This window comes from Carcharodon carcharias, chromosome 5, assembly GCF_017639515.1.
Source record: "Carcharodon carcharias isolate sCarCar2 chromosome 5, sCarCar2.pri, whole genome shotgun sequence".
In the NCBI taxonomy this organism is placed as follows: Eukaryota; Metazoa; Chordata; class Chondrichthyes; order Lamniformes; family Lamnidae; genus Carcharodon; species Carcharodon carcharias.
This window is the reverse complement of record NC_054471.1, coordinates 69221004-69293092: the sequence shown is the minus strand read 5'-3', so window position 1 is coordinate 69293092 and position 72089 is coordinate 69221004.

Sequence of the window (72089 nt, the reverse complement as noted above, 5' to 3'; positions counted from 1 at the left end):
TTCCTGATTGGCTACAACCCATATCAAAGTCTGATTTTCAAGCCAATTAAGAGGTTGACTGCTTACTCTATTATCTCAGGGGACTCCTAGATCAAAATTTTAGTTCTTTGTTCATGTTTGGTTTGAAATACAAAGTACCCAGTGCAATAACTGGTTGGCAGTCTAGCAGGCTCAATACACCAATATAAATTATCTCATCACTAGCATTCCTAGAGCTAAATCTGTTTTTCTTTAGATTATTCTTGAAGTCAAAATTCACTGAAGTTTGTAACTAACTTTTTGTTCTCATTATATAATGTTTTGGCCAATTTCATTTATGCGTGTAAGAACATAGAAGTGTCTGGAAAACCTTGACCTGTCATATTCCACAGATTTCATTTTCATTGCCCCAACTACATGGAGTTCGATACCCCAGATCATTGACCATTTGTATATGCCTCACAACCTATAAAGGGATGAGCTGCTGTTTGGTGTGGGAGTGTGACTTTCTTTAAAACCAGCAAATAAGCTAATTTTAAATATTTGAGAGTTTGTCCACTGCAACTGTTTTTCTCAGGGACATGTTAATGAAAATGGGATGAGTAAGGGGTATGCATCCATGTCTGTGTAGCTAATTATGCTGTCCTTAATAAGCTATTTATCTTATTCTTTTTAAAGGTGTTCATCAATGTAACATTAACTGTTTTCCTGTGAGCCTGTACATCTACTCCTATTTCAGTGCTCCATTCAAGCTTGTTAATCCTGTGCTCATTCACAGCTTCACAAATCAACTACCCACACCTGCATTATTTGTAGCTTTTAACATATTAACGACCTGTGTCATGTGTCCTCATGATCTTCTTTAGTGCAAAGAAAACAAATGCATTCCTGTAACATAAAGTGACATTATATTGACACTTCTGTATTACTACAAATCACTTTCTACTTTGTAGCGATGCCATGGTGACTGTATGACTCAAAGACTTACAGTGTGAAACCCTTTGTCCTCATACACTTCTTGGGTTCAATGTTAGTGCAGTTTAGTCCAATATGCATTTAAAAGGACTAGGGGATCCATTCAATCTCCTGGGCACTTTGTAAACTTAGGCAGAATCTTTTCTAATAATGATTCATAAAAAAGGCATTCTCACAAATGCTCTCAAAATTTTAAAAACAAATCTAGGTGGCAAGATTCCAAGTGGCAGCCAAGCAACTTGATTAGGCCTTGGTGGTTGCAAATCACACTCTGAACTTACTAATTTCAGATATAGCAGAACGTACTCATCATTTTGTGTTTTAAATGCTGGAATCGTACTTGTCAATTGTAACCATTTCTGTTTGCAAAATGGTTGCTACATTTATTTACAGAGCAACAGTATTTGCACTTCAAAATGATTAATTGAATGTGAAGTGCTTTGAGACATTTCTCAATGGCATAATTAGGTGTTGCATGAATGCAAGTCTTACATTTCTTTATCTGTATAATCTAAGCATCAAATTTTAATCTATCTTAAAGTGAGAATGGACGAAGTAGTTCTGATCAGGGTGCTTTGTATGAAATTTGGATTTCCTCGAATGATATATCTTCCAGTGTAACCAGGAGTAAACATAATTTAATGAGAAATATGTAGCAATGAGATGCATTGTACAATTATCACTTTAATAGAAGGCTTACAAGGTCTTTCCTCCAGACATGTCCCATGCAATAAAACCTAAAACAGTCTTAAAGACTTTAGTGCATGTTTTCTTGGTTAAATATTTATAAAATTAATTACAGAGTGTTTGAAACACATTTTGCATTGGAAAAGTGGGATGTAATAATATTGCAGGCAGTTTTATTTTAACCAGTTTTTGTATTCTATGTTATAACAAAATATTAAGGAATTTATCCCTTGCATTTATTTAAATGTAAAAACTCTAAGGTTAAAACATGGTATGTGTCCCCTTTTTTATGATTATTATTTACTCATTAGAACTTAATAATGGTTTGATCTATGTGAAACAACCACAACATGGATCTGAATCTGAAAGTACAGTTTAGAACTATGGTTTCCTTAAAGTTTACTTTCTAATGGCTGGCTGCCTCAACACTGCTAAAATGGCGGAGATACCTCAGTCAGACGTTCAACCCATCTGATCCTTCAGAAGCATCTGACAGTTTGGGGTTATGGTCTAATCTGTTTTTAACACCTCTTTAACTGTTCAGGCTTCATGCAAGTAATAAAAACAGAAAGTGCTGGAGAAGCTCAGCAGGTCTGGCAGCATCGGTAAAGAGAGAAACATAGTTAACGTTTGAGTCCAATATAACTCGTCTTTGAAACATGTTGGACTAGAAATGTTACCTCTGTTTCTCTTCTCCACAGATCCTGCCAGACCTGCTGGATTTTTCAAACACTTTCAATCTTTGTTTCAGACCCCCAGCATCTGCATTTTGCTTTTATTTATGCAAGTAATGTCCAGTTAATAGAATAACCTTCAATTTTTCTATATTATTTGCATTTTAGTTCTGAGTGAGTTTTTCCACTTTCCCCATTAATTATAAACCTTCTTTGCCTACTTACTTGAGGTCATTTACATCAGCAAGGTAAGTTTATGATCTGTTCCCAGGCTGGTATCATAGGTTCCTATTATCATTTGACAAGATGCAGCAGGAGCTTTCCAGGCTTGTCTCACTCTTCAAACTTCTGTGCCCTGCTCCTTTGCAGCTTCTGTTCAGTGTCTCCTTGCTTGACATGGCTACAATTGGGATCTAAGTACAAAAGGAATTTAAAGCTCAAGTTAATTCAATAATTCTCAGCGCAACAGAGTCCCTTACGACTGTTTATATTTTCAGTGGACATATTACAGGGAAATTACACACCAGCTCAACGTGTTATTCGTGGTCTATTCTTGGTGTGCCAGTCTTGATTGCTATATGGTCTCAAAGAGGAAATTGTGATATTAATTATTTAGCAGCATGAATTTATTAAATTACTTTTTTCAATATTCTGGCTCTAGAATAAAGGTATAAAAATGACTATACCTAAGGTGGACATGATCATGTAAGAATGAATCTGTTTTAGTCTGGGGTTATATTCTGGTGATCAGCATAGGATTATGTCACATTTCACCGCCAATGTGTCAATCCTCATTCTTATTTGTCATTTCTCAGATGAGTGTCTTAGTGGGAGTGCCAAAGCATAGCTTTGTTTTTTAGAGGAGAAAGAGAGGAAAGGACAAATTCCTGTCCACTCTACTACAAGCAGGCCTTTTTTTGACCAGTTATGAATCTGTATTGAAGTTTATGCCATGGATGAGTATATGACCTGCTGTCTTGCTAATGAAAGATATATAGGGATGACATTTTGGCTCATACAAAAGTAACAAAAATGTTTTTATTTAAAAGCCATAAACTTTGTGTATATTTATATAAACACTGTTATAGATTACAAGTCAGGCACAATGATGCCATCCTATCCAAAATAGATAATAGCATAAACAAACTTAGAAGTGTATAACTGCAACAATTTATAACAAGTTTCTTAATACAACAGCACCGAAGTTCAAACTGAGTTTGTAAGTGAACTACTGAAACTTAATCTTTTTGAAATAGGGTAGAGTTTACTGAAAACAAAATATTTAAAAATATAAAAATAACCACAACTATTTCAAAAACAAACTTCTAATCGTTAAATGGCATTTTGTTTCTTTACAATCAGTAGAAGCCATAACAGCAGGAAATCAATTTTCAACTAGCTCCCTTAAGTTTATTCTGTGAAATAAGCCTTTGTGTAAAATAAATCTTCAGGCCTATACCTCTTCTCCTTATAAGTTCTGCACCATTCTGAAGAAATATGCTATTAAAATAATGTTGGTTAGATACATTTTTCAGAACCCTCTCAGAGCATCTTCAGTGTAGTTTTTAAGGAATTAAATTGGAGCCCTACTTCACAAATTACTGTCAAAAGTAATATTTACATATACTAAACATACATGGTAAGAATTCGTACTGTTGGATAACTTCTGTAAATATATTTGCAAATTGCTTTTAAATTTTGAAAGTTATGATTATCTTTGGATGTTGTGTAAAATATCTGCGGAATTGAAATCAGACAATGTGCGATCCGAATATAACGGACCACCAAGTCTTATCATCGCATTCCCAGTTGCATTCTGTATGTGATGAGACTGTTCCAGTAATCATGACGAGAATTATAGTATGAGTGAAATTATTTGATTCCTGATGTACAAATGTAGGGAAAAGGGCAGGAAATAACATATTGCAAAATGGTGTATATGTGTGGGAGAGCAGCCTTTCTCAACAGTTGATATCGGTTTAATTTGCAACCCTAATTTTTGTATTTTCCTTTGATACAATCATACCACACTGATAGATTGCAATGTTTAAATGTTCTTGTCACATGCCAGCAGATAATTGTATGTAATCTTACATACCTAGGTACCTTTTGGCTAACTCTCATGTTTTGGATGCAGAATGGGAGAGGAGGAGATTGGGAAGTTAGCAGTTTGTATCCCTCATTATGACTTTCCTATTAACTTGTTTCTAAGCTCACAATGCATATGTAGGTAAGTAACATTCAATGTCATTTTAAATAGGTACAAAAAAAAACCTTGATAGGGGTAATGTCTTGGCTGATCTGCAGTGTCCTGCTCTTTCATTGGGAAAGCAGGTCATAGATTTCAGTGAGATGACAGTTTATGTACAGTAAAAGTCAAGCTTGCAAGGCATTCTTCAGCTCCACTTACTTCCTTTGTAAGAGCCACACACGATATATCATCCAGAGATGTGGCAAGCATCTATATCATCCTGGCCAGACCACCACTGAGAAAATAAACTTGGAAGCATTCTCCCAGCACAGCTGCATGGCTGCTCCAGATCTGCAGAACGTTGCATTGTAGGAGGATAGTCATTAAAGAGATAGAAAACAAGTTCCCATGGATTTTGGGATCAAGCTAATTCTACAGCTGGAAATGTGCCTGGAATTTCACTGGGTTGTCCGGATACAACATTTATCTTAAATTTTAATTTATGTCATTAAAACTAACTATAATGCCAGGAACATATTGAAATATTTTAACTTTAGTCCAGTGTCATTAAACTCTCATCAAAGGTATAAGGTTCATAGTCAGAAGGGTAAAGCCCATTCTAATCAGAACAGATTGTAATGTTTTCTAACTTGCTCGATAGATAAGGCAAGGGGGAAAGACCATTGTCAGATAAACAGATGGCCCAAAAGCATAGAAATATTGATGTCTGAAAAACTATTAGATTGGTAATACAAATGTTCATTTGGGGAATTTTTATGTAGTGAATTCCTGGTCTTAGCTGACTAACTGGCTGATATTACAATTGGAAGCACTGGCGCACCCCACAGGATGGAGAGAAAAATGCAACATTTTTGCACAGCTCAGAAATGACAGAGGATCTGTTTCCAGATGGAGACCTGATAGTGGGACATCTACCTATCGTCTTAGTTGGGAAAAAATGCCTGGGCAGAGAAGGATGTAAGAGAAATGAAGAAAAAATGTAATTAAAGTTTCCATCTGGATTATATTATTGTTACCTATGCGGTTGAAAGTGTGCCACACTCTCAAAGTTGTTTGGAATAGGAGAGTTCTTTAGAGTATTTTAGTTGTTAGACATATAAATAGGTACTAAAGTGATTTTTAATCATCTAACAGATCATCTTTAGGGATGATCAAAGTGACATAAATAGTGGTCAATTCCAAATTTGCTAGCACCACCAGTTTCAACATAATCAATTGCTTCTCTAATCATGAACAGGTATTGGATGGAGTATACTGCAGATGGAATGTCATCATTCACCCATCAACATTTTATTTGTATTTATATTTTTGATTCTTACATTATTTTCACACCATGACAATATTAGTGTTTGAGACCAGCCATATAGATTGTGGAAATGTTCCGGTCGTGTACAGTCCAATATTCCCATGTCGTTTTAATGCTGCACCAACATCATGAAATAGGAATTTGCTCATTCACTTGTCCAACTTTCTGACTTCAGACAGATGGTTGGATGCTCTAGGATAAAAAAAAAATAGAGGTAACGAGAGCAGGCAATAATTCAACACAGCCTGACAAACAAATCACAAAGCAACTAAATAGTTGGAAATTGTCCTGTGTCAATAGGTTTGATTTTATGAGGCAACTTGAACATCTTGAGTTATGGATGGTACTTTACAGAATCTGTGCATCACTGTACTTGGTGTCATTATGCATCTCTCATTATACCTCTCACCTCATTCTCTTTATATCCTGCAATAGCTAGAGATAGAAAGAGAGAAAAGAACTGTACGTGCTCTAGGTTAATTATATTAATCAACCTTATCATACAGGTTGTAATCTAAAAGAATGGCTAGGATTTCATGGCAGTAATGATGTTGAAACTGCTAGAACTCGCTTTTATTATACCTCTGAAACTGACAGCACCTACTAGAGTCTGCACATGCAAAGTTAAACACGGAAATCCAGAATTGCTGTCAGTGATTCTATACTTCTCCATAGGGTGTGCTGTTGAAGCCCCAACCATAATGCAAACAAGTAGAAGTCATTGAACAGTTGAGAACATCCACTGTTATGTTTTCAGTCTCACTGTTAAAACCTTTGAAAAAGTCAAAATTTTCTAAAATAGGTGCAACTGGGTTTTTAATAGCATAGGTTCATAGATGGAATTTAAAGAAATGCACAAGAGCAAGAATTGTGGTGCATGGGAGGCAGAAGGTTGAAGGCCCAATGTTAGGAGAAATCATACAGGCTGTATAAGAAACCGCTGTATAATGACTTTATAAAATCCCAAGAAATTTACTGAATATTATAGAAACCTTATGAAGAAAGCTTGCTGGCTGAAAAACACAGGGAAGGTCTGGACATGTCTCCAACATGGACATTGCAGATAAGGTTAGATCGCTTGACTCATGCGTAAACCAAGGCCTGAATTTTGTGCTCTGTGAATAGGACCGTTTCCCATTTTGCGGAGCATAATATCGAGCGTGGTGACATCGGGCGGCACTCCTGATGTCATCATGCTTGTTTTAATTAATACCATGCGTGGCATTATCGAGTGAGGAGGACTAGGAGGAATAGGAGGAGGAGAAGGGTGAGAGGAGCTAGGGATCAGAGGAAGGCACTGGAGGCAGTGACCCCTCAGAATGAGGGCAACTACACAAGGTCCTGATGGTCAGAAGGAGCCTGAGAGGCCCCTGGCAGGTGATGAAGCCATTACGTAGCACTGAAGGTGCACAAGCAGTGCTCCAACTACCTTGAGATGACAGAAACCCAGTGCTGAAGGTGGCTGAGGCTCTCTTGGGCAACGGGCACGTCCCTTTGTGAGCTGCCTTCTGGAGAGATTGCATCAAACTGCCTTGGGGCCACCCGATGCCCGTCGCCCTGAAGGTGACAGTGGTGCTCAGCTTTTTTGGCTCCTTTCAAGCAGCATCCAGGGACCTGGCAGGGATAAGCCAGCTGGCAGCACACCGCGGCATCTAGGTGTTCACCAATGCAATGTTCCGGAGGGCCGGGAATTACATAGCTTTCATATTGATGCCCAAAGCCAGTTGGAGAGGGCTGGAGGATTTGCAGCAATTACTGGTTTCCCCAGGGTGCAGGCGGCCATCGATTGCACTCATGTAGCCATCAAGGCTCTTGCACTGCAGCCCTGCGCTTTCATCTTCAATCTTCCACTCAATCAATGATCAGCTTGTGTACAACCACAAACAATGTATCATGCAGGTGTGCGTCAGATTCCCAGGCAGCAGCCATGATGTGCACATCCTTAGAAATTCACAAATACTGGCTCTTTTCACCAGGCCAGATGCATTGGAGGGTTGGTTTCTGGAAGATAAGGCTCATAGTGTCTGTGAGGGTCCCAGGAACTGAGGGAAAGAGACACTTTAATGACATGTTGATTGGCACGATGATATTCACCCGACTGAGAACAGGCTTCAGCTGGCCATGCATTTATCTGTCCATATTTGACCTGAGGCTATAATGAGGTCAGGAGCTGAGTGGTCCTCAACTGAACACAAACTGAGCGTCAGTGAGCTCATTCTGAGGCTGCAGGCAGACATAAGTAATCATTAACATGAACCTCCCTTCATACAGTGCAAAGGAATATAATCCTCTCTGGTCCATACTTCCTTTCCCTTCAGGATTCCTTTAGGGCTCACCTGACAGTGCCTGCTGACCGGGCACCCTTTAAAGGTCTCACCTGACTTGGTCCCGGGTCAAGGCAGAGAGTCTCAGGGCCTAATTCCCACCTTCTGGACCGCATTGGGTCGGATGACTGTTGCTGCTAATTGGCGACAATTAGCGTGTGATAGCACATGCTTGCCTGGCGAGCCCTGAAGTCGGAACACCGCCGACTTCCAGGTGCGAGACCCCCTGTCGGTGCACGACTGTAAAATCCAGCCCCAAATGTCCGATAAAAAGGTTAAAAACCGGCTCATGAGGAGAAAAATCACTTCGGACAGGACAGAGTTTTTCGAAGTGATCCATGCTGGTCAGTCTTCTTCTGAAAGAGGAAGACTGGGAGAGAGTGTCCCATCCACTCGGTTAGCTCGAGGAGAAAAAGAGCAGAAACAGGAACAGACGAGGGGTTGTTGCCCCCAGCTGCAGAAATCAGCTTCATCCATCTGCTCACTCTGAGACCGGTAAACCGTCCGCACCTTTACTGTGCTATTCCTTTCTATTTAGCTTATGCACCGTATTTAAACTGCTGCTTCTTAATAAACTACTTTGTAAACTAGTCTAAAGTCACTTATGAACGTGACTGCCTTTACAGGTAATTTGTTTTTCTCCAGAGCTTAAATTTTACAGCAGTAGGAAAGCAGTAAGTTGGCAAAACTGTATGCAAGCGGCGAGAACTAGTTAAGGTAATTGAAAAGGCACTTATCCTTCATTAACATATCCTGGAATGTGATCTAACAATGCCTTCTGGATTTAGTGTGTGGTGAATGGGGATCACATGCCATCTGTTATCCGGCTAATAAAAGATGGCGGTTTTTCAGGCAAGCTCACAGTCTTTGACTGGAAGGTCAGTCGTTTGACAGCTGGAATCTCTGTAATCTGCTGGCAAGGAAAGAGCAGGTGCAAGAAGCATTGCAGGGGAAGGGGTTCTCCCAGAAGCTGAGGGGCAGGCCTCTCTAGAGGAGGGGCTGAACAGAGAGACAAAGGTTCCAAAGCGGGACACTGTATCCAAGGGAAGCGGCTAGTGAAGTGTTATCTTCAGAGAATGGGAATCATACACCCAGTATTCTTGGGCTTATGAATGGTGGAAAGAAGGCGCAGGAGAAAGGGGATCCAGGCACCAAGGTCGGCATGGCCTGGGCAGCAGGAGCTACATGTAGCTGTCTCGGATCCACCAGCTCACCCCAGGGAGCCAATCCAGGAGAGAGGCAGAAGATGGAATTTCCCTTGTTCCAGAATATTCAGAACTCGAACAGGCTACTTGGAGTTGTCTGTACGACAGTGCCAGAGAAGACTGCCCCTATCCAGGTAGTCAGTCGCTGACCTATGTGCACTGCTGCAGGATGACCTGCATTCAATGGGCTGTGTGGGCACCCGATGCCAGTGGCACTTAAGATAACCACTTAAGATATATTTTTATGCATCCAGATCTTTTCAAGGATCTACTGGAGACATTTGTAGGATGTCACAGGCAGCCACATTTTGTTGCATCAGAGAAGTCACAGACACTCTGTTTAAAAGGGCTGGAGAGTTTGTGCATATTCGTATGGCCCTGGAAAGCCAGGTTGAGAGGCCTGTAGGCTTTGGGGTCATTGCAGGCTTCCCATGTGTACAGGGAGTTATAGACTGCACACATATGGACAAGTCTGCTGCCTTCATCCACAAGAAGGGGTTCTACTTAATTAAAACATTGATGGTATGCAACCATAGAAAGTGTATCCTCCAGGAGTGTGCCCGTTTTCCGAGAAGCATGATTTGTTTATCCTCCGGGACTCACAAGTGCCACACTTGTTTGAGCCTCTCGCATGACTCAAGGGATGGATGTTCGGTGACAGTTGGTACCCTGACTGCTAACACCAGTAACAAACCCTAGTACTGAGGAGGAAACAAATTACAATGCCACTGCAGCTCTCCTCAGGCCACGATAGAGCAAACAGTTGGCCTTCTAAAAATGAGATTCTGGTGACTAAACCATTCCTGGGTGCTCTACAATATGATCCAGTGAGGGTCTCTAGGATCATTGTTGTGCTGCCCCCTTCCTAATTTCACACAACAAAGGTGGGGAGGGAGAGGCCTTGAATCCTAATGAAGTCCAGGAGACTGTGGCCTCCCCTGATGAGGAGGATGTGGAGGAGGAGGCAGAGGAAGGAGGGCATCATCATCAGTGCTTGCGCCTGAAGTCAGAGCACTGATGCAGCAAGCTGGGGAGGTTAGGTAGAATCTCATTCCTAGTCCATTCCTCCATCCATGAGGTTCCTGAAAGTTCACCCACCACTGCAAATGCCTCCCACACATATGCAACTTTCCCACCATCCTTCGCACAGCCTCTCCATGCCCACTGCCCCATCAAGGGAGATGGTCAAGTACCAAAGTCACAACCATACGTAACAACTGAGGGGGACAAGGTCTGTCACTTCCAGTTAGAGGTCAGACAAAACGAAATAAATGAAGCAGCATGAAAACTGCCTTCTCAGTTTAACCATACACAGAAACTACACCCAAGCATTGAAGGCATATACATCCATGCCACCATGGTGCAACTAAACCATCTTACAGAACGCTTGTGATTGCTATGACAAGATTTGGCCTCTGCATCTACAGCTAAGCTGGAGGTGGGCTGTTGGGCATGTTGCTCCATTGCCTGAGATGACTTTGATGGCTATCCTCTGTGTGCTTGAGGCCTTAAAGGACCCAGCATACTGAGGGGCCCTCTCATCAGGCCAGGGACCTTCTCTGTTGCCTCTTCCATGGGAGATACTCAGGTCATTGGCAGAGCAGGGAGAGGTGCACCTGTCCAACCTTGGAATGCCATGAAAGAAGATGTGTGATCTCTGATGGCTGGCTGCTTCCACTCCACATTGCTACTGACTTCCAGGTTCACTGTTGGAACCTACATTAAACTTCACCGGAAAATTACTGCTGAACAGCCTCGTTCGCCCTGACAAACCAATTTTATGTTTGTGGAATGTTAAATATCTCCATTATGATAACAAAATTCAAACATTTTCAAAATAATGTTTCTTTGAAGTTTGTTTATGATATTTCAATTTGTACCTTACTCCTATGTGTATGGTCCAACCACTTATTTCACTGTCTCAAATATTAATTAAAAGTGAAACATGTAGTGCATTTTACTTCCTCATTTGCTTCTGTGAGAATACTTCAATATGATTAGCTGTTTAACCTGCTTGATTAAATCACTGTTGTATGTTGCCTGGAGGTCCCTTGACTTGGGCCAAATTCAAACTAACTTTAGGAAAGGGGAAGTCCATGTCACATGGATTGCGAGATCTTTGTGGGAATCTTTCCTTGAGGTCAGTTGTGAGCACTGCCTCTACACTGCTGATTGCAAATTCTGAACCAGTAGCTTTTCCAAAACTGACTTCATTCACCTATTGTTGTTTTTCCAAAAAGTCCATTGGGCTTTGAGCTAAATCAGCGCATTTCTCTCAAATACTGCAATACCATCAACAGTAAGATTTCTTTGTTGTCTGCAAATTTCTTCCTAATCTGGGTTAAGTGCTTGATGAACATTTCACAGTCTCTCTGGAAAAATAATCAGTAGCTCCACAAAGTTTAGAACTCTGCTGAGCTATGTTTGAAATTTTTAAAAAATACTTTTTTAGTCATTAGAAGCTTTCATTTTTTCAGGCAATTTCTCAAAAGTTTAGTCATCAGTTTACAAGGAACACACAATTTTATCTCTGATTTCCCCAGAATATTTGGCAAAAGACATAATGGATGGATATTCAAACAAAAATGTTCAAATAGAAAATTCACTTGGTGAATTTACAGCAAATATTCAGCCTGGAAAACTTGAGAATAATGGCTGAGCCTAAAGCTGGGCCTAAAGGGCTATTTGGGCACAGGCTCTGCATGACTCCATTACTCACTCACTCACTTTTCCAGAACTGCTTCATCCAATTCAGGGTTGCGGGGTGGGGGGGTGTTGGTGGGGTTGGGGTTAGAGCCTATCCTGACAGGCAATGGACGCTAGGTGGGGTACACCCAGGACAGGACACCAGTCCATCACAGAGCACACACTGACACAGACACACATACTGGGGCCAGAATTCTACGATGGTTGTGTGGGCAGCGCCCAACCCGACAGCATGTGAAATTGCGTGAGAAGACATCAGGTCTGTGTCCCGACGCCATCGCACGCTCGTGCGATATTGCATTCAGCATTAGTCCGAGCACACCCACCCACAATTAAGTGGGCAACTAGGCCCTTTAAAGAAGCAATTGAAATCAATTTTAGGGGCCACGTGGAGTTTGCACGTTCTCTCCGCGTCTCTGTGGGTTTCAGGCAGCCTTTACATTATTGCTGAAACCTCGATCCAGGGCAGGATGTAAAAGATATTTTTTGAGTTCTGCTGTCAGGTGCTTGAATGTGCTGAATAGACACAGTTTGGTGCATTTTTTTTCTTGTAATTTAATCTGTCCAAATCTGCAGCTCCCTGAGGTAGCTCCACGGCAGCTGTCTTCCTTCAGGAATCTCACTAGAAGCACCCAGCCGCACTTTTGTTGGCACCCAACCTCTTCCCTCCTGACCCTCCCCCTGGCAGTGCTGAGGCTGTCTCAGCATACATTTCACACTGGCTGGCCAATTAATAACATTCAGGGGCCAATCACAGGCAGAAGCGTATTCCACCACCACATGTGCATGATGAACATAAGATTCAGGCCTGGGGGAACAATGTACCATAGCCAATCCACCTAACCAGCTCATTTTTGGGCAATGGGAGGAAACAGGAACACCCAGCAAAAACCTAGACAGACACAGGGAAAATGTGCAAACTCCACACAGGCAGACACCCGAGGTCAGGGTTGGACCCGGATCCCTGGAGCTATGAGGTAGCAGCACTAACCACTATTACAATTACTATTTTCTACAATCATGCATAGTAATTAAGCAATGCAATGGAATATAACAGATAAAGATACAAATTAACCAGCGTATCAGTTAGACAAGAAACATGTGACCTTTATTAAGACAGCAATCTGATAGATTGCAAGTGAAAATGAAGTGCGAAAATCATAGGATAAAGAAGGCAATGCAGTGGGAACTTTAAATGCTGGAGAGAATAATAGATTTCAACAAACTACCTGTATCAACTAGCCATAAATATGCTTGAACTAAAGCAGCTTAAATTAGCTTAAAATGTTGCAGAGTTAAGAGGGATATGGAAACTACCTCAATGAGTTTAAAAGGATGGTGTGCAATAACAAATTATAAAGAAGATTGAAGACAAAGGGAAAAGATGGGAATATGTCAGCAATAAAACTGACTGCCATTAAATAGAAAGTAATCTCACTCTTCAATTTCTTAAAGGAGATGATCAATTTATTATTCCTCATTTTTGGCAATTTTTAAAATATTTTGGTTGTTTACTATCAATTAACGTCTAAAATATTATCAAGCTTTTTTATTCATTCAAGGGATGTGGGCTTTGCTAGCTAGGGCAGCATTTATTGCTCATCATTAATTGCCCTTGAGAAGGTGGTACTGAGCTGCCTTCTTGAACGGCTACAGTCCATATGGTGTAGATACACCCACAGTGCTGTTAGGGAGGGAGTTCTGGGATTTTGACCCAGTGACAGCAAAGGAATGGTGATATATTTCCAAGTCAGGAAGGTGAGTGACTTGGAGGGGAACTTCCAGGTGGTGGTGTTCCCATCTATCTGCTGCCCTTGTCCTTCTAGATGGTAGTGGTTGTGGGTTTGGAAGGTGTTGTCTAAGGACCCTTGGTGAATTCCTGCAGTGCATCTTGTAGATGGTACACCCTGCTACTACTGTGCATTGGTGGTGGAGGGAGTGAATGTTTGTGGATGGGGTGCCAGTCAAGCAGGCTGCTTTGTCCTGGATGGTGTCAGTTAAAGTTATCAATAACAATTTGATGTAAAGCCCAGAGTCTGTAGCAGGAATGATAATGAAACAGTTAGCATTTACTGTCATTACTACTCTGAAGCTGAGTCCCGGAGTCCACGCATATGCAGTTAAACATGGAAAACTGGAAGTTGCTGTCAGTGATTCTAAGCTGCTTAGAGGGTGTGCTGGTGAAGATCACCCAACACTAATCACCAGCACCACCACCCCCACCCCCGCAATGCAATCAAGTAAAAATCATTGAGTTGACAAAGTGTCAACTATTATGTTAAAAGCAAAAAAACTGCAGATGCTGGAAATTCAAAACAAAAACAAAAATACCTGGGAAAAACTCAGAATTTGCGGAGAGGAACACAGTTAACATTTCGAGTCAGTATGACTCTTCAACAGAACTAAGGAAAAATAGAAGAGAGGTGAAATATAAGCTGGTTTTAGGGGGGGGTGGGACAAGTAGAGCTGGATAGGGGGCCAGTGATAGGTGGAGATAACCAAAATATGTCATAGACAAAAAGACAAAGAGGTGTCTTACTGTGTAGTTATAATTAGGGGGCCTGTACACCCCTCCCACAAGTGACTTCCTGCCTTTATCATTCCTCATCTCAATCCAATTTACTTCTACGTCTGGTTCCCTGAACTTAGGTCATGTGTCTCTAATGTGCTAATACCATCATTAATTAAGAGTCACCCCTCTACCTTTTCCTAATTTCCTGTCCTTCCTAAATGGCACATACCCTTCAGTATTCAGATCCCAATCTATGTCATCCTGTAACCATGTATCTGTAATGGCTATCAGATCGTACGTATTTATTTCTACTTGCGCTATCAATTGATCTGTTTTGTTTTGAATGCCACCTGTGTTTAGATACAGAGCCTTTAGTTTTGTCCTTTTATTATTTTTGTAGTGTCCAGTCTCATCGGCTGATTTACTCTTAGATTTGTACTCTCTGTCCCTTCCTGTCACAGTCTGTTTATCATTTTCCATATTAATACCTTTCTCTCTTGCCTTGTCTCTACTCTTTGGTTTACCACATCTTCCCAAATTTGATCCCTTGCCCCTGCTATTCACAAAACCCTCTCTACTTCCCTAGTTAGGCGGCTTGCGAGGACACCAGCCCCAGCATTGTTCAGGTGTAGACCATCCCAATGATACACATCCCGCTTTCTCCAATACTGGTGTCAGTGCCCCACCAACTGGAACCTATTTCCCTCACACCAGCCTTTGAGCCCCGCATTCATTTCTCTAATCTTATTGGTCCTATGCCAAATTACACGTGGTTCAGGTAATTATCAGGAAATTATTACCTTTGAGGTTCTGCTTCTTAATTTGGTGCCTATCTCATTAAACTGATGATGTAGAGCCTCCTTTCTCATCCTGCCTATGTCACTGATATCTAAATGGACCACAACTACTGGATCCTCCCCCTCCCACTGCAAGATCCTCTCCAGCCCTGAGCAGATGTACCAAACCCTAGCACCGGGCAGGCAACAAAGCTGTGTGGACTCTTGCTCTTTGCTACAGAGAACAGTGTCAATCCTCCTTACTATGCTGTCCCCTTCCTTTATGCTCCCCCCATTTGAATGGCTTCCTGTATCACAGTGCCATGATCAGTTTGCTCATCCACCCTGCAGCCCCTGCTCTCATCCAAACAAGCTGAGAGAACCTCAAACCTGTTGGACAATTGCAGAGGCTCCTGCCCTCTGGGTCCCCTTACCTGCCTCACTCACAGTCACACCCTCCTGTCCCTGGTCATTGATCAAATCAGAAGACCCTATCCTAAGTGGCTGTGTCCTGGTATAAAGCATCCAGCAAACTTTCCCCTCCCTGATGTGTTGCAGTGTCTGCAGCTCAGCCTCCAACTCAATGACTCTGAGCCAAAGTCCCTCAAACCTCAAACACTTACTGAAGATGTGTTTCCGCTGGATCACAATGTTATCCACGAGCTCCCATATGCTGCAGCCTTGACACATCACCTGTCCTGCTATCCTTAATGTGTTTTAAATAATACTTAATTATATTAATCACTTATTTATGTGGCTTTCTTATATATTTTATTAACATTACCTCCAAATTGTGTATCATTTTAAACCTTAGGGATAGAATAGAACTTACCCACTTACTGGATATTCACCAAACAGCTAGCTCCTTTTGTTGTAGTAGAGCAAGATCCAATTTCTATAGGGTGAGAAAGATAGAAAGAGGAAATGAACAATTCCTTCTCCCAACTCCTCTCTCACATAACTCCAAATCTTTACTCAGTTAGTCAGCTGCACTCCATTTGCCAAAACCACATTAAAGAGCCCTGAATTTATAATAAACTGAACTGGGGCAACAGTAAACATATTCAATCAGTTAGCTAATGAACTACCCAGCTCCTACAACTGACAGTGAGTTTACCCTGTCTAAACTGCAAGAAAGAAAGAACTTAGCCTCTTTACACAGTACTTTCCAGTTACTGCTAATCACAGTCTAGATTAGATTTTAAGAGCAAAGTTTAAGAACAAAATTAATACTTAAACTCCCCCTCCTCACCAAAGTCCAAATCTTCACTCAGCTGCACGCTGTAAGGCGTAACAAGATTTTTAATGGCTTCCTAAGTTCATAATTACTGATGAACAGCTTCACTGGCCCTAAGAAACTAATTTTATATTTGCTGACTGTCAAATTTCTCCATTATGGTAAAAAAAAAGTTACATTTTTAAAGCAATTTTTTTAAAGTTTATGCTATTTCTACTTTATTCCAATTGATATGTCATTGTCACTTATTTTGCTCTCTGTAAAATTTTGATTAAAAGCTTAACGTACATTTGATTTACTTTCAGGTTTGCTGTCTATGAAATACTTCAATTTGACTGGCTGTTTTCCCTGCTTGATGACATCTCTGTTGCTGCATGTCTGGAGGCCCCCCTGACTTAGCGTCAAATTGAAGTTGATATTAGGAAAGCTGAAATACATGCTGCAGTGATCACTAAATTATTGTGGGCAGCTTTCTTCAATATTGTGGTGAGAGATGCCACTTTGCTGCTGACTATGAAATTCAGGCCAATGAATTTTCCAGAACTGGCTTCATTCACCACAGTTTCTTTTTGAAAAGTCCATTGAGCCTAGGAGAAAACAGTCCATGTCTCTCAGATATTGTAATGCCATCAACAATAAGCTTTCTTTGTTGACTGCAAATGTCTTCTTAATCTTGGTAAGTGCTTAATGCACATTTCACAGTCTCTCTGGGAAAACAGATGGTAGTCCCACAAGCATAGAACTCAGCTGTAATATATTTCAAAATTTATAAAATTATCTTTGTTTAACTATTAGAAGCTTTCATGTCTTCAGCCAAACCATCAAATGTTTAGCCATCAGTTTACAAGGAAGACACAATTCTATCTCCCTGACCCATCTGAAAGGCTTGGCAAATGACTTAATGGGTGAATATTCAAAAGGAAAGTGTTCACATGGAAAATAGGCAATCGTTTAATATACAGCAAAAATCCAATTTGAAACTGCAGCTGAATGTGGATTATTCTTGCAAAGGTTTGCACGTATGATGGCATGGCACCTAGTAGCTTAGGGCATCATAGGTGAAATCCTACTGTGAAGAGTGCATGGCTTTGTCAACCACAATGTTAACGCAGTGGCCATATTTGCAAATTAAGAAAATGGTGTGCTGTTTGAGCCTGGTGAATGGCTGTTGCAGCCAGTCTTGATTTAGGCTTTGCATAGGAATTTATGAACAGGAGTAGGCCATTTAGACCCTCAAACCTATTCCACCATTCATTAAGATCATGATGGAACTGTGATCTAACTCCATATATCTGACTTTACCCTATAACCTTCAATATATTTGGTAAACAAAAATCTATCAATCCCAATTTCATCTTTAGCAATTGATCTAGCATCAATTGCCCCTTGCAGAAGAGAATCCCAAACTCCCATGGCCCTTTATACATAGAAGTGTTTCCTAAGTTTACTTCTGAAAGGCCTAGCTCTAATTTTTAGGCTATCCCCCCTACTCCCAGACTTTCCAACCAAAAGAAATAGTTTCTCTTTATTCACTCAACCTGTTCCCCTTACTACCTTGAAAACTTTGATCAAATCACCCTTTAATCTTTTAAATCCCAGGGAACACAACCCTACTTTGTGTGTCGTCTCCTCATAACTAGAATCCAGGTATCATTTTGGAAAAGGCTTGATCCTGTTACTTCTTCTCTTCTTTATTAGCTCTGATGTGTCTGTTGGTCTTTCTCCTCTGGGGGCTCAATGGTAATGTCTCTTTGTACGCAGAATTATGTAGAGTGTACAACAAGGACACAGCCACTCAGCTCAACTAGCTGGTGCATTATACAGCAGCACAGGGCAGCTCAGTCGAGTGGAATATGTGCGAAGTCATGGAAGTTACCGGTGTCCTAGACAACCACATGTGCCGGAAGTGCTGTCAGCTGGAGAAACTTGAGCTCTGGGTCTCAGAACTCGAGTGGTGGCTGGAGTCACTGTGGCACATCCGAGAGGCTGAGAGCTACGTGGATAAACACGTACAGAGAGGTGGTCATGCCGCAGCTTAAGGGCCTGGAGACAGAGAGGGAATGGGTGACCACCAGGCAGTCCAAGAGAAGTAGGTAGGCAGTGCAGGAGTCCCCTCGGGGCCTGCTAATAAATTGGTTTACCATTTTGGAAGCTGGTGAGGGAGCTGGTTCTTCAGAGGAGTGCAGTCAGAGCCAAGTTTGTGGCACCATGAGTGGCTTGGCTGTACAGGAGGAGAGGAAGAAGAAAGAAACAGCAATAGTGATAGGGGATTCATCGGTTAGGGAAACAGACAGGCATTTCTGTGGCCATAGATATGACTCCAGGATGGTTTATTGCTTCCCTGCTGCCAGGGTCAAGGATGTCACAGAGTGGATGCAGGACATTCTTCTGGGGGAGGGTGAACAGTCAGAGGTCATGGTCCACATTGGTACCAATGACTTAGGTGGGAAGGGGGATGTGAACCTGAAATCAGAACTTAGGGAGCTAGGTAGAAAATTGGCAAGCAGGACCCCAAATGTAGTAATCTCCGCATTACTCCAAGTGCCGCGTGCCAGTGAGTACAGAAATGGGAGGGTAAGGCAGATGAATGTGTGGCTGGAAAGATGGTACAGGCGGAAGAGCTTTAGATTCCTGGGATACTGGGACTGGCACGGGGGGAGATGGCACCTGTACAAGCCCGATGGGTTGTATCTGAAGGCAGCTGGGACTGAGTTCCTTGTGGGGCATTTTGCTAGTGTTGTTGGGAGAACTTTAAACTAACTCAGCAGGGGTGTGGGAACCAAGAGAAAATGTTAGAGAGAAGTACCAGGGTGCACAAAATACTGGGAGGCACAGACATAACTGATATAGAAAATATAGAGAATAGGTGAAGGTGGGATGTGGGAGAAAGTAACAAAATCTAAATCAGGGTTACTATGCATGTATGTGAATGCACAGAGTATAGTAAATAAGATTGGAGTGCTACAGGCGCAGATTGTCATGTGGAAGTATGATGTTGTGGTGATAACAGAGACCTGGCTCAAGGAAGGACAGAAGTGGTGTGAAATATTCCCAAGTACAAGGTGTTCAGAAAAAATAGGAAAGGAAGGAAAGGAGGAAAGGTGGTGGTATTGATTAAGGAGAGCATTACAGTGCTGGAGAAAGAGGACATCCCAGAGGGTTCAAGGACAGAATCAATTTGGCTAGAGCTAAGGAACAAAAAGGATGCAATCACATTGCTTGGTGTAGTGAATAGACTGCCAACTAGTGAGAGGGACATAGAAGAACAAATCTGCAGGGAAATTGCAGAGAGATCCAAGCATTACAGAGTAGTCATAATGCATGACTTTAATTACCCAAATGTAGACTGGGACAGTGGTAGAGTAAAGGGTGGAGAGGGGCAGAAGTTCCTAGATTGTGCTTAGGAAAATTTTCTATAGTAATTTATGTACGATCCTACAAGAAAAGACACACTATTGGACCTTGTTCTTGGAAATGAGGTGGGCAAAGTAGATCAAGGGTCAGTGGGAGAACATTTAGGAGACAGTGATCCTTGTATTGTATGTTTTAGGATGATGATAGAAAAGGGCGAAAGGCAATCCAGAGTAGGAATAACTAACCGGACAAGAACCGATTTCAATGGGGCAAGAATGGAGCTGGGCCAGAGAGACTGGAACGAAAGATTGGCGAGAAAAAAACTGTCGCTGAACAATAGGCTACCTTCAAAAAGAATTGAATCAGGCTCGGTCAAGATATATTCCATCAAAAGGGAAAGATAGGGCAAACAAATCCAGAGCTCCTTGGATGATAAAGGAGATAGAAATTAAGATAAAGAAGAAAAAGTGTATTTTGACAGGTGTCAGGTAGAAAATACAATTGAGAACCGAGAGGAATACAAAAGGTTCATAGGGGAGGTGGAAAAGCATATTAGAGAAGCAAAGAAGAATTATGAGAAAAGATTGGCAGCCAACATAAAGAGGAATGCCAAAGTCTTCTACAGGCAGATAAATAGTAAAGGAGTGGTAAAAGGCGGGGTAGGGCCGATTAGGGACCTAAAAGGGAATTTATACATGGATGAAGGGGCCATTGCTGAGGCATTAAATGAATACTCTGCATCCATCTTTACCAAGGAGGTAGATGCTTCCCAGGCCATGGTGACAGACGAGGAAACTCTGTCGCTAGAAGGGTTCAAAATTGATGAGGAGGAAGTGTTGAATAGGCTGTTGGTACCTAAAATTGACAAGGCACCAGGACCGGATGAGATGCATCCAAGAATATTGAGGAAAGTGAGAGTAGGAATTGCAGGGGCACTGGCCTAATTTTTCAGTCTCCCCTAGACTCAGGGGAGGTGCCAAAGGACTGGAGATTTGGCAAAAATTACACTCTTGTTCAAAAAAGGTTGTAAGGATAAGTCCAGCAATTACAGGCCAGTCAGTTTAAATTCAGTGGTGGGCAAGATTCTAGAAACAATTATTTGGGATAGAATTAGTAGTCATATGGAAAACTATGGGTTGATAGGGAAGAGCCAGGATGGATTTCTAAAGGGGAAATTGTGTTTAACTAACTTGCTGGAGTTTTTTGAAGAGGTAACGGAAAAGGCCAATGAGGGTAATGTTGTTGATATAGTGTACATGGACTTTCAAAAGTCATTTGATACAGTGTCACACAAGACTTGTGAGAAAAGTTATTGTTCATGGAATAAAAGAGACAGTAGCAATATGGATACAAAATTGGCTGAAAAATAGGAAGCAGAGAGTAATGGTCAATGGACATTTTTCGGGCTGGAGTAAGGTTTATAGCGGAGTTCCCCAGAGGTTGGTATTGGGACCCTTGCTTTTCTTGATTCATATTAATGATCTAGAACTTGGCATGCAGAGTACAATTTCAAAGTTTGCAGATGATATGAAGCTTATGAGTGTTGTAAACTGTGAGGAGGACAATGTAGAACTTCAAAAGAACATAGACAAGCTGGTGGAGTGGGTAGATGATGCATTTTGGCAGATGAAGTTCAATGCGGAGAAGTGTGAGGTGATGCATTTTGTTAGGAAGAACATGGACAGACAATATAAAATAAGAGGTGAAATTTTGAAAGGGGTGCAGGAGCAGAAAGACTTGGGTGTATATGTACATAGATCATTGAAGGTGGCAAGACAGCTGGAGCGACAAGTTAATATAGCATTCAGGATCCTGGGCTTTATTAATAGGGGCATAGAGTACAAGAGCAGGGAAGTTATGCTGAATTTATATAAGACACTTGTTAGACCTCAGCTGGAGTATTGTGTACAGTTCTGGGTGCCACATTATAGGAAGGATGTGAACACACTGCAGAGAGTGCAGAAAAGGTTTACAAGATGGGTTCCAGGGATGAGAAACTTCAGTTACAAAGATAGATTAGAGAGGTTGGAACTGTTCTCCTTGGAGAGAAGAAGGCTGAGAGGAGATTTGATAGAGCTGTTCAAAATCAAGAGGAGGCTGGATGGAGTAGATAGGGAGAAGCTGTTCCTGCTTGTAAAAGGATCAAAAACATGAAGGCACAGATTTAAAGTGATTTGCAAAAGAAGCAAATGCGATGTGAGAAAAAACTTTTTCATACCACGAATGGTTCAGGTCTGGAATGCACTGCCTGGAAGTGTGGTGGAGGCAGATTCAATCGAGGCATTCAAGAGGGCATTAAATGATAATTTGTATAAAAAGAATGTGCAAGGGTATGGGGAAAAGGCAGGGCAATGGCACTAGGTCATAATGCTCATTTGGAGAGCTGGTGCAGATACTAAGGGCTAAATGGCCTCCTTCTGTGCTGTTAAAATTCTGTTATTCTGTGATATGCCACACAAGTCTCCTTCCATTCTATTTTTCTCATCTCAATCATTCCACGTATCTTTCTGTTCCCTTTTCTCACATGTACTCATCTAATTTCCTTTTGGAAGTATATAAGCTATTTGCTTCAACCAACCCCCATAGCAATGAGTTCCAAAATCTAACCCTGAGCAAAGAAATTGCTCCTTATTTCCCTTTTGGACTTTTTAGTTACTATCTTGTATTTTCAGGGATTTGGACCCTGCTGTATGGCACCTTTAACGTTAACAACATCAAGGGTCAAAGGCTAAGGGAGTAAACTGGACACAAAATCTGGAGTGGACTCTCATTAGAGGGTTGGTAGCTCCTTCAAGCTAACACCTTCTGGTAGCTCTTGCAACTGACTAGGCCCCATGTGTGTAGGCTATCAGCTTGCCTTTGGATATTAGCCTATGAACTTGACAGTGGCGTTCAGGTGCTAGGCAGGTCTGTAACTTCTAAAGCTATGCCAAGACTATGCAGCAAACATAGAAAGGAAGGAGGAATTTTCCAGTTCAGAACCTGAAATGTCAGGACTATGTGCCCTGGCATGAACAATGACCCATAAGCAATTGTATGCAAGACGGCCCTGATTGACTGTGAGCTACACAAGTTCAATGTCGACATTGCCCCTCTACAAGACCTGATACAAGCTCCATACGTGAGGCTAACTATACTTTCTATTGGCATGGCAAGAGCGCAGAATACCACCATGAGCATCATATAGGCTTCACAGCCAACAACAGAGTGGCACAGTCAATTGAACCACCAGTAGCAACTCTGAATGCCTCATCTCTCTACCTCTATTGTCTGATGGAGGCACTGTCAACATCATTTGCGATAATGCACCAATCTTAAATGCCAGTGTCTGGGACAAAGCTTAATTCTATGACTCACAACATGATGTTCTGAGGCATATTCCAAATGGTCTCACCATGATGTGCCATGTGCAACGTGGAAAATTAATCATTAGTTTTGTCAGCTGGTGTAATGCCTTGGATTGTTTTTAAAAAGGAAAAAGAAACAGTTAGAATTGAGTCATGACTGAAGCTAGAGCTGCAAAGATACTGTGTTTTAAAATGGCTGCAGAAGTTACCTGCCCTCCAAACCGGCCAGGCTCTAGTAGCCTCAGAATATGGATTACCAGGGGACATGTCTAGGCAGTTCACTGATGGACGTCACAGCTGCCATTGCCTGAACTCTGCAAAACCTAATGGCAGTAGGCCACTAGACTTTATGACTTTAGAAACTGCCAGGAACAAAGAAGGACTAATGAAACTCATTATGTTAGGAAGGTGTTAAAGTCCCCCTATCTATTTCAATCGGATCTTGATAGCTTTGAAAGTGGGAGACCAAAGCTCCTTCATTAATTTTGATTGCCTGCCATCGTGTGGCACTAACCCTCTGCCATCTGATTGGAACCCAACTTGTGAAAAGCTATGATTATAAGCTTGTCTGTTTGTTACAGCAGAGGGGTCTGTAGAATATATCAGAAGAAGACTGCAGAATCCAACATCATCTTTTTCTCCTGTCTATTCTCAAGTTTGGACCCTATCTCTGTTACATTTTGGAATATATCACAGAGGCCTGAATCTTCTGTTCGGCATACAGGGGTGAGCCCTGTTCGCCGATGCGTAAAATGACGCATGCTGACATTGGGCGTGCGTCCCGATGTCACCATGTGCCATTCCGATCTTCAGTTCGACTGGCGTGCACTGGGGTCAGCTGTGCACCCATCGAACTGTCAAAGTCCTATTAAAGCCAATAATCATCTCATTAAACTGATTGTCTGGACTGCCTGTCCAACCTTCAGGTTGGAGGACAGGCGAAGAGCCAAGGTGGCCTTCGCATTTCTCATGAAACCTCATCCACGGGCGGAACGAGGTTTCATGAAGTGTTTATAAATTAAATAAAATTTTTTATTAAAATACATAAACATGTCCCAGCTCATTTGACACTGTCATATGAGAGTACTTGGCTGAGTAATTCTTTTCTTTCTTTTTTACAACGTTTGGTTCTTAAATTAATCCCCTTGAGGAAGCTCTGTGCCTCAGGGAGATTTCTGTTCTCTTTCACGCACCCACCACCACACCCCCCCCCCCACCCCTCCCCCCCACCCCATCTGCACAGGTAGCGCTGAGCACTTCCAGGTGCGCATTACACTGGGAAGGCCTTAATTGGCCCACCCACGTTAAATGGTCACAGCCCATTGCAGGCGGCATTTGGCTCCGCACCCTCACCCCGCTCACTCCCGGACCGCTCACCTGACAGGGATCAACTTCTTCCCAGAGATAGGGAAACTTAATGGAAAGAAAGTCAGAGCATCCACTTGTGAAAAAGGCAGATTACAGTTTAAAAGAGACTGCCTCCAAAAAAAACAATAGCTTACGTTGGCCACAATATCCCTGGAACTTCAAGACCACCAAAGGAAACTCAAAACATATATTTCCTTTTTTATCTTACGGACTTTAACTCTTACCAATTCCACCTCCTCTACCTGGTATCTTGTTCTGTTATTCATGGTAGAGTGTATATGCATACATGTCACAGGATCTGGGGCTTTTTTTTTACCTTTTTGATAAATCTTATATCTTTCCTTGAGTGAGATACCCAAAGCTCTGCTTCAAGGATGCATATAAACCCCTAAACATAGATTTTCAGACCTGGGAGACATCAACTGATGACAGGGGGAAATGGCTACATTACCTTGTGGGCCATTTATGCCACCATGACAATCAGCAGCTAAAGCGTCCTGGCTACAGATTTCAACAGTGAAAACAACCTACAATGACAGCTGATAACTGCTTCATACTGCAGCACTTGTGGCAGAACTTGCCTTTCATGGATTGGCCTCTTCAGCCATCGGCAAAATGCATGTTATGAATCTAGCCCATCCCCAACGGATTTGATTTGCTGCATGTCCATCATCTTAACCAGATGGAAGGATGCAGATGACAACAATTTTGTATTTATGGTGTCTTGTCTTGGATACTTCCACAAATGGAAATATTCTTTCCACATCCAACCTGCAAAACTCATTCATTGTAATAAAGTCCTCTATCAGGTCACCTACATGCCTTCTCTTTCTAAAGGAAAAAGCCAGACCAGGATCCTATGCAGTTTAACATCTCTTCACTACTTTTGGAATTTATATCCCCAGCAATAAAACCCAGTGATTTATTAGCATCTTACTTGCTTTGCTGATCTGCAATACTGCTTTAATGATTTGCTCACCTGTATCCCTTTCCGCTTCTACCCTGTTTTAAAGATTTCCCACTGTTTCCCTGTCTCTTTGTTTTTTAAAAATTTTCTCCCAGTTTACATTTGTTAGTTCCACCCTCATTGCTTCAAAAGTCGCTCTTTTCTAACCTGTTTCCTTGGTCTTTGCTCTACTTACATCACTCTCAGTCCTAACCTTGAGCCTCATAATGTCGTGATTGCTACGGCTGGGGAACAGACCCGCCGACTGCGATCGGCCCCCGGCCACGACTTCACGCTGGCTGGTCAAGTAACGGCCAGCCTGCATGAAGCACGCGCTGAAATGCTGTGAGCTGCCAGGGTGGGGGCAGGAGGAGGGTGGGCGCTGATGTAAGCGCGGGTTCAGGGGAGCGCTGAATGAAAGCTCCCTGAAGGCAGAGAGCCGCCTTAGGGAACTGTAGAATTTAAAACAAATAAATAAAGAATTTAAAATCCGGAAAAAAATTCTCATGCCTCAGAATCAGTCACCTAAACATATACATGATGAAAGTCCTGTCCATACATTTTTATTTTTTAAATTTAATAAAGGAAACTTCGTCCCGCTCTTGGATGAGGTTTCATCAAAAATGCAAAGTCCGCGTGGCAGATTCGCCCGTCCGCCAACCGTAAGGTTGGATGGACCACGAAAAATCAATTGGGGACAATTGGAACCTTAACAACTTTAATTGTCTTCTTAATTGTCGACAGCGCACTTCCGAAATCGCGCACACCTGCCAATCGAAATATCGTGCAAGTGTGGGATGACGTTGGGGTGCTGTCCCGATGTCATCTCACACGATTTTGTGTCTGATTAGGTCGGGCACATGCTTGTATGCTAACCTAAAAATTCTGCCCATTGTCTCCAGTTTATCCATTTCGTTTTGAATACTATATTACTGCTGTACAACAGGTTAAATAGTTTTGATCTATTATCGCCCTCTCTTTGTTTAGAATAGTTACTTTAAATACGTTATGCTCTGTGACTTTACCCAATTTCTGACTATTCATGTTACCCATATTCCATCCTTTACTTTGTCCTTTATTCTCTTTTCCGGATACATTTTTTCACTGTTTCTTCCCTCCATGCAATTAGTTTACAATCCTACATTTACAGCCCATGTTATTCTTTTCTCTAGGACCCTGGTCCCAACTCTGTTCAAGTGCTGTCCATCTCAACAGCATAGCTCCTTCCCATCCCAGTACTCATTCCAGAGACCCATATGGAACCCCTCCTTCGCACAACACTCCCTTAGCCACGAGTTGATTTTCCTAATTGGTTTGTACCTTTGCAAATTTGCATGTCACTTCCCAAACTCCTCATAAAAGCAAGTTCTCTTCCCTAATCTTGTGTACATCATTGTTTCTGACATAGAGCACAACAACTGGATCATTCCCCCTCCCTTTTTGGATTAGTTATGAACCATTTTGAGATGTTTCTTAGGCTGGCATTGGTATAGGCAACATACCCTTTGGCACTGTCAATTCTGACTGCAAAGAATGTTATCTATCTCTAATTATGAATTCCCTACAACTACATTCTTTCTACTTTACACCTACTTCCTGTGAGCCTTGGGCTCTACACGTTACATTCTGGCTGTTCTTCCCACAGTCTTTATCCTTATCCTCACAGTTATCTATTTCTTTGTTGCTGTTGGATAAGAGCAATGTCTGCCGGAACTTCTACTTTCCCCTCACCTTGCTGAACTTCTGCTTTCCTCTGCACACTGGAGTAAATTATCCGGTAATTCCTTCTCCTCCTTTATTTCTCAGAGTTCGTCTAGCTTGGAATTCAGTTCAAAGATTCAGAGCTGGAGTGTATCAAGGTAGAGAGATTCCTTGCAGATGTGATAGTCTAGAACAGTCTCAGTCCACAAACTCCTACAGACTACAATCCCAACTTACTAGCCTCACTGCCATCTCTTTATTAATTACATCTTTAGTTTATTTATTATGCAAAGGCAGGCTTGACCGGCAATGACTACTGCTTCACACCAAGACCACAGAAGAATTTATCATGAATCTTCTGAATACTGATGATTGCTTGCTTCTGGCACACATGGGGGAGGCAATGCAGCTCATAAGCTCTTTCTCTGAGACAGCAAAAGCCTTAATATTAGCCTCAAGGGAACAGAGGTGCTGTACCACTCACAGCCCTGAAATTACAATCCACTGCAGATCACCGCTGACAGCGGCAAACTCAATGCAGCGGAACAGGTTACTTATCTAGGCAGCATCATCTCAAATGATGCCACTGTCAACAAGGACATAGACTATCAACTATCCAAGGCCAACAGTTCCTTAGGATGACTCTCGAAATGGGTCTGACAAAGCCATTCACTAGGCATCTGTACCAAAACTCATGTATACAGAACGGTTGTCATCATCACCCCCTTGTATGGGTCAGAATCATGGGTTCTATGCAGAAAACAAATGTAACTACTGGAGCGCTCCCATCAACGCTGTCTTGGGTCCATCATGCTCATCAGATGGCATGGCTACAAACAATGAAGTCCTCAACAGAGCCAATCTGTCCAGCATTCTTTTATGACGCCAAATGCGCAGGGCAGGACATGTACCACACATGGACGATTTCAAAAGGCCAAAAGCAGTGCTTTATGATGAACCTTGCTCCGGTAAGTAAGACCGAACTGTACCTGATAAATGCTTCAAAGATCAGCTGAAAAAAACAACTCTGTCCAGCTGACATTGACCAATGGGTAAGGGAACAAGAGGCTACCAACAGAGCCAACTGGCACACAGCAACCTGTAAAGCAACCAACAAGTTTGAAACAAACAGATGCAAGGCTGCTGAAGAAAATTGCTGACAATGGAAGGAGTCTGCTTATACCAGAGTCCTTCCAAACCATGAGTTCCCAACTACCTGAAGATCAAGGATTGCTCTCTTCAGTCACCAACAATTATGATAACTACCATAGAGACAGGCCTTCTCATGATCATCGCCTGTGAAGAATCTGCCATCATCAACAGTTTATCTATTAGTTGTCTGGAGATAATTTCTTAATTAATTGGACACTTGAGTTCTAGATTTATAAACTGGGGCATTTAGCTTGAAATTTAATATATTAGAATTATTTACTGTGATTAAGTTTTTTTTTGCAATTTAGCAGTTATTAACATCAATAAATGCAGTTTGAATTTAATCATTTGGCTTGTTTTCCTTAGAACTACACTTACACTAATATTAAATCCTTACTAATTCAAGCTGAATGCTAACTACTAAAGATACTGAGGTAGAAGTTTGAAGCAGTACTACACAAACACATTTTTAGCCCACTAACCATACAAAGGGATCTCTAGATACTTACCAATACACATATTTTAATTGTGTCAGCTTCTGCCTCTTACTGTGTTGAATACAATATCCCTTTTTCAATATCTTCTGCTGCCATTATTTATGTGTTTACTTTTGTCCTTTATTTTATATTTCTTAGCACCCCCTTCCACTGCACCAAATTTCCACTCTCACCAAATTCCCTTCACCTCTGTTTCTTTCCCACATTGCAGCAGTGACTTCAAACATACTTCAGTAGTTGCAAAGCTTTTGGGAGCTCCTGTGGTTGTGAAAGGTCCTATATAAATGCAAATCTCCCTTTAAAGCAAATCTGTCAGTTTTGTCAGCTGATCTTTGAAGCATTTATGAGATGTGGTTCAGTCTTACTTAACGGAGCAAGGTTCATCAGATTCATCAAGGTTTATCAGATTCTCCTAGCTTTGTGCATTTGTTGGGCAAATTTGCTTAGTGTACAGCATAAGACAGTAACCCATGATATTCCTGAAAAGAGAAACATGTTGCTAGAGCTTTTCATCTTGCACTCATCAAGACAAATGCAAGAATGCCAAATTTCAAATAATCACTAAAAGTTATGCCACAGGAGAAAAGGCTGGTGATTTGTTGTCAAGTTAACTCTGATTGGCCGAGGCATTGCCATGGAGAAAGAAATGGGGAACTATAGGTTCTCTAAGCTTCTGGTAATTCAAAACAGGTGCATGGCTTGAACATACTACTTTTGTTTGCAGACTTTCATGCATTAGGGAGGAAAGTGTGAATGCACATGCAAAGATGCAAGTTTCGCACACTGAGCCACTTCTCACAATGGTTCCACGCACTCATCTCAAAGGTTGAAGATGTCCCTAATTCTCCTTACTTTTATTTCTTACACAGGTGCAACATCAGCAGCTGCTGCTCCTAGGCTGGTGGTCCCATATAAGACTCTGAGGAGGAAGAGGATGCCTCAGAAGATGCAGCTCTGCACCCAGCAGCAGCGTAATGCAGGCACCTCAGTGAGTGAGTGCACCTTGGCAGTAAGGGAGTCACAAACTGGTACGCAGAGATCATACTCGCATGCGCTGCTGCCAGAGACTGAGATGGAGCGAATCTCTGGGAGTCAGAAGAGTGCTGGAGGTGACCAAGATGCTAAGCCACAGTATAATGGCAAGACTCTGGAGTCATCCGTTAGGCAGGAATGCTGGATTCTCAGCGTGTGGTTTGTGGAATTGTGGTAGAGATGCCAGAGGGGTTGTGCATACTGGCAAGCACTATGCAGGAGTCCATCCAGGCCATGAGTGCTGCAATGACCCACTCTATAGAATGCATGCCTTCCTCCAATGACAAGCTGGGGACTGTCCTGCAAGGACAAACGCAGCAGATCTCTGAAACAATAGTGGGTTTGCATTCTGACTTGTGCTCCATTGCCTTGTCAATGATCTCGGAGGCCTAGAACCAGGATGAGAGGGGGACTAGGAGCCTGGAGTCACATCCAGCTCCAGGTCCCTCTCAAGAAAGCAGGGAAGGCCAAATAGACCTCATGGCAGAGGCCGAGCAGCATCTGATGCCATCAGGGGCACCTCTCAAAGCGCTTCTGATGGGGGCATCCTCTCCTCTGCCCATCTGCCATGGCATAGGTACTTCGGAATGCCACACCAACAGATGGGCATCTGGCCACTGTGCAGTGGACGCCCACCATTCTAGAGCCCTCATGGCCTCAGACAACCAGAGGACAGCCGCCAAAGTCACCCCAGACAAGGGGTCAACAGCTTGCCTCCATCGCGGTCGGAAGTGAAATGGAGCAGCATGATGTAGCAGCTGGAAAAGATGCAAGGAAACCCTACATTAGTCACATGTGGGTGCGCATGGGTGTCTTTTTTGCACATCTTTCTGCCTTTCTGGACAGCAAAGAGTTCCTAAAGAAATAGCTGGCAGCAGCCTCTCCTGCTAAAGTCAGGCACACATCCACTCTCAGCCTTTATATCTGCCCTTTCATTAGAACATGGAGGAAAAAAATCGAGCTTCCCACTGTACGTGTTTCTCATGCGCCCACCTTAAAATCGCTTCGGGAATGTATTACTGCAATCCATCAGACTGCTAACTAGCCCTTTAATTATCAGTTTCAAAATGGCAGGCAGGCTGCCGATTTTGGAGTCTGCACACCCGCTGTATTATTGTGGATCAGTGCGATGATGCCAGGTTCCTGACCCAACATGATCACACCAAATATTATGCCTTTGTGGGGCTACAGCAGTCTCACTTTTGCCATGTAAAATTCAGCCCCATATTTTCTTTCCCAACTGTAGTTTAAGGAAACTGCTGGAGTAGTGCCAATATTAAGATTAGTTTGAGATCTTTTTTTGTGCAGGAAATGAAAAATTATTGTTGAAAGTCATACAGTGCTGGTCGAGAAGCTGTCGGCCAATCAGGGAATCAGTCATTTCAACATCCCCAATACAGGGGCAGAAGGTGACACAGTGTTCTTGTCACTGTACTAGTAATCGATAGGACCAGGTTAACGTTCTGAGGGTATTGGTTCAAATCCCACCATGGTAGCTGGAGGAATTTAAATTCAGTTAATAAAAAGTTTGGTATTAAATTAATAATTATCACCTATTGTTGTAAAAACCCATCTGGTTCACTAATGCCCTTTAGGGAAACAAATCTGTCATCGATACTTGGCCTGGTCTACATATGACTCCATATCCACAGCAATGTGGTTGACTCTTAACGGCCCTCTGAAATAGTCTAGCAAGCCACTCAGTTCAAGGGGAATTAGGGATGGGCAACAAATGCTGGCCTTGCCAGTGACACCCACATCCCATGAAAGAATAAATTTAAAAGATCATCATGAGGAGAAACTTTCTTCAATCAAAGCTAGGCCCTCATACCAAACTGGTCAAGAAAATGAAAACTTGTTTAATTCATTACCTCATGTCAATTATTATTCTGGGAAACATATTTGTGTGTTCATAATTTAAATGCATATACATTGATTTGTGCACTTCGGTGCTGTGCACAGCAATGTATGACCCAATTCTGTGTCTAATTATAATGCAGTTATAGTTAACACTAAAGTAAACACTAAAGAGTGATTCATTAACTACATGTCCCTTTGAAAATATTACAAGATCAAATAATTAACTGTCAAGAGCAAGAGGGAGTTGAATAGTCAAACATTTCTTTCTCAATGCCAGCATTAATGTTTATCCTTTCTTCTATGAAAAAGATTGTCAAAACTGGTCAGAGAACAGACCCGGCAAGAAAAATGTTTTAGAAACTTTATAGCAGTTTATAAGTTTAGATATCCTAATTTGGATAAGCACATTTTTTATTTACAAATCTGTCCTGACAACAAAACAGACAGCACTCATAAATCAGTTTAATAGAATTGTGAATCATTTCAATTGCAGCTATGATGACAAGATGACATTTTATTAATTGCATTTTTTACTTATTTTATTTACAAAATTGCAAAGTTTTATAACGAACATACAATAAAAGTTTACAGCACAGCGGGAGACCATTCAGTTTGTTGTGTCTATGCCGTCTTTTTGCTCGGGCATTTCAGAAATAACACAACAGTCTCATACTGTTCCCACAGCCTTGTACCTTCCTATGCTTCAAACATTTACCCAATTTTCCAATAAAAGATGCTAATGGTCTCTGTCCTAACCAATTCCTGTGGTAAAGAATTACAACCTCTGCCAAAATCATTTCTTCTATCTTCTCTCCTCAACCTCTTCATTATGATTTTAAATTGATGGATCTCATCACTGACCTCCCAGGCAGAGGAAATAGACTGTCGTATTGCTGAAAAAAGAGACTTTTTTGTTGAAGCTTTTCATCTTGCACTCATTAGGACAATTCACAAGAATAACAAATGTAAAGCGAACAACAATTTATACTATGTGAAAAGAGAGTGCTGATTGGTTGGCAAATGGACTCTGATTTGTAGAGGCATTACCATGGAAAATGCATGAATTGATGGTGACTGACAGTTAACTGCCAAGCATAACTGGAAATTTGAACCAGGCAGCTTGACTCTGATTGGTCAAGGCATTACCCTGAGGAATACACCAATGAATGGCTGTCACTTATTTTGTTTAGCTGAAACAGGTGCAATGTGTCTACATGTTCTTTCTGCCAGTAAAGAACAGGGCCCTGTGTATTAATATATGTAGCTTCCAGTACATGCAAATGCACCACACTGCGAGCCTGCCTGACAATTTTAAATTGGTTGTCAGTGTAATTCTTAGCAAGATTCTTTTTCAGCTGATCATTAGTCCTGCTTCCATTATCTCCTAACCTGTACTTATATCGGGCTGGAAAACAGTGGGCAGCAAAACATATGGAAAGACTCCTAAATTGGGGTGCCATGCCATCAGTGGCAGGCCTGTCCACCCCCTCCCCACCACTATTTTATGGGCAGTGCGGGAGATGTAGGGTAGGCCAACTGCAGTGGCCCAATTGAGGCCCTAAAGTAGGGAATTAATTCCCAATTGAGGGTCTCATCCCACCGCTGCTTTGATTTAACGGGCAATGGGAGAGGCCTGCGCCCAACATTTAGCCCAGCAGGTTTAACCCTGTGGGCTGCTGATCAGTGAAAGGTTGTGGGGAAGTGTCTCCTTCCCCAGGCCCTCTGTGTCAATCAGACGCACCTCCCCCCTCCACAGTTTTGCTTCCCTGCATCCACTCTCCCTCCCCTACCCTGTCCAAAATGCACAACCCTCACCGCCCCCCCCATTCTGAACTTCCCTTGCCGAGGTCTACCAAACTGGCCCTGGCAAGACCCGGGACTTAGCTAGCTTGGGGACATTCATGGCTCCTCTTTCTCCTGTGCGTCCTGCAGTAGCCGTTGATCCTAGGTGTCACGCAGTGCTGCCGGCCTCCAATTGGACAGCAACTGTATGAGGTGGGGCTTCCTCCTGGAGACAGATGGAAGTCTTGCCTCATAGTAATTAAAGAGATATAGCCTGGAAAATTAAAGCAGGCTTGCTCCCAGCATTTGTGCTAGGGCACAGGGAGCCCACTGTCAGTGTGTAAACCAGCCCATAATTTCACACAATTATTAACTTATATGGGGAACCATTAAAAAATTCTAATTTTACCTCAAGGTATTGTCCTTTAATTTTGAACCTTGTGGTTCTTTGTGTACATCTTAGTTACAATTATTTTGGGGTCAGGATTGTTACTGGTGTTGTCACCTTTCATGCTTTACTGCAAGAGTAAATATTCTTTCTCACAAGATCAGTACGTATGTATAATCCAAAATGTGAACATGACATGAAGAAGACCCGAGGAATTCTCCCAGTATCCTGACCAACATTTATCCCTCAATTCACACCACAAGGAACAAAGGTTATCTGTCATTTATCTTATTGATTTCTGGGACCTTGCTAGGTGCAAATTGGCTGCCATGTTTGCCTATCAGGCAAGAGTGACTACACTTCAAAAGTACCTCATCAGTCGGGGATCCTTTTGGGATATTCTGAGGACATGAAAGGCACTATATAAATGTAAAATCTTATTTTATGTGTATTTAAATGGGTGATTTCCCCATTCAGTTTAAGATAAAGCAATTTACTCATTCCTGATTGCCTGCTAAGCTCGATTTCTGCTTTGAACATGAGAGTTTTATGTTAGCATGGCAAAAGGTCAAAATGAACGGAAGATAGCTTGTAAATCATATGGTTCTCCTTGAAAGTTTCTCCTGTTCCCATGCAGCCCTAAAAGCACTCAGTGCCAAAAAAATCCCTTCCCATAATCAAACATAATCTCATACATTTTGTTAATAAACATGCTGAATTTAATTAATCAATGGTTGCATAAAGTAAATTTACATTTGTTGGGAGCTTTCAACTGAATGCTGGAAAGATGGATTCATTCTGCTTTATTAAAAGGTTAAGAATGTGAGGTTTTATTATTATAGACTTTAGGATTTATTTTCAACATGTACTTTTCCTCCAAAAATTTCACTGGAAATCACACTTGTACTCTAGAACTTTTAGGAGCTTAATAAAATTTCTATTTTCCAAGTTAATAGCCCTGTTATTGTCATCACGACAAATTGGAATGGTATACACATATGCATCTGCATGCATAATGCAGTTTTCCAATGCGAGGCCTACTTCCTACCTTGAATAGGATACAGGAACAGAGAAAGCTTGCCAGAGAGTTGTCTGTCAAATCTAGTAAGGCAGCAGCTTTTAAAGGGCTGCAGAACACACCACTAAATTAGGAACTGTAATGATGGCTTATAATGGCCCAGTAGATCTCTACGGCAACATTGCTCCCTTAAAGCCCACCTATAGTAAAATAAGATTGTGCGGTATCAGCAGCAAGGTGAAGGTGCGTATGTTCCTCAATTGTGCACACATTTCATGAGGGGTCGTATAGCATACATGCAGATGCAGCCACTCAGAATTTCTCCCCTTTCAAATACTGTATACATTCTGGATTCATAACAGAATTGAGAAGTTATCACCTCCAACCGTGGGTTCCAAACTCCCATCTAGAAGGACAAGGGCAGCAGATAGATGGGAACACCACCACCTGGAAGTTCCCCTCCAAGTCGCTCACCATCCTGACTTGGAAATATATCCCCGTTCCTTCACTATCGCTGGGTCAAAGTCCTGGAACTCCCTTCCTAACAGCACTGTGGGTATACCTATACCTCATGCACTGTAAAGGTTCAAGAAGGCAGCTCACCACCACCTTCTCAAGGGCAACTAGGATGGGAAATAAATGCTGGCTCAGCCAGCGAAGCCCACATCCTATGAATGAATGAAAAAAAAATTATCAGGAAATATTGAACTCCAGAAATAGACAACTGAGGGCTGACCTGATAGAGGGCTTTAAGATTATGATAAGGCAGCTGTGAGTAGAGGTTTTCATTTTTGGGCGATACCAAAACCAGGGGACATAAACATAATGTTGTCATTAATAAATTCAATTGGAATTCAGGAGAACCATCTTTACCCAGAGAATGAGACTGCTGAGCTCATTACAAAAAAAGCATTTGAGGTGAATAGCAGAGACTCATTTATGGAGAAAGTAGGTAAGAACATGATGGAGAAAAGAATAGAAGATAATAGCATTATATGGAGAAGGATGAGAAGAGACTCGTGTCGAGTACATACACCAACATACATCCATTCCCACCATGGCAGATGGTGAAATTTGAATTCAATAAAATCTGGATGATGACCATGAATCCATTGCTGATTGTCGTAAAATCCCAACTAGTTCACTAACGTCTGTTAGGGAAGCAAATCTGCCATCCTTACCTGGATTGACCTACATGTGACTCCAGACCCACAGCAATGTGATTGACTCTTAAATGCCCTCTGAAAGGCACTCAGTTCTCAAGGGCAATTAGAAAAGGGCAATAAATGCTGGCAGCGACGCCCACATCCTATGAGCGAACATTTAAAAAATGGATCTATTAGGCCAAATGGCCTGTTTCTATGCTATAGGTACCCTGTATTAATAGTCGTTTGGTAGTACAGAACTTGAGTATTGCTGAATAAAAGATAGGCTACCAAATCTTTCAGTCTTGCACTCATTAGGACAACTATGCAAAATAATCCAACAGTAAAGAGAACAACAATTTATACCGCATGAGAAGAGATTACTAATTGGTTGGCAAGTGGGCTCTGATTGGTAGAAGTATTGCCATGGGGAATGCAGCAGAGAACAGTTAACTGTTAACTGCCAAGCTTTTGTTTTAAATTCAAACGAGCTTAGTTGACTCTGATTGGTCAATGCATTGCCATGGGGAAATGAACCAGGGAATGGTTGATTCCCAAGATTTTGTTTAGTTGGAAAAGGCATAATGCATGGACGCTCCTTCTGTCTGCAAAGGGCAGGGCCCATTGTGTGAATATGTGACTCCTAGCATGTGTAAGTGAGCCACACTGCGAGTCTGACTGATAATCTTAAATTGGTTTTCATTATAATTCTTAGTACAATCAGGTTTGTTTAGTAGGTGCTGTCTAATCGCAGAATCACATCTCATATTGGACACTGTGGGCAGAATTTTCTGAGCCTGCTGGCAGCAGGTGTAATAGGTGGTATGCCAGCCACCCACTTCACGATGGTGTGAAGGCAGGTCGCGATCTTCCTCTCAATCTGCTGATGGCGGGCCGCGTTTCTAGTCATTGGTCAGCGGGGAGCTAATTGTAATACATTAGCAAATAATTAAAAGGCCATCCTGCCAGGCTCTTGGAACCCCGCTGTATCGTCCATCCATATTGACAGGAAAGCACGCCGACGTGTTTCACAACAGCACGCAGGCAACGTGTACTTGGCGGCCTTCACTTTGGGGGACCTGAGGTGAGTGAGCAGCAGCATTCACCTCAGCTCACCTATTGTTTACAGGCCTCCGGGGCACTGGGGGATGGGGGCAACTGATGCCGGGCCCCGGAGACGACTGCTGAGGGATGGGGGATGTCTAGGGGCAAGTGCTGGCCAGCCTCGGATGTGACTGCTGAGGGTTATGTCTGCATCCTGCATACTGATGGGGGACAGGGTAAGTGAGTGAAGTGGCCACGCATTAGGGTCACCTGTATAAACTGACCATGTCTCCACATCTGAAACAGATCAGGCACAGCCACAGTGATATGATTAAGGTCAGGCTCGTAGAATGCCCACCCATGCAAGTAACGTGGAGGCACCAAAGGGCCACCAAGCACTCTATATCTTACCCCACCCCTCACCCCACCAACCCCCCGGCATGGACTTCAAGTCCGCCACCATTTTATTGGACCACGGAGCAGTTGGACTGCCCACATTGCACAATCTCCTCGTCAACACTGGCCATGTAACAGTCACTGCTGGAGGTGCTTACAACCCCTTGCAACCTCAGCAATTTGGTTTGGACCAGTGTCCCCCATGTCGCAGGTTGACAGGGCAGCCATGCAACGTACTCATCTCTGACCATCCAAGGGACGACCAGTACTCTCTGGGAACTGTTAAGGGGTGTCACACAGGGCCAGGAAAGGTGCTAAGTACAGCCATGATAACCACATCTCTCTCTATCATGCTGCATGAGGGCCATGTCAGGATTATGGATCCTGGTGATCTAGCTGTATGCCTGATGGCCTACAGAGACCGTAGAAGATGGAGGAGAGAGCGACTGAGGCTCCTGGCTATGCAAAGGTTGGAGCAGCAACCTCATGAAGAAGGGGCAACAGGGGGTCTCGTACACGCTGCCCAGGGGCGACAGCAAGCCGTGGCTAGTGGGTGCCTAGCAACACCCAGGGTCTATAGACACCGCCTGTCATTCCTGCTGATGATTGAGAACCAGTGTTGGTGATGACTGCACATGTCTAGGGTCCTGGTGGCTCACATCTGCCACTTACTGCAGGACTTGGTGCCAAGGGGACATGGAGGATGTCCACTGCCAGTGGCTGTGAACATGACCACGGCGCTCAATTTCTATGCCAGTGGCTTCTTTCAGGGCTCCACAGGTGACCCCTGTGGGATTTCACAATCCGCCACCCACAAATGCATCCATGAGGTCACAGATGCCATCTTCTGCATGGGCACAACTTTGTGCATTTCGCCCGGGACCAGGACGCAAGGGCCATTAGATTCACCTGGATCTCGGGATTCCCACAGGTGCAGGGTGCGACTGACTGTACTCATGTGGCGCTCAGATCTTCGTCGCTACACTCAGTGAACTTTATAAACTGCAAGGTCTTCCACTCACTGAACATGCAGCTGGTGAGCGACTATCAGAAACTCATCCTGCAGGTGTGTGCATGGTTTCCAGGGAGTGTGCATGTCTCCTACACCCTCAGTCAGTCACAGATCCCTGCAGTCTTCCAGGGTCCACAGAAGCTGCAGGGTTGGCTCCTCGGGGACAAGGGTTACCCACAGAGGCCGTGGCTGATGATACCCGTGCGGTGGCCTAGGATGCAGCAGAGCGATGCTATAATGAGGCTCATGCTGCAGCTCGCAACTTGGCGGAGCAAACCAACTAAAGGTGTGGATCCATTGCCTGCACTGGTCTGGCGGAGCCCTGCAATACAGTCCACAGAGGTTGTCATGTATCATCATTGTCTGCTGCGCCCTTTATAACCTAGCGTTGCAACAGGGAAAGGAGCTGGCTGAGGAAGAGGTGGAGGAGCTGCATGTCTCCCCTGATGAGGAGGAAGCCGATGGGGATGAGGGTGAGGGGGTCCTCGGTGGTGATGATGATGGGGATGAGTCTCTCGCACTGGCTAGACGAGGCAGGAGCACTCAGGAGGCCCTCATAGCTGCCAGATTTGTGGAGGATGATGATGACATGCAGTGAGGACACTCCATAGATCTTCACATAACCTCTAAGAATGTCTGACTCCTGTCTGGCTGAGGGCAGTTTGCTTGTGCTCCTTGATCAGGGCCATCTCAGAGATGCAGCCTTGAAACTTTAGACGCATCTGATGCTGTGTCCGCCTTCAGCACCTCAGCCCTTCAGGAGCTGGTGCACAGCATCACTGGTCATGGGTGCTGTTGTGATGGGGGCCAGCCCCACCTTAAAGGTGCTGAGAGTACACAGAGTATGAGGGAACTCTGTGGCCCCTGCCCACTACATTCTGGCAGCATTGACCAGCACTGTCGAGGTGCAGGCATCAGTAATGTTTCCAGGGAGTGTGAGGCTGGACCATCACTCCGGTCTGAAGGCCGCACAGAGCACAGGGAAGAGGCCCTGGACTGAGACACCTGCCTTTTATCTTGTGCAAAAAGGTTTCACATCTGAGTGACAAGAAAACTGCTCATCAGAACAAGGAGCCATAGGCAGGGAGACATTCTTAGGAGTTTATTGACAATAGTGAACAAGTGATTACCCCCTGTGCCCAGACTATACAACTAATTCTCCTTAACTGTGTTAACTCTGCTGCTGCATCTTGGTGCTCCCTGGATATCCACAGCAGAGGTGGAGTCAGCCTGCTGACTACTACGCCCTGTCTGTGATGACTTTAGCAGGCGTCCTCTGGAGGGCCAAGACTTGGAGGGCCCTGGCCTGTTTTTGGGGTCCTGCTGTGTGGCAGTGGCACCCTCCTCGGCCTGTGAAGCTGGATCTGTGGAGGTCACAGGAAAAGGGGATTCGGATGGGCTGGTCACTGCCAGCGTCACCTGGGTGGATGGCCCCGGAGTGTGCACCTGCTGATTCTCCTCCCTATGGGTACCCGAGGGCCCCCGGCTGACTCCATGAGCGGAAGGGCTAGCTGGAGTGCGATCGAGCTGCCCAGCATCTCTTTCACATACACACTGTTGGAGGCCAACCATGGCCTCAGCGATGGAGTTAAGCCCGTGCAGCAGTGCAGGAGTGATGTCCTGGACCAAGGCCTCCAGGGCAGCTGCCCTCCTGCCAGTGTTGACCTTGATGCATTGCAATGGCGATGCTATCACCTTAGCTTGAAGATGGACAGACTTCTCCAACATGCCTTACAATCTGAGGATTGCAGCGGACATACCTTCCTCATGTTCCCGAACTTGCCTTTGCAGCTCCAGCAACTGTGACATGACCGAGTCCACAGGCTCATCATCTGAATTGGACTCAGCAACATTCTGGACTCTAGCTGTCCTCCAAGTGCTGGGGACCTGGGAAAACTCTGCATCCACCTGCTGTGGATCAGAAAGTGCGATGTGCTCACCAGATTGTGATCCCGAGGCTACTCTAAAGTTAGGTCCCACCGAGGTGTATATCTCTATGCTGGTGAAGGGCGTGTTGTGATGGGACTTCAGGGAGGGTGCCTTCAGATTACTCTTCAGGGGTTTCTCCAGAGTTTGCTTGGAGGTTCTGGGTCGTGGACTCCGTCAGTTGCTTCCCAGATGTGCCTGTGAAAGCAAGGGGAGATAATTAGTGCATGGCAGTGGCCTGTGAAACAGGACACATCACTCACAGCATGGTTGTCTGATGGATGTTGAACTGCTGGATCCTCACTTGATAGAGCACCACCAACCTCACTGTCAGCACAGGACCGGTCCTGGTCATCGCTGGCCAGCTGGATGGATCTGTTTTCAAATTATGTGAGAACTTTGAATTCCAGCATTCCTCCACCTGTCTGCAACCTTTCCCTCCTGTTGTGAGCCAGTTTGTCCTGCATGGATAGAGATGGGGAGAGTGTATCAGGACACCTACTGGGCCAGGTGATAGGAATGCCTGGCCTATTTGGGTGGTGAATGGTCCCATGGACAGGATGAGGACAATGATGGTGTGTGCGAGAGAGTGATGGTGATGGTCCATGCACTGGCAGTGAGTGAGGCCCCTGTGGGTGTGTGATAGGTTTGTGAGTGTGTGAGTTGGGAGTGATGAAAAGAATGACTTACCCTGCTGGAACAGAAGAGATCATTCATCGTTTTGTGGCACTGGGTGGCTGTCCTCCTCTGTAAGGAGTTCACACTGACCACTGCTGCCACCGCCTCACAATCCGGGTTGGTGACATTGCTACCCATCCCACAGCCTGAGCTGGTGGGGTAGAGCACATCCCATTGGGCCTCCACGGCATCCAGCAGTTGCTCAAGGGACCCATCGTTGAAGCAGGGGGGCTGCAGTCTTTTGTCCTTTGCTGGCCTTGTCTCTCAGACAGCAGTGGTGAGCTGGTGGTGATGAGCGCTTTGCTGGCGGCTGCCTATTAAAGATGGTGGCCGGCGTGGTGCAACAGCGGGATGGTGGTGAGCAGGCGAATGAGAGCCTGCCCGCCATGGAAACGCCATGTTTCGTGGAAGTGAATCTATAATGAGGTGGGCTTGGGCAGATACAGAGTGAAAACCCGCCATTTTCATCAGCCAGTAGGATTCTATTTTACCCACCTGCTACTGCACTTAATGCAATTCTGGGAAAATTCAACTCTATATTTTGAGTTTTGCAAGCATGGGCTGGTTGGGAATGCTCAGTGCTTTGCCTGTTGTGATCAGCCAAAGCGACATGCTGTTTGATATGATTCATCAATCTTTGGGATGTACGGCCCACATACATGACATCACACCAGTGCTGAAATGCATGGATCACATTGCTCATTTGTGATTTGTGGAGAATATCAATAATGTTGTTACTGCATAGTAGCAGTGTGAAACAGCTAACTTCACCTGTTGCTCAAATGTTTGAGAGACCTTACCCTCCCAGGGTAATCGGAGGTAGACTGGGAAATTTTCAGGGCTGAAAGCGACAGCCTTAGGCCCGTTCATGAGCTTGTGTGATATACAGTAAGCAATGATTTGATCAGGGTGGTCATTGTTTTGCAGGATGCCTTTGATGCACCTATTTCAGAATGAAGTTTGCATGGTGAAAAAATGGCTCAGGCCCCATTTACGAGGTTGCCAATCAGGCCAATATTATAGGATGTGGAACTGTAGGAATCCTAACATGTATATTGACCAGTGAAGGTTGGCTTGTGGTAGACAGTTGTAGAGAACCCATTGGCAGATTTCTCAACTAGCACATTGAGTTGCACACTGTTACTATGCAATAGCAACACAAGTTGTATTTTCCAATAGCAGGATGCTGCCATCAAGCCAAAAAGACATTCTGCCTGTCACACAGCTGAGTGATGTTGTATATGTATTGCAGTACCGCTGTAATGCCAGGTACGACATCCATCACAATGACTGGCAGATCGTACCAAACAACACATCCCTTCAGCTGTTCACAACAGGCAAAGTGCTGACCATACCCAACAAGCCTGTGCTTGCAAAACTCAAAACATAGGCCGAGATATTACATCTGCGGAGTGGGCGCTCGGCGGTCCTGTCAGAGTGTGAAATGGCATGGGGTGACGTCGGGAAGGTGTCCCAATGTCATTTCGCAGGCTTGTGATATTTTGGTCAGCGTGCAGTTCAGAACCATGTCCGCTGACAAATAAAGGGCCAGCTAAGTCAGTTTAAAAGGCAATTATCTCCGATTTTGAGTGGCCCAGGTGCTTTTATGCTCAGTGCACAGGCCATTTGACCTAGTGGATATCACATTTTTCATGATTTCTATATCTGGGGCAGAATATAAGGCACACAGGATCTTGGTGAGGTGAGTAGGTAGGAGTTTTGTTGGGAGTTGGTTGGAGTTGGCTTTTTGAGAGTTTTTGGGATTTTTCCTGTGTTCTGGAGATCCCTTTGATTTCTCAGCATTTACAGAAGCTTTTTTCCATGAGGCTTCTTCAGTGCACAACCCTATGCAAACATCATGAAGAGTATGGGCATTGCCTACGCTGCAAGCACCATCCCATAATGCGACCTGTGGAGAGAGAGGCGTGGTCAGATGGGGTACAGAGTCTGTAGGAAGGACAAGGCAGAAGGAAGGACAAGGCAGAAGGGTCCATTGAAGACGCCATTTTCCAGCAGGCAGAGCTTACAGGCAGTGCTCTTGCTACCTGGACATGTCTGAGGTCCAGTGTCGAAGGAAGGTTCACATTTCCAAGGACACAGTGACCTCCATATATGAGATGATTGGTCCAGCGATGTGCTGGTGGCCATCCTAAGCCAGTGGCTCTGAAGGTTACAGTGGCCCAGAATTTTGTTGTCTCAGGTTCTTTCCAGGGGTCAGTGGGAGACCTATGTGGAGTCTCACAATTGGCTGCCCATAGCTGCATCAAGCTGGTCACTGATGCTCTCTTCTGCAGTGTCAGCACATCTATTTACTTATGGACCAGCGAAGCCAGCCAGGCTGAGCGAGCCAGAGGCTTCGCTGCAATTGCCGGGTTTCCCGCATCCCAGGAGCCATTGACTGTACCCATGTGCCCATAAAGGTGCTAGCAGACGAGACGGGTGCTTTCGTCAATAGGAAGGGCTTCCACTCCATGAATGTCCGGATTGTTTGTGACCACAAGGCTCAGCTTTTGCAGGTCTGTGCCAGATATCCAGGAAGCTGCCATGATGCCTACATCCTCCATCACTCCCATGTGCCAAGGCTATTCCACTTGCTTGGATGGCTGGCTCCTTGGGAAGAAAGACTACCTGCAGAAAAGGTGGCTCATGACCCCACTGAAACACCCAAGGACAGAAGCCAAGGAGACCTACAATCACAGTCAAGCCTCCACATGGGCAGTAATTGAAAGCATCATAGGGCTAATCAAGATGAGGTTCCGCTGCCTGACTGATCAGGGGGAGCACTTCAGTATCTTCCTGAGCATGCCCCACTTATTGTGCTAGTCTGCTGTGCACTGCACAAACCAACTTTTTCATGGGGGGAGCCATTGGAGGATGAAGACAGTGATGTTGCTCCACAGGTCACAGTGGCTGATTCAAGTGTTGGGTCTTAGGAGGAGCGGTGGAGCCCCAGGATGAGGAGCAGGATGTCAAAGTGAGGATCCTGGGAGACAAAGAGACCGGGAGGCGTTAATTCTCAGGAATTTCAGCTAGGCTTCCAAGGCATGTATTGGAAGTGAAGGCAAGGGAAATGCTGCCTTACTGTTCTTCCCTGACGAGGCCACCCTGTCATTCTTGAGTCAAGGTCCGAACTCTGAAATAAAATTTGTGGTCCCTCCCTTGTGTTAAATGCAGCTCCCAGTCCAATCACCAATGACAGTCATGAAGCACATTCAGGCCATTGCACTGAAGCATTTATAGACTCTTCTAAAGGAATTAGAAGGTGGGATTAGAAAGGGCACCTGAGTGTCCAGGGACTGGCATGGACAAGATGGGCCAAATGGCCTCCTTCTGTGCTGTAACTTTTCTATGGTTCTATGGAATGGATGATCAAAAAATAATAATCAAAGAGGGTGACAGCACCTGATGGGGCACTGTAACTAAAACAAAACCATAAATGGAAACTTAGCTAACTAAACAAAAATATCATTACCAGGGGGAGATAATGCATCCCAGCCCAATGAGACATTTATATGGTAGGTTAAAAGATTCAAAATGAACAGAACACACGTTTCAAATAAATAAACTTCATCTGTGACAATCCCTCTTGTACTCAAAGTGATTTAAACTTGTGTTTGTGATTGCTGTCTTTGTGAGGTGGAGGAGCTGCAGCCATCATTCAGAGCGCCCTGAGAGGTGCCCACAGATACAAACCGCAGCTTGTCCATCGACATGAGGTTGGTTTGCACCTCCCTGCTCACCATGGATAAAGGGGCATATGGCAGAGTTACTAAGTGCCTTATCCATCTATCACACTGGCAGTGACCTGCTGAAATCACAGCCTGTGTGAGGTCCTGCAGGTCCGAACACAACCTAGAAACCCCTGATTGAGTTCCTGGAGCTGCTTCTCCATGACAGTCACCGGTCTGTCTATGGCGGAGGGAGTTTGTTCGGAGTTGCAGATCATCGCAGTGCTCATGCTCCACACGGACTCCTCCAAGACAGAGTCCATGACATGCAGACCCTCAGCGATCTCTGCCAGATGTTCACGTAAATCCCGCTGGACATCCATCATCTGCCACCTGATGGATGACTCCAGAGACTCATCATCTGCCTTGGATTCAGCACGGTCCTGGTTTCCAATACTCCTCTGACTGCTGGCATTCTGGGCACTCTCTGCCTCCGCCAACTTCTTCTGCAAATGAGCACTCACCTTACCATTCCCCAACCTTCTCCCTGTAACCCTGCACATTCTTCCTTTTCAGATAACAGTCTAATTCCCTTTTGAATGTTTCAGTTGAGCTTGCCTCCACCACACTTTCAGGCAGTGCATTCTAAACCCTAACCACTTGCTGCATGAAAAAAGTTTTACCCCGTATCACTTCTGTTTCTTTTACCAATTACTTTAAATCTGGGCCCTCTCATTCTCAATCCTTTCATGAGTGGGAACAGTTTCTCCCGATTAACTCTGTCCAGACCCCTCATGATTTTAAATGCCACCATCAAATCTCCTCTCAGCCATCTTTTCTTTATGGAAAACTGTCCTAACTTCTCCAATCTACCTTCATTACTGAAGTTCCTCATTCCTGGAACCATGGAGCCAGAGTTGGAACCACGTATAGTTGCTGTTTATCTGCCATGAAATACATGATATAGAATCATAAAATGTTACACTGCAGAAAGACCTCATCAAACCCTACTCTCTTGCTTTTTCCCCATGTGCTTTAATATTTCATCTTTTCTAGTAACTATCTGATTTCCTTTTCAAATTACATATGGACTCTGTTTCAACAATGGTTTGTGGCAGAAAATTCCAAATTCTAGTCACCCTCTGAATAAAGGTTTTTTATAACCTCCATTTTATAACTTTTTGATTCCTTTTTTACCATTGCTTTGTTATCCTTCCAATAATGGGCTGCCAGAACCATAAATAATACAGCCATGGCGCTGGGACTTGTACAAGTTCAACATTATCAAATTGTTTTTATATTCTATGCATCTAGATACAAAACTAAGGCTTTTTTTTGGCATAATTACTTGGACTGCTACTTTTAAAAATATTGTATGTCTGTACCATGGTTGGGGATGGAGTTTTATCAACGCAAGTCTTGGAGATTAACTGCTGCTCCGTAAAGTTGCTTGAGGGAAAAGGTGATGTTGGATGTTAATTTCCCAAAAGCTCTCCATTACTAGGCATTTCTGAGTCTATGATAGACTAAATGATAGTGATTGATTGCTTTTAATTGTCAATAACTCTATTATTATATCATGATACTATATAATAAGAGGGTAGTAGGCAAACTAGATGGACCTTGGTCTTTTCTGATCTACCAATTCCCATATTCCTAAACATTTGTCTGTCAATCTCTACCATAGGATTGGAAATTTCATATGGGTTTTAATAGCCTCCTGCCTAACTCTAGCGGAGAGCAGCAGAACATCCAGGAAACTACAGCTATTTCCTCAATTTCCAAATTACCTTGTAAGGGGAAAGAGCAGCATTCACCTCTTACAATGCAAATGATGGAACTGGGGTAGAGCTGGAGTGCAAACACCCTTCGCCAGGAGCTTCTGTTCCTTAGGCTCATTAGACCTATCGATATGCCAAGTGAGTTAAGACATATGGTCTCCCACAAAGGGCAGATGTGGACCAGCCAAGCATCCTGAAACCCCAAACAGAGAAATTTAAAAACAATTATCAGGAAAGTCACCTCTTTTATCAAGGGGAGGGCCCTGGGAGTGGGAGCTGAAGTCAGAGGATGGGGCCTGAGCGACTCCTATACCCATGGCTAGACAAGCACTGGAGTTTCCAGATGCCACGGACAGGAGAGTATCAGAGTGCCACCCAATGTGGCACTTATTTTCAGCTGGTCCATGGTAATTAGGAGCTCTCCCACTGATCCTGTAAACTCTGGTGGGATAAGTGCTGGTGAGCATTGGTGGGGGTGACCCCAATTTAACAGACAAGATCATGACCTGCAGATTAATCGCCCCTTATTTCTTAATTCAAAGTGACGAAAAACTTCTTATTATAGAAGTTGCAAAACAAAGATTCACAAATGGAACTCAATGTTCCCAATAGTACAGATATACTTAGATAAGAAATTATTGCAGGAAGCACGAGAAAGCACAAAATATTATACACCAACCTGTGACATAATGCAAAAATAGAATTGAATCTAAAAACAAACCCACTGTAAAAATCATTTTAACATAAACAATCAGATATCACCCTGTTATTATATTTTCATGTACTTTCCCATAGAGTTCATGACAAGTTTAAACTTATTTAAGTCACTTTCGCACATACTGATATGCAAAACTAAACTGACAACCATAGATGTACATCATCTACAGTTTGTGGATGAGTGCAGTGTCATTGCCCACTCTGCATCAGATTTGCAAGCCACTCTCGATCTCTGTCCTTCAATGTTGCAAAATCAAAACTCATATACCTGGTCAGGTAAATATTCCACCTTCCATATATGATGAAGGAGAGACTCCAGAATACATTGAGCACTTCCCATACCTTGGCAGCCATCTCTCTCAAAAGGCCACCATTGAAGAAGAGATCCAACACTGGATCAGCTGCACCAGCTCAGCCTTCTACAAACGACAGCAGCTAATGTTTGACAACAAAGATTTCCACAAGTCAACAAAAGTCTTAGTGTATGGAGCAGTTGCCGAAACCACGTCCTGTATTGCAGTGAGACATTGATAGTTTATCTGCAACACACAAGAGTGAGAGAAATTCCATCAGCAACACCTCTGCCGCATCCTCCAGATTCAGTGGGAGGACCATTGAACAAATGCTAGAGAAAAAGCAATGTTAAGTCCAGAAGGCTGTAAAGTGCTGAATCGGAAGATGAGGTTCTGTTCCTTCAGTTGGGCTTCACTGGAGCATTGCAGCAGGCCAAGGATGGACATGTGGGCATGAGAGCTGGGTGGTTTGTTGAAATGACAAGCGACAGGAAGGTCTGGTCTATGCTTGCGGACAGACTGAAGGTGTTCCGCAAAGCGGTCACCCTGTCTGCGTCTGGTCTCCCCAGTGTAAAGGAACCTCATTGGGAGCAGTGAATGCAGTAGACTAAATTGAAGGAGGTGCAAGTGAAGCACTGCTTCACCTGAAAGGAGTGTTTGGGGCCTTGGATGGTGAGGAGGGAGGAAGTAAAGGGGCAGGTGTTGCACCTTCTGCGATTGCCTGGGAAGGTGCCGTGGGAAGGGGATGAGGCGTTGGGGGTGATGGAGGGGTGGGCCAGTGTCAGCCCTACCCCCCCCCACCAACTTAAACAGCATAAATTTCTTCAGATTTTTACTTCTCTTAGCTCTGAAGAAGGGTAATACGGACTCGAAATGTCAACTTTGTTTCTCTCTCCACAGATGCTGTCAGACCTGCTGAGTTTTTCCGGCATTTTCTGTTTTTGAACAAATGCTAGTGGCCTCCTTGAGGCCAGCTCCACAAGCACTCAGGCAAAACTCCTGCAAAATCAACTTTAATGAACTGGACATTGTGTCTGGATGGCCAACAAGTGATTTCCCCAACAGGTCCTGTTCTGTCAACTCTCAAATGGCCGGCATTCCAGGGGAGGATAGGGATGAGGAGAATTTTTTTCTCTCGGGGGCTGTTAGTCTGTGGAGCTATCTTCTCCAGAAGGCAGTGGAGACAGTGTCATTGAATATTTTTAAGGCTGAGTTAGATAGATTCTTGACTAACAAGGGTGTCATAGGGTATCAGGTGTAGGCTGGAAATTGGAGTTGAGGCCACAATCAGATCAGCCATGATCTTAACAAATGGAGAAGCAGGTTTGAGGAGCCGAATGGCCTACTCCAGCTCCTAACTTGTCTGTTTGCATGTTTGTATGTAGGACAAAGCAAATGCTTCAAAGGCACTCTGAAGCTCTCCTTGAAGCACTGCAGCATTAACACTAGTGACTGGGATGAGCTTACATTCAGAATGGCAACAACTTGTCCATCAATCTGCATCACACTTTGAGTCACAACACCTTAATGATGAGGCAGGGCAGCAGCAGATCAAGTAAGAATCTGATAGCATCTGTGGAGAGAGAAACAGAGTTAACGTTTCGAGTCCGTATGACCCTTCTTCAGAGCTGAAGCGGGGTCATAAGGACTCAAAACATTAACTTTGTATTCTTTCTCTCTCCATGGAAGCTGCCGGACCTGCTGAGCTTTTCCAGCATTTTCTGTTTTTGTTTCAGATTTCTAGCATCCGCAGTATTTTGCTTTTACCTAATAAGTTTGATTTGGTTTGTGTGGAACTAAAAGGCTGATTTTCTGAATTCACTACATGCAGATTATTCTCAGGGCTTTTCTCAGACCTTGATTTTCCTTACAATGAGGGGAGATTAGAAATCCTGGGATTGGAGGCAAAGCAGGGAAAGAGGGAAAAAGAAATTGGTGGTATCCTCAAAGCTTGTAGCTATTATCAGCCTTGGTTTTTAATTCTTTATCTTTGAACACACTCAATCATGCAATCCACCCCCGCAGACAAACCCTGCAGTGTTACGGCAACTACAGTCTAAGCATCAAAAATATGTGTCAGCATGTCCATCTGAAACAGTTGGCAGCCTCACTACACTGGTGAAGCTTGTGTTGCTGGACAAGTCAGAGCATTCATTACTTACTCCATGGATGGTTTCTAGATGCTGGAAGGAAGACATCTCTTGAAACATAGCTTAGAGAGTGAAATGTTCTCGTATGTTATGCTGCAGCACTGTGGTGTATGTTTGTACGTGTGAATTGAATGATTGATTGAATACAGAGATAAATAATTAAAATCAAAGGATGATGGCAGTAATGAGTGTGAGGGAAGCCTCCAACGTACCTTGGTCGGCCAGCTCGCAGTAGTTTTATTTTACTACCACCCTGCTTTTTTTATCCATTCACGGGATGTGGGCTTCGCTGGCTGGGCTAGCATTTACTACCCATCCCTAGTTGCCCTTGAGAAGGTGGTGGTGAGCTGCCTTCTTGAACCGCTGCAGTCCATGTGGTGTAGATACACCCACAGTGCTTTTAGGTAGGAAATTCCAGGATTTTGACCAGTGATAGTGAAGGATGTCCTTGTACACCAGTCAATGAAAGTAACAGGCAGGTGCAGCAAGCAATTAGGAGGGCAAGTGGTATGTTGGCCTTCACTGCAAGAGCATTTGAGTTCAGAAGTAGGGATGTCTTACTGCAGTTATACAAGGCCTTGGTGAGACCACACCTGGAGTATTGCATGCAGTTTTGGTCTCCCTACCTAAGAAAGCATATACTCACCATGGAGAGAGTGCAGCAAAGGTTCACTAGACTGATACCAGGGATGGCAGGACTGTCCTATGAGGAAAGATTGGTTCAACTGGGCCTGTATTCACTAGAGTTTAGAAGAATGAGAGGAGACCTGATTGAAATGTATAAAATTCTAACAGGGCTAGACAGACTAAATGCAGGGAGGGTGTTTCCCTTGGTTGGGGAGTCTAGAACCAGGGGCCACAGTTTCAGAATATGGGGCAGGCCATTTGGGACTGAGGTGAGGAAAAATTTCTTCACTCGGAGGGAGGTCAACCTGTGGAATTCTCTACCACAGAAGGCTGTGGAGGCCAGGTCACTGAATATACTCAAGAAAGAAATTGACACATTGAGGGGTATGGAGAGAAAGCAGGAATATGGCATTGAGGTAGAGGATCAGCCATGATCATATTGAATGGCGGAGCAGGCTCGAAGAGCCGAATAGTCTCGTCCAGCTCTTAGTTTCTATGTAATCTATGTAATATTTCCAAGTCACATGGTGAGTGACTTTTCAGATTGAAAGACCCAGACAAAGACCACCTCCATCATAACATATTTTTGCAAAATGTTGCATTGCAGTTATTTTATTTTAAATCACCAAGCATTCATAATAGAATACCTATCATAACAAAAGCTTCCAGCTCCACTGATAGAATAGATATCTATTTCCATTTCAAAGCAGAGTGCCTGTCAACCAATGGAGGGAGAGTAGGTTCAGACCATTTTTCCAACTTCAGAATCAGGGTTTTTTTAAGCAGCCAGATCTGACAGTCCAGTTAAATAAAAGCACAAAAACATGATAGCAAAGGACATTTTTAAAATATCTTTAATACATTATGATGCTTTCTACATCATGCATGTGAATAATTACTGCTTAATGTAACGGTCAACTTACCTTTGTAGGACAGATCCCTATAATGAATCACTGCATTAAAAAACATTACAGTACAGCACCTAATAATGACATTTGAAGATGTGCCAACATTCTACACTTACCTTTCAGAATGTTCCTGACTCCTCAGCAGGCTTTCCATTTTCTTCATGAACTCTCAAACCTGGTGTGCTTTGAATGGGCTTCCAAAATCCTGCACCACTAGACAAAAATGGTGTGTGGGAGGATATCCTATTTTTGTCCCTCATTTAAAATTGAGAACCAGACCTGTTTTGCACACTAGATATTTCCAACCTAGAGGCAATGGAGGCATAGTGTTATTGTCACCGGATTAGTAATCCAGAAGCCCAGGTTAATGCTCTGGGGAAATGGGTTCAAATCCCACCATGACAGTTGGTGGAATTTAACTCCAATAAATGAAAAGCTGGAATTGAAAGCTAGTCTCAGTAATGATGAAACCCACCTGGTTCACTAATGTCCTTTAGGGAAGGAAATCTGATGCCTTTACCTGGTCTGGCCTACATGTGACTCCAGACCCACAGCAATGTGGTTGACTCTTAACTGCCCTTTGAAATGGCCTAGCAAGCCACTCAGTTCAAGTGCAATTAAGGAAGGGTATCAAATGCTGGCCTTGTCAACGATGCCCACATCCCATGAAAGAATAAATTAAAAAAGGCCAGAGGAAAATTGTGTGTGGTCAGGAATATGAAGGAAAGTAGCATATCATCCAAAAATAAAATTTTAAGTTTGGCCATTCATGCACCGAAATGCACCTCCACACCCAGACAAAAATTTGGCCATGGTGTTTCAATAGAAATGATAGATTTCCCTTTAACTAACCCAAACAACAAGGATAATTCTCATGCAATTCCCAGCAGCCCTCCTAACGCACATTTGGCGTTGCATGCAGTCCAAAAGTCCTTCACTGGGTCTCTCACTTTGTCAACTCAATAGATCCTGTTTTTGAGTCACTTGCACTGGCAATTCTTTTCCACTTGCTTTCCCCAGATACACTTGTCATCAGCAAGGCGCACTTCTATAAATCATCTCTCCCTCAGGTCATGACAGTCCTGATGGCATAGCTTTCTTAGTTCATTTTCAACTGACCAATCAATAACATTCTAGTTCACGGTCTGGTTACCTCTGGTAAAAATACACAACTTTTTAGTATGCCTGAGCTTTTCACACAGCTTCTAGGTTTCAGTCCTTTCAGCTAGCTTGGACTTTGCTTCACGCAGAATTCCTGTCTATCCTCTTTTCTGCCAAACAGAAAACTGACCTTTTTCCTTAGAAAGATCTGCTTGCTTCTTCTGAAAACCAAGAGTTCTGTGTGTGTTCGGCTGAAATTCAATATGCTTTATTTTGCTTTTTTTATTACTTAGCTTTTATTTCCAGGGCAACCTCAAGTCACAGGTTCACTTCTCAGAAATGATCTTATAGCCAGGAATTCAATTATACCCTTTCTAGGAGCTTAATTTGGTATCGCTTTCATTAAGGGAATAGCTCCAAAACTACAAGCTCCTTGCAAAGTGAAAAGTTTGTCAAATGGTTCTCTGGAAGGATCTAGAAACAAAAAAGATGATAAGCTTTGGTGATGTTAAAGCTACTGGTAATGTGGGGCCACCAGGTCCTGCAGGAGGCAGGTCTTCTTCGTGGAGACCACAGATTGCTGCCACCTGTTGTAGCAGCCTCAGCCTCAATCGGTAATGCTGCTCTTTGGAGAATTAGGGAAGCTGAACCTCTATTTATATGTAACATGTTCTATATGATGTGGTACTGCTTCCTGTGAGCTCAGATCTCTCTTTGCTGCTCTCCTCTTTGCTGCTCTCTTCTCTGTTGTTCCCTTTTTGTTGCTCCACTTTCTGCGGCTACAAGGTTACAATTTGACCAAGGCTGGGACCTGATTATTCAAGGGTATTTGATATTTTGGAATGAAAGGAATAAAGAGAAAAGGAATGGTGTAGCTCTGTTAATAAAGGAACAGATTAGTACAGTAGTAAGAAATGATCTCTTCTTAGTAGGTCAAAATGTAGAATCAGTTTGGCTGGAGATAGGAAATAGCAAAGGAAAATGTCACTGGTGGGAGTGTTTTATAGGCCCCCTAACAATATTGACACTGTAAGAAAGAATAAAAATCAAGAAGTAATGAGGTTTGTGAGAAAGTTACTGCAATAATTGTGGGCGATTTTAATCTTCATATAGATCAGATGAATCAAATTGCTAAGGGTAGTCTGGAGGAGAGTTCATAGCCCAAAGTATTTGGGGCAGTTTCTTAGAACAATATGCTCTGGAACAAACCAGGGAGCAGGCTATTTTGGACCTAGTAATGCATAATAAGACAGAATTAATTAATGGCCTCATAGTAAAGGATCCTCTACGCAACATTAAATGATAGAATTGATGATATTATATCATAACATGATAGAATTTCACATTAAGTTTGAGGGTGAGAATCATGGGTCTGAAACTAGTGTCTTTAGCTTAAATAAAGGCAATTACAAAGGAATGATGACAAAGCTGGTTGCAGTGGACTGGGAAACTAGTTTAAAAAATAAGAAGGTCGATAAGCAGTGGCAGACATTTAAGAAGATATTTCATAACTCTCAACAAAGACTCATTCCATCATTCTACAAGAAGGATGGTATCAAATTGAAAAAAAAATGCAATGCTGTGAAAATTAATGATAGATTAATAGAAGATTGGGAAAATGTTAGAAGCCAGCAAAGGATGATCAAAAAAAGAGAGGAATTAGCCAATGACAGAAAACTACCAAGAAATATACAAATAAACAGTAAAAGCTTCTACAAATATATAAAAAGGGACAGAGTTCTTAAAGTAAGCATTGGTCCCTTAGAGAATGAGACTGGGGAATTAACAATGGGAAATGAGAAAATGTCAGAGTCTTTGAACAAGTATTTTGTATCTGTCTTCACAGTGGAAGATTTAAAAAGCACCTAAGAATAGTATAAAAACAAGAGGCAAAAGAGATGGAGGAATTTAAAACAATGACAATCATTAGAGAAAAAGTACTGGGAAAAGCAATAGGTTTAAAAGTTGATAAGTTCCTTGGACCTGATCACTTGCATCCTAGCGTCATAAAAGAAGTGACTGCAGAGATAGTGGGTGCCTTGTTGTAATCTTCCAAAATTTCTTGGTTTCTGGAAAGGTCCTAGAGGATTGAAAAATCGTAAATGTAACACCTCTATTCATGGAAGGAGGGAGACAGGAATCAGGAAACTATAGGCATGTTAGCCTATCTGTCATTTGGAAAATGCTAGAATCCATTATTAATGAAGTAGTGGCAGGACATATCGAAAATCATAACACAATCAGGTAGAGTCAACTTGGTTTTGGGAAAAGGCAGTCGTTTTTGGAAAACTTATTAGAGTTCTTTAAGGATGTAACAAGTAGGACAGATAAAGAGGAACCAGTAGATGCAGTGTATTTGGATTTCCAAAAAGCATTCGACAAAGTGTCACGTAAAAGGTTATTACACAAGACAAGAGCTTGTGGTGATGTATTAGCTTGGATACCAGATTGGCTAACTAACAGTAATTAGAGAGTGGGGATAATTGGGCATAACTTGGCAAACTTTAATCAATGGAGTGCCACAGGGATCAGTGCTGAGGTCTTAATAATTTGGATGACTTGGATGAAGGGACTGGCTGCATTGTAGTCAAATTGGCTCTTGATACAAAGATCGAAAGGAAAGTAAGTTGTTAGGAGAATACAAAGAGTCTGGCATTGGAAGATGGAGTATAACATGGGAAAAAGTGAGGTTGTCCACTTTGGCAGGACAAATAGAAAAGTAGTATATAATTTAAATGGGGAGAGATTGCACAACTCTGTGGTACAGAGGGATTTGGATGTCCTGGTATGTGATCCTGGTACATGAAGCACAAAATGTTAGCATGCAACATAGCAAGTAATTAGGAAGTCAAATGGAATGTTGGACTTTATTGCAAGAGGGATGGAGTATAAAAACAGCGAAGTCTTGCTACAGCTGTGCAAGGCAATGGAGGAGACCACAGTTATAATATTGTGTACATTTTTGGTCTCCTTACTTAATGAGGTATATATTTGCATTGGAAGCAGTTCAGAGAGTTCATATGAATATATGAATCAGGAGCAAGACTACACCACTCGGCCCTTCGAGCCTGCTCCGCCATTCAATGAGATCATGGCTGATCTGATTTTAATCTCAACTATCTAACCTATTACCCCCTTGCTTATCAAAAATCTATCTACCTCTGTCTAAAAGATATTCAAAGACATTTCCTCAACTACCATTTAAGGAAGAGAATTCCAAAGTCTCACAATCCTCTGCGAGAATTTGTTTTCCCTCATCTCTGTCTTAAATGAGTTGCCCCTTATTTTTAAACAGTGACCCCTAGTTCTAGATTCTCCCAGAAGAGGAAACATCCCTTCCACATTCACCCTGTCAAGTCCCCTCAGGATCTTATCAATAGGTTCACTAGGCTGATTTCTGGGATGAAGGTTATCTTATGAGTAAAGGTTGAACAGTTTGTGCCTAAACTCATCGGTGTTTAGAAGAATGAGATGTGGTCTCATTTAAACATATAAGATGCTGAAGGGGCTTGACAGCATAAATGCTGAGAGGATGTTTCCTCTCATGGGGAATCTAGAACTTGGGGGCTCAGTTTAAAAACAAGGGTCTCCCATTTAAGGCAGAGATGAGGAGAAATTTATTCTCTTAGAGGGTCATTAGTTTTTGGAATTTTCTTCCACAGAGAGCATTGGAGATTTGGTCATTGGGTTTATTCAAGGCTGAGATAGACAGATTTTTGGTCTATAAGGGAGACCACGGTTATGGGGGGCGAAAGTAGGGTTAAGACCACAATTGGTCATGCACGGGTGGTGGACAATTAAACAACTAACTGGAGGCGCAGGCTCCACAAATATCCTCAGCTTCAATGATGAGTGGTCTAGCACAGCAGTACAAAAGACAAGGCTGAAGCATTTGCAACAATTATCAGTCAGAAGTGCTGAGTGCATGATCTATCTCAGCCTTCTCTTGATGTTGCTATAATCACAGATGCTAGTCTTCAGCTAATTCAATTCACTCCAGATAATATCAAGAAATGGCTGAAGTCACTGGAAACTACAAGGTTATGAGCACTGGCAACATTTTAGCAATAGTACTGGAAACTTGTGCTCAAGGACTAGCTGTGCTCTCAACCAAGCAGTCCCAATACAGCGACAGCACTGGCATTAACCCAGCAATGCATAAAATTGCCTAGGTATATTCTGTCCACTAAAAGCAGGACAAATCCAACCCGTCCAATTACCACCCCATCAACCTACTTTCGATCATCAGCAAAGTGATGGGAGGGGTGGTTGACAGTGCTATCAAGCGGCACTTACTCAGCAACAACCTGCTCACTGACACCCAGCTTGGGTTCTGCCAGGGCATTCAGTTCCTGATCTCATTATATCCTTGGTCCAAACATGGACAAAAGAGCTGAACTTAAGAGGTGAGGTGAGAGTGACTGCCCTTGACATCAAGGCAGCATTTGACCAAGTGTGGCATCAAAGAGCCCTAGCAAAACTGGAGTCCAACAGCCATTTAACACTTGGCGGGGTGTAAGTTGGTTTGAGATGAGATCTGGGGTGAACGTCTCGCCTCTGAGTGCAGGCTGCCAGTCAAATGGCTAGCAGGTCTCTGGTCCCGCATCACCAAGAGAGGTGACCAAAGCTAGAATTGCATTCAACCCCCAATGGCGATCATCACTGGAGCGGGATTGGGAAGTAAGTGCCAGGGGGTGGTTTCAGTCATCCAGGATAGAAGGCACTGGTGAAGGGGGAGGGGGGTTGGGGGTGGATAATCCAGCGCAGGCAGGAGGGGAGGGAAGAGGGGAAACCAGGACTTGGAAGGGTTGCTAATGGGCCCAGGGATCCCATAAAGCAGCAAACTCCCAATGCCTGCCAACAGCCCGAGCACTGAGAGCTTCTGGGTTTCCCACTGCTGCTCGACACAGGAAAAGTTATGGGTTGAGATGGGTTGAGATGGGAAGAGGCCCTTAAGTGACTATTGATTGGCTACTTAAGGGCTTCACTTGGCCCAGAGGCAGATCAGCTGCCCAAGGCCATCCCAGCCATGCCCAAAATTGCAGTCGGATGCGGGTGGCGGTTTGGTGCTACCCCATGGCATTACGCCAAATTTTACCCACCTGCCAACATGTCACCCTGCCAAGCTGCCCCCAGGGATGTATAATATTCTGCCCGTTGATACTTTTGGTCAATTTAATCATGCCACCCCAGTCCCTAACCTTTACAAAACCTACATACTTATCAGTATTGAAATTTCCCATATAGAATCATGCCACTCAGAAAAAGGCCATTCAGTCTATAATGTTCTTTGAAAGAGCTATCCAATTAGTCCCACTCACCCTGCTCCTTCCTCATAGCCCTGCAATTTTTTTCTTTACAGTATTCAGGATGTAAGTTTGATGTAAGTTAGTGCAACAGTTGATATGGATTATATAAAAGACAAGTAAAGGAATATTGTGCTACCTGTACTAGTCTAAGGCATGTTCCTCTCAAAAAATAATGATCCAAGCACTGAACTTATGCCAAGCTTTTTATAAAGTCCATAAAGCTCTCTCTTGAGGCTTTGTATTCTGATCTTAATTCAGAGTTTCAAAATGTCAAGAAGTTAGACAAACTTGATCTCTTCCTCAGACAATTAACTCTCCCACTATCAATTAAGCCCAAGAATAATCATGTGAGGGATGTGGAATGATCTCTACCACCTGGTTACCATTGACAATTCTTTATGCTCCCTGACAACAAAATTACTCTGTTAGCTGTGCTTCTAAATGTTGAACATCTAAATCTCAAAACCTCAACTAAAAGATAACCCGAGGGAAAGCATATTCTTTAAGTGGATGCTCAGACACAAAAGTCAAAGATCAGAAAGATTTGGGGATGCAAATATATAGAGCTTAAAGTTTGGTAACCCAAGTAGAAAATGCAATAAAAATGCTTGTTTCATACAATGTTACAAACACTGTTACACTTTTAATTTATTTGGGCCAACTGCAACCTTTTCTTTTAAATATCTGAACTGTATGGCCAAGCCTCACCTGCAGAAAAACACTTTAAGATCTCAGTCTTCAGAGAAAAGTCAAGCCTATAGAGCAGAGTAGCGCTTTGGATAAAATCAAGCAGGTTGTTTCAGGAGGGACAGAGAGCTTAACGAGCAAGGCCACTTCAGGGAAAAAGCAATGATTTTAACTTAAAGGTACTATATATGAATGCATGAAGCATTGATAAGAAGATTAATTAATCAATGTCACATATATAGATAAATGGGTTTGATATCGTATCCATTAGTGAGATATGTTTGCAAGGTGACTAAAATTGAGACTAAATAACCCATGGTACTTCATCTAAGAGCCTACAGGCTACAAAAGAAACTGAAATAGTCCCAACTAGTAACTGTATTGATTTTTTCCCTCATCTGTATCTAATCTTTGTATGAGTGAAAGTTTGTGTTAGATGTCACATTTTTAAACTTCTGGGGAAAGTGTGGGATAATAAATATCCTTCTTTATTTTAAAACTCACAAACAACTTGCTGCTAGGATATTTAAATTGGGACAGCCATTCTGAGGGTAAGAATACACAAACCTCACATGCAAAACACTTCGTTCACGGACAATAAGAAAACATACAAATTCTGTCCATGGCAAGTGCAAGGGAATCTATTATTAAATATGTGGTAATGGGATACTTGGAAAATCATAACATGATTAGCCAGAGTCAACATAGATTTAAGAAAGGGAAATTTGTATTTGGCTAATCTATCAGAGCTTTTGAAAGTGTAACTAGCAAGATAAATAAGGGAACCAGTGAGTATAATACATTTGGAGTTTCAGAAGATATTCATTATGGTGTCACCCAATAGGATGATACACAAGATTAGGGCTCATGGTATTGGGAATAATATATTTGCATGAATTGAGGATTGGCTAATGGACAGGGAAAAGAGAGTAGAAATAAATGCTCATGTTTAGAATGGCCAGGTGTATTCATGACTGTGTATGAAAGATTTTTGGACACCAAGGGGATCTATGGTTATGAGGGTAGGGCAGGACATTGTAGTTTGGGTAAAAGTTCAGCAATGATCTTGCTGATTGGCAGAGCAGGCTGGAGGAGCATATCGCTACTCCTGCTCTTATTTCTTATGTTCTTATGTTCAGGTGACTGCAGCCTTTGGCTTTTGAATTGCTCCTAAGGCACTAATCGTTCCATTCTGTTATTTTGGTTAGATGGATGTTGTACATGATTAAAACCACTTCTCCCTGTTTTAAGAGTCTCGAGCTAAACTGCTTAGGAACCGACACAGGCAGAGTTTCTGCTTGTGTAATAGGGAATAGACATTCTTTCTCCATTGGCATAAGTCCGGAGACATCAAGCTTAGCACTCCCATATGCACACACATGTAAAGCTGGTGTTAGAACTGTTTCAGTTGTGTAGATTACCATAGAGTTTTAATAAGTTTGCTTCTGCTTACTATGGAGTGTTAGCTTGCATTGCTATTTGCAGCTGAATGTGAAGATTCCCAGGGCTCAGTGACAGCTACCTATATTCAGGCTGGCTAATCAATCTCAAGCAGTAGCTGAGAGTGCTGCAAAAACTTCCTGGATTAACTATCCAGTTACCAAAACTGCCACGGAGGGTTGACATGATTCTGAACTTCTTTCATCAGACATTGGAAGTGTCTTGACCCCAAGGGAACCTTGCTTCCTCCTTTTGGACTGTAACAAGTATGGGTCTGAGGCCTCGCTAGAGGTTCCTTATGAGCAACACAGTAAGCAGCAGAACTCACCATAAAACAAATGAGAATGTTGCCACCATCCTCCTGACTACAGTTAACACACTAGTGGTTTACTAGGTGGAGGTTGGAGAGCTTCAGCATGACTGCCTCTCTGTGATGCAAGCGCAAGTATTTCCATGAGCAGCATAGGCATTATTGGCGTTTGTAAATAATCCATAATTTTCAGCTTGTTTCAGCTCTCAGAAGAGAAATCCACAGACAGCTTAACAAACCCATTAGCTGTCCTTTTATAATAGTAATTAACATTTCTGTTCAAGATGTGGATGGATTCTTTAAATCCAAACTACCAGAATGGCACAAAGCGGGACAGTTCCTTGGCAATGGAAAATCTAAACCAAAGTAATTGAGAAATAAGTAACATGCTTGTCCTACTCAGATCTTTACATATTCTTCCACATTACCTGCAGTGCCCTGGTAGGGGACACATCCATTTCCCTATGAATGATGTAATAATGATGTGGCATCACCCAAGTTCCATTTTTGTAGTGCTCAGCTCACTTGCACCAGATGGAGTTCTTGCCCCTATAAAATGGGCATTCAGGGTTGCTGGGCACTGCAGAGAATGGGCCATATGCTGTATTGGCATAATTTACCTCATTTCCCCATTTCCAAAAGCATACAATGAGTTCCCATCAACAACTTGACTGCACTTTGATTTTGGTTAGAAAAGGATGAACGCCAGGTTTGTCAGACAACAAAAAAGTTATATGGTACCCACCCATCCATGCACCCTCATCAGAACATATATGAAGAAGGTGCAGTCAGTTAACAATTTTTTCTGTTATTCATTCACAGGATGTGCGCATTTGCTGCCCATCCCTAACTGCCCTTGAAATTGAGTGGCTTGCAAGGTGATTTTAGGCCAGTTAAGAGTCAAGCACATTGCTGTGGGCTTGGAGCCACACACAGGCCAGACTGGGTAAAGACAGCAGATTTCTTTCCCTGAAGGACATTAGTATACTGGATGGGTTTTCACAATAATGGTGATTGTTGCCATGGCCACCAATACTGTTACTTATTTTGCATTCTAGATTTATTGATTGAGTTTAAAATTCCACCAGCTGCTTTGTTGGGATTTGAACCCATGCCCCCAAAGCATTAGCCCAGACTGCTGGATTACTAGCCCAGTGACAATTACCACTGTGCCACCACCCTCCCCAAAATGCATTGCCCTTACTGGGAATCAAACCCAGGCCACAACGGTAAAAGCACCAAATCCTAACTACTAGGCCATGAGGGAACTCAGGGAACATCAGGCTGACAATCATATGGTGAGAGTAATATGACTGATGTGGTGTACATGGACTTCTAAAAGGCATTTGATAAAGCATTACATAACAGGCTTTCAGCAAAGTTGAGGGCTTTTGCAATAAAAGAGGCAGTGGCAGCATGGATACAAAGTTGGCTGAGTGACAGGAAACAGAGAGTAGTGATGAGCAATTATTTTTCAGACTGGAGGAAGGTATATCATGGGGTTCTCAGGGATCAGTATTAAGACTATTGCTTTTCTTGGTCTGTTTTATTGACCTAGATTTGGGTGTGCAGGGCACAAATTCAAAATTCACAAATGACACAAATCTTGCAAGAATTGTGAACTGTGAAGAGGATAGCGATAGACTTCAAGAGGCTGGTGGAATGGGTGAGCAAGTGGCAAATGAAATTTAGTGCAGAGAAGTGTGATGTGTCATGGTCCTATAGGCCAGAATTTTTCAGTTGGTGCGTGGGCACGGCGGGAGTGGGCGGGCGCGGTTGGGAACCTGCCCAATGCCTGCAATCAGGTGCGCACCCCGAATTTACGTGGGCGGGCCAATTAAGGACCGCCCAGCGAAATTAGCAGCTCCCAAGGTCAGCGTGGGGCGGGCAGCAGCAGGAGGTCAATGTTCACTGGGTCTAATGGTGACTATTCAGCCTGGGCCTATTCAAAAATGGCGCAGGCAGCCGTCCTAAGGCTGCCACTCATTTTGGTTAGTGGCTATATGATAGAGAATGTCTTTGGAGAGCGGGCCAGGTGGGAAGGCAGGTCGGCAGGGCAGTGGGCCCCAATGTTCTCCGATGAGTGCCTCGCTGCCCTCCTCAAGGAGGTGGCAGCACACCACGAGATCCTGGTCCCAAGGGACAGGAGGAGGAGGACCCGCCACCTAACAAAACGTGCCGAGGAGGAGGTGGCATCACGGGTCAGTACCCACGATGTGGTGAGATGCACCTACGTGCAGTGCCGCAAGCGGCTTAATGACCTCCTGTGATCAGGGTGAGTACCATGTTGGCATGGGTCACTTAGCACAGCAGTTAGGTTGTCAGCCCTGGCTGCTTGGAATGAGTGTATTGCCACTCCAGGGTCACAAATCAGATGAGCCCTGCAAGGTTTTCCTCAGGTGAGGGTGGCCAGACTGCAATGGCAATCCAGGTACAGGGTAGGCTAATCAATGCTCCTCCCTCCTTTCAGGAGAAGACCGCACACAATAATGCCGAGTGGCTGCGGACTGACGGAGGGCAGCCCCACCTTCTCATCATCGCCAGATACGAGCAGCAGGCATGGGACTGGAGAGGCGCAATGCGCCCAGGTCAACCGGCCGCAGTGAGGTCGGGGTGCCATGGGAGGTAAAAGTTCCGTTTACTGAGGTCGCAATATCTGTCAGTGCAACCATTCCACTGTTGACTATATATTGATTTCAGCCTCCAACATGGGATCCGCATTGATAATGGAAGGAAGCGTATCCTGATCCGGGTGTCGGGCATGTTCATTAACAGTGTAACGACTTCAAATAGTCAAATGTCCTTGTTCCTCCTTCCAGCCTCACCAGAGCACACCCAGACTCAGGAGGCAGAGGGACCGCCGCTGACCCCCGAGGGCACAGAAGACATGAACGCTCCAGGGTCACACTCTCTCAGCCAGGCAGGCACCAGCACAGATACCAGCACCTCGGTGGGAATAAGATCGTCGGCAAGTGTCTCGGTGCACAGCAGTGAGGGCACTTCACACTCGCTTGAGGTGCGGGCAAAGGCAGGGAGTGCCCAAGGCACTGACAGTTGGAGGACTGCTGGTGACCAGGAACATACTCAGTTGGTGGCTGATAATGGGCCACTGGAGTCTTTCCTGAGGCAGCAGATGCTGGAAATCCAGCAGGGTGTGCGGGAGGATACTGTTAAGTTGGTGTGCTGTTAAAATCCTTTTAATTTACTTTGGTTTCTGTACGCCAAGCTGAGAATCATTAAATGTTTTGGTTCTCAACAAACCTTTGGATGCCTCATTAGTTTCGCAGGCGAAGGGGAACACATGATGTTATGAGTGACTTGTTTGTCATTGAGCTTTATTGAAATGGCACATAGTTCATGTTGCTGACCAAGCAAATGTTGCTCTTAGGTATCGAGTATGGAGTTGGCAGCCCTGACATGTGTTGGTGGTTCATCTTTGGTAGGGTAGCTGAAGGAGAGGTTGATCAAAGCTTCCCGGGTGTCCCTGCCTCCCTGGAGGTTGCCCAGGTTCGTGTCTATCCCCTCAGCGTTCTCCTGAGCAGTCCCGTCCTTGGACCCACTACTGGACTCTGCCTAGGTACCTTGCACAAACCTGCAAAATCTGCATCTTATGGTCACACACTATCTTCAGGTTCGTGGACTGGAAGCCCTTCCTGTTGACAAAGGCACCGGACACACCTGCTGGTACCTTGATGGCCTCATGTGTGCAGTCTATAGCACCCTGGACTTGGGGGAAGCCAGCAATTGCTGCAAAGCCTCTGGCTCGCTCAGCCGGCTGGCCTTGTCCATGCACTAGTGAATGAAAGTCAATGCACACCCGAACAGAGCGTCTATCACCAACTTGACACAACTGTGGACAGCTGATTGGGATACTCCACAAAGATCACCCACCGACCCCTGGAAAGAGCCGGAGGCACAGAAGTTGAGGGCATCTGTGACCTTCAGCACCACTGGCATGGGGTGTCCACCCATACAGTTGGAGCTGATCTCAGGGCTGATCATATGACAAATGGAGGTCACTTTCTCCCTTGAGAGATGGAGCCTCCTTTGACATTGCACCTCGGCATTTGGCATTGAGCTAGCTGCATCACCACCTGTAAACCCTGGCAGCAGGATAGTGGCATCTCCTGCAGCCCCTTCTGCCTTGGACTTCCTATTGTTCCAGCGTCCATTGTGCCTGTGCCTGTCCTCCCACAGGTGGTTCCCCTGGAGGCTGAATATGGACTCCTGGCCTCCTCTCCCTCCTGGCCCTCTCTTCCTCCTCAGAGAAGGTGCTTCCAGCGGAGACCACAATCCCCATTCCCAGGGTAAGGGAAGGCTGCCGGATAACTGGAAGGCTCCAAGTGTTATGATTCCTCCGGAGTCCTGAACTGAAGCCTGTTATTTCTGTCAAAGCAGTTCTGAAGCGAAATGACATTGTCCTGTTCAGACAAGCAGGTAACAGTAAGAAATAACCTAAAGTTCTAACAATGCGAATTAGAGAGCCCACTCACCGCTCTTATCCCGCCTGTGGATGAGGATTTTAAAAATGTGGCCTACCCGCTCTGAAAATCGCACGGGCTGTGAAAAATCACTGTCAATTACTGCCCCAAGGGCCTTAACTGACCCGTTAATTAATGGCGGGCGTGCCTCCAAACTCACAGTGTGCCCACCTTTCGAAATATCACGATGGTGTGCGGTGACGTTGGGATGCATGCCCAACATCATTGTGCGCCATTTACATGCATGCATGTCGGGCTCACCCCCACATGCCAACAATGAAATTCTGCCCATAATAACATAAGTTCTTGAGCTTATTTGCTGCATAAGTTACAAGGCACCAATCACTCATAGGGGCTTGGGTAAACACATTGTGGGTTCATTTATTAAGACTAGGGACATGAGAACGTTCTTCCATTGTGGTATAGCTTGGAGATATTAGGATCTGTGTGTGTGTTCCGCTCAAAGCAAAAGTGAAACTAAGGGCAGGATTTTCAGTTCATCACAGTGGGCGAGCCCAGAAGTGGCCGGGAAATGGTCTGCCGCCCGCAATCGGCCCCCAACCCCGATTTCACGCTGGCAGGCCAATTAAGGCCTGTGCAATATGAAATGCGGCTTCACACTGTTCGAGAAGGGGGACTGCTAGAGACCAGGACGATGCTCAGCTAAAGGCTGTTGATGAGCCTCTGGAGTTGTCCATTAGGTGTCAGATGCTGGATGTCCAGTGAGATGTGTGGGAGGATCTGGCAGAGACCCATGAAGGTCTGCCATGGTCTCCATTATGGAGGAGCTCATGCAGAGCATCAGCTCTACATTGACCCCCATGGCCGAGTGCTTCCTGCACCGAGACAGTGGCAACTCTCATGGGGAGGCTGCCCCAGGGACAGAATCAGGGGTTCCTGGGGTTGCACTCGGAGCTGCAAGCCCTCACACAGGCACTGAGCTCTGGTGGTCAGTGTCCCTGTGGGAGATGGTTGAGGCACCCAGCTTTCGAGCTAAGTGCCTTTCTATCAATGGCGAGCAGGGAGGTTCTGAGCGAGCTCACATTGGTGCACCGGCTGCATGTCATCTCCACGAGCTCCTCTCAGGGCGCTGTGGATGACAGCAGCTGCTCCTCTGCCCCTCTGCCAGTGACCGTGGCATCTGATGAGGTTGCAATGACTGGAGAGACGCCAGCTGTGGCATTGACTGCTCCATCACAGGTGGGGCCAGCACGGGCTCCACTGGCCAGAGGACAACAGCCAAGGTCATCAAGGCCAAAAAGACAGCAGCGTCAGCAGGCTGTCTCCAATGCTGGCACCAGCAAGGACTGGAGGTGGGGGGGGGGGGGCTGCAGCAAGACATAGCACTTGCAAGCGTAAGTTAAAGGCACCATGAGCATAAGAGGGACAGGTCATGTGTGATTTTATGATCATTTGTTTACTTTATCTATTCTGGTCTGGGAATGAAGACTAGAGAAGTTTATGTAAATAGTTTGGAATTGCCAAAATGAGATAAATTTTGTTTTTGTTGTCATGGCGTGAGTACGCTTCACCTTTTTACTTTATTGGTACAGGGAATGCCAGTATGTAATGCTGGATGTAAGTGGCTCTGAACTTTATTACACAGGCACTGAGTGTTCTTTGTGTCCAAATGAAAGGTCATTTCAGGCACCTGGGATGGAGACGACAGTCCTAGCATACTGTTGAAGCTGATCTTTGGCAGCCTAGCTGAAGGAGTATTGGATCAAGGCATCCCTGATGCCCCTGCCTCCCTGGGGTTTACAGAGGTCTGGCTCCATGCCCTCAGTGTTCTCCTCACCGTGCTCCTCTTCTGAGTCACTATTAGACTCATCCTCTGTGGCCTGTGCAGTTGTGTCAAGATCCTCTTCCTCCAGTGGGTCCCCCCTTGCTAGTGCCAGACTGTGGAGAGTGCAGTATGCAACCACTATCAGTGACACCCACTCTGGGTTGCATTGCAATGCACCCCCTGAATGGTCCAGGTATCGGAAGCACATTCTGAGAAGACCTATGATCCTCTCTAGCACCACCATTGTGGAGGCATGGCTCGTACTGTAAAGTTTCTCTGCCTCCGTTCTTGTGTAGCGGAGAGGCATCATGAGCCACCTCTTCAATGGATAGCCCTTGTCACCCAGCTGCCATCCATCCAGCCGGAGTGGAGCACTAAAGAGTCTCGGCACCTGGGAGTATCTCAGGATGTACAACCCATGGGAGCTGCCAGGATACTTTGCACAGACTTGCAGAATCAAGTCATACACTAGACGGTACACTATCTGCACGGTCGTTGAGTGGAATCCCTTCCTGTTAATGAAGGCATCCGGCTGACCCGCTGGCGTCTTGATGGCCACATGTGTGCAGTCAAATGCACCCTGGACCCGGGGGAACCCAGCAAGCGCTGCAAACCCTCTGGCTCGCTCAGCCTGGCTGGCCTCGTCCATACGGTGAAGAATAAAGGGCAGTATCCGCCTGAACAGTGTTTCTGTCACCAGCTTGACACAACTGTGGACAGCTGATTGGGAGACTCCACAAAGATCCCCCACTGACCCCTAGAAAGAGACGGAGGCATAGAAGTTGAGGGCCACTGTGCCCTGCAGAACAACTGGCATGGCTTGTCCACCCACACAGTTGGAGCTGATCTCAGGCCCAGTCTTCGGACAAATGGAGGCCTTGAGAGGCGGAGCCTCCTTTGGCATTGCAGCTCAGACATACTGAGGTAGCTGTATCGCTGCCTGTAAACCCTGGCAGAAGGATAGTGGCGTCTTCTGTGGTCCCTTCCATCTGGACTACCTGCTGGCCCTGCGCCCCTTGTGCCTGCGCCTCTCCTCCCACAGGTCACTCCCCTGGAAGCTGCAGAGGGACACCTGGGCTCCTCTCCCTTCTGTCCCTCTCTTCCTCCTCAGAGAAGGTGCCACCAGCAGAGGTCACAATCCCCATTACCAGGGTAAGGGAAGGCTGTCTGATACCTGGAAAGGTCCACATGGTCTGAATCCTACAGGGGCCTTGCAGACACCAAGGAGTCCTGAACTGAAGCCTGGAAATGCTAAGAATGAAGCCCTGAAATGAGATGAAGCTGCCAACAACTAATAAGGCACCAGCAGCAAACTATCTACCAAAATCCTCACTACTCACACTGGCAATGCTGCTGACCATTTTTATCCCACCCTTGGATGAGGTTTTTGAAAATGTTGGCTGGCTGCCTGCCAGTTTTGCCCCTGCGATGAGCACGACATCACACAGGCATGTTACAACAACCTCTTTCATTTGAAAGATACTTTCCGCCCCTTCCAAAGAAGTATAACTATTTACAATACATGTTCTTGCTTAGTTACCATTAAATAGTGCATAGAGTTGATGGATCTATGGGTTTCTAAAGCGTAAAGGTAATCTGCTGGTACGGCCATATCTTGTGATGGTAACCTTGTCTGGAGGTTTCTTTAATTGCTCACAGTGTCCTGTGGGGCTGTCATTCTTGGTTACAGTTGAGATCTTGTCCTAGATACAATAGGACTGTATGGTGGTTGAGAAGCTGGAATGGATGTGAGTTGTCCTTGGTTATGCCTCACTGTTGCACCTTTATTTGTAATGACTTCATAGAACCTTGGCTCTGAACAAATTCTTGTCACCTTGGCTGGTTGCCATGTACCTTCTGTGGAATCCTGAATGCGAACTTGTTGTCCCAACTGTAAACCTGGCAATTCTTTATCTGAATTTTTACCATGTTCATCTCCTCTTGTAGTTTTAAAAGTTGCTCTTTAGCTTCTGAGAGAGTAGAATGCGTAAGACTAGGTAAATTGGTGCGCACTGGTCTGCCAAACATACGCTTTGCCGGTGATGGGATAGTTGCACTTAAATGCATCGTTCTCATATGTAACAATGCAATGTGTAGATCTTGCTTTGTCTGTCTACTTTTGAGAATTAGGGATTTCAGAGTGTGAATCTTTCGTTCAGTTAGGCCGTTAGGTTGAGGGTCATGAGGAGAAGAAGTAGCGCGATCGATATTCCACTTCTCACACATATCCTGAAATGGTTTACCAATAAATTGTGGAGCATTATCTGTAATGGTGCGTCTGGACACACTGAATAATATGAAAATGGCTCTTAGAGTGTGCATGTCAGTTGTGCTTGACGTATTGTGCAATTGTCGAATAATGCAGTACTTGGTATAGTAGTCGACGATGACGATAAAGTCAGCGCCATGGACATGGAAGAGGTTGGATGCAATTTGAGACCAAAGATGAGTAGGAACTTTAGATGGAATCTGTGGGGGTTTTGTGCTGACTTGGCATATGCTCTTGACATACCTCGCATTTCTTGACCATGACTTCAATATCATTGTTCATATCCGGCCAATAGACAGCCTTGTTTGCGAACCTTCTCATCCAATCTATGCCCATGTGTGAGTGATGAAGTTATTGAAGAACATCAAGTTGCAAAGATTCCAGAATGATGACCTGCCTGTCTTTAAAAATAACTCCCTGGGAGATGCCTAGCTCATCTGATAAAACCTAATGGTCTCAGGTGTTGATGGACATGCTGAATTGAATCAGACCATCCTTTGGAACTTTTTGCCATTTATTCTTATAGCTGCTGGTATTTGTGTTGTGCAAAATGTACCAGATCAATTTAGAGAACATCTTCAAGTTTGATGTCAATGAAGTCAGCTTGTAGCTCTAAGGATATATCTTATGTTTTTGCTGGATTAGGCCATCTGCTAATTGTATCCAATGTGATCATCAGGTTACCTGGCTCGTACCTGATTTCACAGTAGCAACGTTGAATATTTATCAAGAGACACTATAATCTTGGCAGTGCCCTGGTCAATGGGTTTCAGCAAACCACCTCCAGTGGCTTATGATCGGTGTCTACCACAAATCTTTTGCCACATAAATAGGTATGAAAATGCAAGATTCAAAACACTAAAGCTAATGGACAGGATTTTTCATCCTGCCGGCAGGCGTGTGCCTGACCCGATCAGGAGTAAAATCGTGCGCGATGATGTTGGGAGAGCGTCCCGGCGTCATCGTGCACTTGTGCGATATTTTGCTTGGCGGTCACACGTGGGTGCCGGAGCAGCGCACGCCATTAATTAAGCTGCCACTTAAGGCCCTTAACAGCCCAATTGAATGTGATTTTCCTTGCCCAAATGATTTTCTGCTTGTCGCACGGGCAAAATGGGCAGGCAGCCAGCCGACATTTTCACAAACCTCATCCAAGTGTAGGATAAAATGAGTCAGCAACATTGCCAGTGTGAGTAGTGAGGAGTTTTGGAGATAGTTTGCAGTTAGTTGCTTATTGGTACTTGGCAGCTTCATCTCTGTTCGGGGCTTCAATCTTAGCATTTAAGAACAAAGAAAGAAAAGTACAGCACAGGAACAGGCCCTTCGGCCCTCCAAGCCTGCGCCGATTATGCTGCCCGTCAAAACATTTTGCACTTCCGGGGTCCGTATCCCTCTATTCCCATCCTATTCATGTATTTGTCAAGCTTCCTCTTAAACACCTGCTTCCACCACCTCCTCTGGCAGTGAATTCCAGACACTCAATATCCTCTGCATAAAAAACTTGCCCCGCACATCTCCTCTAAAGTTTTCTCCTCTCACCTTAAATCTATGTCCCCTATTAATTGACTCTTCCACCCTGGGAAAAAGCTTCTGACTATCTACTCTGTCCATGCCACTCATAATTTTGTAAACTTCTATCAAGTCGCCCCTCAATCGCCGTCGCTCTAATGAGAACAATCAGAGTTTCTCAAACCTCTCCTCATAGCTAATAACCTCCAGACCAGGCAGCATCCTGGTAAACCTCCTCTGCACCCTCTCCAGTGCCTCCATATCCTTCTGTAATGTAGTGACCAGAATTGCATGCAATATTCCAAGTATGACCTAACCAAGGTTCTATACACCTGCAGCATGACGTCCCAGCTTTTATACACAATACCTCTGCCAATGAAGGCAAGCATGCCATACGCCTTCCTGACTACCTTATCTACCTGCGTTGCCACTTTCAGTGACCTGTGGACCTGTACACCCAGATCCCTCTGCCCGTCGATGCACTTAAGGGTTCTGCCATTTACTGTATAATTCCTACCTGTATTCGACCTTCCAAAATGCATTAACTCTCATTTGTCTGGATTAAACTCCATCTGCCATTTCTCTGCTCAAGTCTCCAACCGATCTATATCCCATTGTATCCTTTGACAATCCTCTTCACTATCTGCAACTCCTCCAACCTTAGTGTCGTCCGCAAGCTTACTAATTAGCCCAGTTACATTTTCCTCCAAATCATTTATGTATACTACAAACCGCAAAGGTCCCAGCACTTATTCCTGTGGAACATCACTAGTCACAGCTCTCCATTCAGAAAAGCACCCTTCCACTGCCACCCTCTGTCTTCTATGACCAAGCCAATTCTGTATCCATCTTGCCAGCTCACCTCTGATCCTGTGCGACTTTACTTTCTGTACCAGTCTGCCATGAGGGACCTTGTCAAAGGCCTTACTGAAATCCATGTATATAACATCCACTGCTCTTCCATCGTCGATCACCTTTGTCACTTCCTCAAAAAACTCGATCAAGTTAGTGAGATATGACCTCCCCTTCACAAAACCATGCAGCCTCTCACTAATACACCCATTTGCTTCCAAATGGTAGTAAATCCTGTCACAAAGAATATTTTCCAATAATTTCCCTACACTGATGTAAGGCTCACCAGCCTGTAATTTCCTGGATTATCCCTTCTACCCTTTTTAAACAATGGAACAACATTGGCCATTCTCCAGTCCTCTGGGACCTCAACCATAGCCAGTGAGGATACAAAGATTTCTATCAAGGTCCCAGCAATCTCCTCCCTTGCCTCCCTCAGTACTCTGGGGTAGATCCCATCTGGCCCTGGGGACTTATGCACCTTAATATTCTTCAAAACGCCTAACACCTCCTCTTTTTTGATTTCAATGTGATCCAGGCTATCTACACACTCTTCCCTAGACAAATCGAAGGCTAAGTCCTTCTCTTTGGCGAGTACTGATGAGAAGTACTCATTTGGTATCTCTCCCATTTCTTCTGGCTCCACACACAGATTCCCACCTCTGTCCCTGAGTGGGCCTACCCTTTCCCTGGCTACCCTCTTGCTTTTTACATATGTATAGAAGGCCTTGGGATTTTCCTTAACCCTGGTTGCCAATACTTTTCATGACCCCTTTTAGCCCTCCTGACTCCTTGCTTAAGTTTCTTCCTACTTTCTTTATATTCTCCACGGGCTTCATCTGTTCCCAGCCTTCTAGCACTTACGATTGTTTCTCTTTTCTTTTTGACTATTCTCACAATATCCTTCGTTATCCAAGGTTCCTGAAACTTGCCATACTTATCCTTCATCCTAGCAGAAACAT